The sequence below is a fragment of the Gordionus sp. m RMFG-2023 genome, chromosome 3 (assembly GCF_954871325.1).
Source record: "Gordionus sp. m RMFG-2023 chromosome 3, tfGorSpeb1-WG-v2, whole genome shotgun sequence".
NCBI classification, from domain to species: domain Eukaryota; kingdom Metazoa; phylum Nematomorpha; class Gordioida; order Chordodea; family Parachordodidae; genus Gordionus; species Gordionus sp. m RMFG-2023.
Genome location: NC_088777.1, coordinates 12,771,513 through 12,828,860, shown reverse-complemented (window position 1 = coordinate 12,828,860; position 57,348 = coordinate 12,771,513). Strand labels below are relative to the sequence as shown.

At 26.4% G+C, this 57,348-nt stretch overlaps 2 protein-coding genes across 3 annotated transcripts in view; one reads left to right on the top strand and one right to left on the bottom strand.

Annotated features, from left to right (window-relative positions):
- Positions 1-8,735: 8,735 nt before the first annotated feature.
- LOC135927576 (disintegrin and metalloproteinase domain-containing protein 12-like) lies at positions 8,736-49,690 on the bottom strand. Of its 2 annotated transcripts, none has more exons than XM_065463650.1 (26): positions 49,555-49,690; positions 37,763-37,926; positions 35,340-35,443; positions 31,883-31,991; positions 31,535-31,638; positions 30,763-30,911; positions 28,577-28,629; positions 26,737-26,823; positions 24,754-24,825; positions 24,186-24,355; positions 23,868-23,952; positions 23,426-23,556; positions 21,983-22,160; positions 21,775-21,870; positions 16,411-16,572; positions 16,232-16,313; positions 14,864-15,021; positions 14,506-14,618; positions 14,206-14,347; positions 13,865-13,972; positions 13,244-13,321; positions 11,977-12,088; positions 11,134-11,314; positions 10,161-10,342; positions 9,516-9,808; positions 8,736-8,909 (listed from the first exon to the last, which is right to left on the bottom strand). In XM_065463650.1, the coding sequence occupies exons 1-26, from the start codon at positions 49,607-49,609 to the stop codon at positions 8,826-8,828; spliced, it is 3,252 nt and encodes a 1,083-aa protein (XP_065319722.1). In that variant the 5' UTR covers positions 49,610-49,690; the 3' UTR covers positions 8,736-8,825. The 2 variants fall into 2 exon arrangements, with proteins under 2 accessions (XP_065319722.1, XP_065319723.1); XM_065463651.1 differs by having other exon boundaries at positions 37,796-37,926.
- Positions 49,691-56,984: 7,294 nt separating this feature from the next.
- LOC135926739 (protein FAM98B-like) overlaps positions 56,985-57,348 on the top strand; it is an 810-nt gene continuing 446 nt past the window's right edge. The window contains exons 1-2 of the mRNA XM_065462669.1: positions 56,985-57,032; positions 57,206-57,335. Coding sequence (XP_065318741.1) covers positions 56,985-57,032; positions 57,206-57,335 — 178 coding nt within the window. The remainder of the gene's footprint in view (positions 57,033-57,205; positions 57,336-57,348) is intronic.

Below are 57,348 nucleotides of genomic sequence, written 5' to 3'. Positions count from 1 at the left end.
TTTATTAGATTTTTTTCTAAAGTCAAACAAGAGGTACAATTAATATACAAATTTTAAAAAAGGATTTAATAAAATTTAGTCAATTTAATAAATTGCAATAAGTTGGTATCACATGATCTATCTGGCAGATTAAATGATATCTGATAGATGAGGCTAATCATAAGATTTTTTTATTAACGTTCTCCTACATTGATATGCATGGAAACTTATATAGTATTTCTATATTTACCCATTATGTTTTTTTGTACCATCTACCATAAACTTTTTTTTAAAAAGATATAACCAAAACATTTAAATAATATACTACAATATTTTTTTTAACTAGGATACTTATGCAACATTAAACTGGCCCAAGGTCTAGCCCGATCTAATGAAATTTTTTATCAAAACCCTCAACTGGGTCCGAAGAAATTATCTATCCGACCAATACGAGTTCGTCTAGATTGGGCAGGTTCATAAAGAGCTATACTTGCAAGCAATAAGCGGTGATTTTGATTATTTCTTTTTTACGTGATATGCTAAATGTATATATGGAAGTAGTAGCATATTGGTTATATTACACAGGGTTTTTATTTGTTTTGATCATAAATTTTATTTTATTTGATATGATGATAAAAAAATGATTAGTGTTTTCCATTTATGGTTAAAATTGGATATATGCAACAGCTACTATTTATTGATTTTTTATATTTATATTTTTGAGTTGAAATAATTTAAAATATGCTTTTTATAACTTCGAAAAAATGGAAAATCTTTATATTTCAGTGTGCATTGAGTTTTGTCATAGACGTTTAAAACATAACCGACTCCATAGCCCTGCAAGTCGGCCCAAAACAAAACGGGCTGGATTCTGGCTTGAAAAAATTAATATAAAACATGATGTTTTAGAATTTCTCGGTGATTAAGATAAAGCAATTAGTGTTAACTTCATAAAAAGCTTTCAAAAATATATAAAGATTGGGCGATGGGCTCGGACTTACATTAACGATTTCGAACCAGGCTAAAAAATATTGAATTTGTAGGGTTCTACTATACTACTTCCAGAGCATTTAAAAAAAAATACTTGTTTGTTTAATGACTGTTTACCCGGATAAATCAGTTTCCTCTCTGACCCCCTTTTTCCATTTTTACGGTCCTGGGCATCGTAAATAAAATTTAGTTTACTCATGTCACCCATTACACTTTCAACCACGTCGTTTTGTAGTCTTCCTTGAGGTTTTGATCCCCTTACTTCCATCAAAATATATCTTTATACCTAACCTTTCATCTTTCTTCAACATTTCCAAATCACCTTAGTCTATTTTCTCTTATCACTTGTATTACAATTCTTTCTTGCAATTCCTTGCTTGTTTTTTTTCTCAGGTATCCCCACATATCCATTTAACCATGTTCATCTCTGTTCTTTCCAATTTCGTTTAGTGGGCTACTATCATTGCATAAGCTTAACGACTGTAGACCTTACAGCTTATTTTTTTCTTATAGATACCTTATTCTGATTGGAAAGTACTAATTTTTTAAAGAAAAATTGGCATATTATTTTATTATAATTTTTTTTGTAATATTTATAAGTACTTCTACCATAGGTGGAAGGGGGTGATGCGAGATGTAATTGAAATAGGTAGGTAGCTATGTAGACAGACATTTGAATAAAATAGGGGATTTTATGGTTATTGCTTTTTTCGAGTATTAATTTATTTATTTTTTCCAAGTATTTTTTATGTTCATCTATTTTAACACTAATAAGAGATTGATATTTTTTTATGGGTTTTTTACACATAATATATTTTATTTTTAATTGATATATTATTTATGCAAAATGCATAGAGCTAGAAGCTTCATTAAAATATAGGCCAGAGTGGCATAATGTTAAATATTGTGTAAGAAAAACAGAAATGACCATAAAATCAAATTAGCATTTCTTTCTCTCTATTTTAATTATTTTCTAATTGGTCCGAGTACAAGTATGAAGGTTAAGGGATTTTAATATGAGTCATTGTAATTTTATTTAATATTTAAAAGTTGTTTAATATTTAAAGAAAGATTATTTAAGATTAGAAAAATTTTGGATGGAAAGGAGGGTGTTGGTTAATACATTTGATGAATTGAAGGTTTTCTCCTATTAAAAATAACTACAAAATCCAGGTCATGGAATCTAAATGAAATAGAAGATAATGAAACTAAGTGGGGCATAATCACATACGATTCAAAGTTTTTTTAGTTTATATCTAGGAGATTATAGGTATTCATTGTTTGAAGAGGAATTAGATATTGAAAACTGCATGTGAGAATGTATATATGGGAAGATCTAATTATATGGCTTGATAAAGTAAATTTCCTATATAAAACTAAATTAAGGAAAGACAAATATCACTTATAAATTGGAATATATTAAAACAGTATAAAAATTTATATAACTCAAGAATTCTAAAAAAATCTTCAGATAATATATCGTTGATATCTAGACTGAGTATATAGGATCAAGATACAAAAACATTAAAGGGTGAATGTAAATGCTATAAGTTGATGGGATAAATATATTGGTGGAATCAGAATTTTCTCCATTATTTGATGACATGTAAAAATTATTTTTTCATATTAATGGCATTAACTTACTATTATCATTAAAAATAATGGAAAATTAAGAAATTATATTGCATCATATATAGATACATTTCTTATTCATCAGATTTCTGATTCATCTATCAAAGAGAAATATCCGAATCTTCCATCATTCTTGGCTGATTTGCAGGAGAAGTATCCAATCAGATTTTTGACGGGCTAGCTGCTAGAGAAAATAACAGCCAATAGAAAAATAAAATAAGATACCAGTATAATTTGTTTTATAAACTCAGTTTTATATTTGATTTTTTTAATTTTTTTTGCATAAGTATATTAAACAATAACAAAATATATATGAATATCATAATAAAATATAAAGTAACGAAGAAAAGAACCTGTTACTTTTTCCGAATCAGTTTAATTTTTTTGGATAAAAGTAACACTGCAAGTTTTTTAAAACACATTACTTTTGTAACACGCTACTAAACAGCATCAAATTTTTGAATATTGGGATATTATGGATAAACGACTCTTATCCATGTTTTTCTGGGAATACCTTAGTGCTAAAACAGAATGTGTGATTTAGATGATGATAAAATTAATCTCCTTTTTTGAAAAAAATGCAAAACAAATAAATGGACTCAATAATACTATAATCTAAAAGTAAAACAAATCGATTTTAAATTTCATAAACTAATCTATACACCACTAATTAAAAATCAAATTTATTACCTATAAAAAATCAAAATGAAGATTATTTTATACTACTTTATTTAATAATATTATCACGAAGATTTACTATAAATTTAGCTTTACATTTTAATTTTATAATGACCCATTTTTAAAATATTTGAAGGTTTCAAATCTCTAAATATTTTAGAATAAAATAGAACAAGATAATTATATATATATCTATTAATAGAATTTGCCTTGAAAAAGTATCTTATTACAAGTTTTATATTAATTATAATAGGTAAAAGATAATTTGTGTTGTTTTTAATTTTATTAATTCATAGTTATATTGTATAAATTTAATATATACCGGACGTACAAAAATTATTTATAACAACTGAAGGATTTGAAATTCTAATCAACACACCTACAATTATTATTAAAATAGCAATGACATTTTCCGCTACAACAATGACCATCTCTCATGCATATAGAATTAATAGGTCTACAAGGAAATCTAATTTTAAAATTTAAAAAAAAAACTGTTAATAAAATGACTAATTATACTTTTTACATATTCAATTATCTAATAATCCTTTAGTATTTTGCACCATCATTTTAGAAATTGTTATATTATATATAAAAACATTTAAAAAAAACAAATAGAAATAAAAATAAAGTTTAATAATTCGTTACTAAAAATAACCTTTCAGTTCTAGGGAATTGACGAATTGGACTTGTTGGGTCTGTTAACGCAAATGCATCAATATTTTCTAAAATTGTAAATCAAGATTATAGTAATAGTTAGTCTTATGCCATGTACAATCTAATATAATTTATTTGAGCTTACTTGAAAGGAGAACTAAGTACATACTAAATATTATAAATAAAGAAGACATTTTTTTTTCATTAAAATTTTTATTCGATTTCTATTTTTCTATTCTTATTTCGATAATATCTTAATTATAATAAAAATAATATTTAGAAATTAGACAGTATAAGAATATTCTTATATAATAAAAAATATGTTAAATTAAAACAAACGTATTTTGTGAAAAGAGCATCAATGCTATTCCGTTAGCGATTATATAGAAAAATTATAAAAAATGCAAAAATGACCTGAAATCTAATTAAAAAAATTACGATTATTTTTTTTCTATCATATTTGATCTAGATATTAAAAATAGTCTAATTTTCTTTTTATGCCCAATAGATTATATTAAAAAATTAATTTTCATTGTATTATATTTTTTAAAAACTTACAAAATCAATTTTGTTTTTTTAGACCTAGGCCTGGCCCTGGGACCCGAAAATTTCTAATGAACAAACCTCTATTTCAAAATATTTATTTTATACTCAATTTTATGCATTAAATTTGATATCAATTTTATTTTAATTACAAAAGATGATATAAAAAATTAATCAAACATTTCCCACCAAATTTTTTAAAAAAAACTTTTATTATTTTATTTAAAACTCATTTTATAATTGTGATATTAAATCAGGCAAAAAAGGAAGAATATGAAAGGAAGTATAACATTAATATCTTTTTCCGGCAACGGACCAGGCCTTGATTTTATTGATATTACCATTCCCCTGCAGAACTCTAATATTTATATCCAATTTTATATATAAAATAAAATTCACGAAAATTCCTTGGTTAAAAAGTCTTCACTTTTCAGATTTTGTTGACATTCATTCAAGTTAGAACTTTCAATTAGTGTTGTAAAACGGCTAGTTTTTAGCCGATTTTTAAAAACGGCTAACTTAGTATTTCATCCAGGATAGTATTACGCAAGCCTGAAGATTTTGTTTGTAGAAGGAACAAAGGTTTGGACACCTATTAGCGAAATCTCGAGGCTTAGGCAATGTTTTTCTGGCTAAAATATTGAGTTAGCCGTTTTTAAAAATCGGCACAAAAAGAGCCGTTTAACAACATTACTTCCAATGCTCAACAGAGACCTCCAGAAGTGCAATTTGCATGGACCGGTATTTTTAAAAAAAATTTTGTTCAGGGTTTATAAATTTTTTTCTACTACCATGGTTTTTAAAAATTTTATATATTTATACCTATTCGGCATTTCACGGATCGTTCTTCAGCGAATATGAAATCCGTATATAACTTTTCAAATTATCTAATCTCCCGATTTGCCGTAAATGGAGTGAGTTTGAATTACAACACTTTCTATTAGATTGATCGATGGTAATTCCCTTATTTTCTGTTCCTCATGTAATTTAGTCATTTATTAAAGTATCAGTCATTTTGCGCTTTCTCCCTTGCAACATGCGTAATCGCCTGAAATTAGGAAAGGGAAAAAGAAAGATAAAATAATTTATATTCTGAAGTTGCGAGACTTCCGTCGGTGGAAGTTCATCAGTTCGGGGTCAAGTAGCTGGATAGTTGTCAGTCCTTTTGAGCTTGTGTGTTCCAGAATAAGATAACTTAAAAACAATTACTGAAAATATTCAATAAGTAAAAAGCAAATAATTTAGTCTCAAAAAAGACATTTTTTTAAAAAAACAATTCTAAAAATTTTTAAACTAAAAATATGTGATGATGGTAAACCCAAAATTAAATCTTTTGTAGGGAAAGTAAAAAGCACAAAAAACAACACTAGTCGATAAATTTTTACCAAAAATATGGAAATAGAAAATATGATAAGTGAATGAATGTGATATATTGTTTCATGATACACAATTTTTAAATATATTTTATTTATTTTTAATTTTTATAAATAATAATGGCCATTTAAAATATTCGGCCCGACCAGAATATATTTAAAAAAATAAAAATACGGTCAGGTCCATGTAACCAGGCCGGGCTTAGGGACGGGCCTGCATGTCTCTCTCGACTACAAAATCATTATGATTTCATTTGCAATATAAAGATAACAAATAAGAAACAATATATTCAGGTCTTAGTCGAGAATTTCGAGTTGGGGGTGGGGGGGGGGAGGAATTGTTTATTTGGGAGGGTCAATATTTTTTAAATAAAACAAATAAGTTATGCAATCAGATATTTTTTTTGAAAATTTGTAAGAATAAAATATACAAAATAATAACAGATTAATGGATAAAATTTGAGTTATTTTTTTTTCATATACCAGTAAAATAAATTTTGTTTTCGTGGATCTTTCATTTACTCTCTAAACAATTGAAAGTAGAGAGCTGCAAAGTTAGACCCGGCCCGAGTCCGGCCAGGCCCTAATATTTTTAAAAAAATTTCGGGCCGGACCTTAGAAATTTTATTAAATATATCTAAATTTATCAATTTTATATTGAATTTTTTTATGTAAAATAAAAATTTTTGATTTAATTTATTGAAACTAAACGCTATATAACATATGTCTTTTATTTTAAGTAATAGTAAAAATTAATTTCTATTTTAAATAAATTCGGGCCTGGCCGGGGCGGTAAATTTTTTAAAAATAAATTTAGGGCCGGGCCGGCAAAACTTTTTAAAAAAAATTCGGGTTCGTGCCGGCAAAACTTTTTCAAAAAAAATTTCGGGCCGGGCTTGAAAAATTAAACCCGATGCAGATCACTAATTGAAAGTGCAAAGTCAAAAATGAAAATATTGAATACGTTATGTTATACCCAAATATTATGGGAAAAAATAAGTAATTTGAGTGTAAAATGTCTGCCTGAACATCTCCTTGTTCCTGAGGTTAAATCAGTTATATTCCAAAAGGAAAATTGGTAATTTTAAAGTTATTCGCCCTCTTTAATTTATTTATATTATTTTAACATTTGATATCGTATTGATCTATAATTAACGTTTGAGTATGATCGTGTGATAGGCAGCAAGTAATTCATCATTTTTAATATCTTATACTTCACTAAGAAAGAGTTATTTAAAAAAGTATTCGCCCTCTTCATGTGAGAATATTCGTACTCTTTCAATTTTTTAAAAATATTGCGTAATTTTAATAGTTGACATGTTTTGGTCTAATTAACGTTTAAGTATCATCGAATGATAGGCAGTAAGTGGTTTGCATTATCTATAATTTATCTTAATTGTATTAAATAAATCCTGCTAACAATGACTGACTTATTAGTTTCAAGAATTGGTTTAGAATAATTACGGGAACTAAAAAAGGCGGACATTGTTATTATAATTAATAACTAATACTTTAATAACTATTTTCTTGTTTATCAATTTGGCCAAATAAATTTTTTCTAAGAATCTTGTTTTTTCATTGAGATTAAATTAATGGCTAAATTAAAATTCAAAAACCAATATTGTTTCTTAAATTTGGGGGCCAGAATTTTTTCTAGAGGTCAGGTTTGGGGGCTGACATTTTTGGGGGGTGCATGTATTTAAATCAAATTAATAGGGATTAATTTGTAGGAGAAATCGAGGTGAAACATTATTGGGCGAGATACATAAAACTTATAACAAATATAGAATGTACCATGATAACGTAAGAGTAAGAGCATGATGGAACAGGGCATGTTGGAATACCTACACCGCAATAGTTAATATTTTCTGTTATCGATTATTTTATATTTTCTCTCAAATTTATTAGAAGAATCCAGCCAAGATTGCTTATGACTGATAGTTAAAATATTAAACATTAATTTTTAATGTATTAAATAAGCATTATATAAATGTAATATCAGATTAGTTTCCTTTTAGAGAAATATTACATCAAGCAAAATAGGTAACTAAACTTATATTATATTTACTATCTGAATTTTTTAAATAAGCATTTAAATACAATCAAATTGTGTAATTGACTTTGATTTGGTGAATGTCTATTACCCGTCTGGATCTTTTATTTTTTATAATAAAGCGTCCTGAAGGACAGACCATTAGAATTTAAAAACAGGTCTTTGCCAATTTTATGATAGAACGCGTCCTAATGCAGATCTTAGACCGGACGGGTCGTAAAACACATTTATTTTCTTCAAATAATTAGATAATAGCAATAATGCACCATACAAATTATTGTCTAATTTATTATAAGAATATAAATTTTCACTTTACATGATTCACAGATATTTTGATAATTATCGTATTCAGGGGGATTATAAAAGAAATATTTGCTTCGAAATATATATAAAACCCAATTTTTAGATTTGGATATGCGATAAAAAAATATATAAATAAGTGTTATTGACGTAAAGCATATTAAAAATATTAATTATTCATTAAAATGTTTTTTTATAAATATAAGTAATTAGTTTTCCAAGTAAAAGAAGAAAAAAGTAAGTATTAATAAAGTTAAATATTGCGATAAGACAGGATAAAACAATATATAGATGTAAAATGTGATCCTTAATTTAATGTATTTGGTTGAGCAATTATAAACGTCATAATTATAAAAAATTAGAAGCAAAAATTCAGTTATAGGCATTATAATTTACATTTTCATACATACAAATAATTTATTATTGCATTTTAGTAATATTTGTTGATATTTACATATTAACATAGATTTACATTGTGTATAAGCTAATGAGTATCTGTGTTGGTTTAAAAAGAAGAAGCAAATTAGGTGAAAAAATATAAGATAAAAAAAAACGCTTCCCATATGAAGAAAATATTTGAACCATCCGCACGATGGTCTTAATAGTTATGTTGTAAATTTTTATCGAGGTTTTTGAAAGGCAATAGCGCCCTCTTCTTCAAATTTTCGAGCGATGCGACTCACAGAGGATTCATGGCGCTGAACCTTGATGATGTATAGAACATAGTTTAACATTAATTATATTAGGAAATGTTAATGAAGGAATAGAAGGAAGAATGTGATCAAAATAATTAAATGGGAATTTACCTTATAAAAATTGGCAAATAATTTAAATTAGGAAAAGTTTAAACTAGTGTATTTAACTAATTACTTGGAGAAAAAATAGTAATTTAAGATACAATAAATTAATTATATTTGAAAAAATGTGGCGTTAATTAGTAACTTTAACAACACTAGTAATATAGAGGTATCAAAAAACTAAATATGAAATCTGAATTAGTAAGATACTATATTATTCATTGGTTATCATATTGTTACAACTCATGCAATTTCACGATAAAAATATATAACATATAATAAAATATAGCTCGCTCATAATGTTTTCGCGTAAGCATTTGTATTTCTGGGATTTGAGAAATGTTATTAGATGGGCATTATTGTATCTATCTCAATCAAGCCAGAGAACAACCATAAATAAATATTAATATTTTGAAATTGCAGATGGAACAATTTTTTTTTAAAATCAACCAAGCCACCAGGATGAAAATGAAACAATATAATAATTAAGCGACGGTGCCGTGAATATTTTACCTTAATTTTGGGAGGTAGAATTACATTTTGATAGACGGAAGAGGTGGAAGGGGACGGAGGTGGGAGCGGAGGTTGAGGTCTCCGTTTCGACCTTGTACTGCCACTATCTTGCATCACTTTCTTCTTACTTTTATTGATAAACATTTCCGATTTAGGCATCTTCATAATTCGTGCATCCTTACTGCCCTTGTGTTGTGGGGAATCAGGAATTATGGCAGGTGGTGGAGGAGGAGCCGGTCTTAGCGGATAGGGACCAGCACTCGGACGGTCAGTTAGAGGCCAATCAGTTATATCTATAGTGAGAGTAACGCAAAGCGATAAATGAATTTTAATTCAGAATGCCCGATTCATATATTATAATGGGCTTAGAATTAATTATTTTTTTAAAAAATAATTAATATTATATTAATAAATATTATTTTAATTTTTAAAAAAATATCGCATGTATATTTCAATCCTCGCGTTACAGGGATAGGAGTGATAAAACGAGTATTTAAATAGCAAACGTGTAAAAATTTAATCCAAATACTCCCTTTTTCATTTTATCACCATTTATTTAGCTGAATTAATTATATCTGTAAAACTTTCAAGATTTTTAATTAAGAAAAATTAAATTTTTTTTAGTGTTTTATGTCAAAAAATAACCTTTCAACAATTTGTTGTCTTTTTGTTCCATGAAGACGTGGTGAATATGTTGGGAGGTTAAGGAGTTTTGTTTGTTAAAATTCGCCAATTTTTCGGGCTTTTTAAATTTATCAGCGGTATTTTTCGAATCGTATTCCTTGTTTTTCGACTTGTAGTTTTTGAATAAATATGTCAAAACATTCCTAAAGTTTTGCCAAAAAATAAAAATTCACAAATATTACGTCATCCATTTGTTATGATCAGAAAATATCCTACTTAATTTAAAATTTCAGGAATAACCTGTTGTATAAAAATTTAACTTTATACCATATTTTTTTGGTTTCTAGTGTTGGTAAATGTTAAATCTAGGAGTAAAAAAAAATCGAGAATTGCGAATTGCTCATTTTATTAGTTAATTCAAATAAAAATAAATGATATGCTCAGTAAATTAATTTTAAACGTATTTATATATTTTTTAACTAAGTTTTATATGATTTCAAGTAAAAAACTTTTAGAGATTTATGGGATAAAATAAAATAAATAAGATTTGTTTGCTTAGGAGTAAGATGAGGGAACATTTTTTAAAGCTTATTTTCATCATATTCTTTCTGCAAGTTGATCATTTTACGGTATTCGTGAATACGCGGCTTAGATTATGAAGAAAGAAAGATGCCATGCAATTTAAATTATAAATAGTTTGTAATAAATGACTAAATTAAATAGTTATAATCATAATTATTTATACCTTTTAAATTAAAATTTATTAAAACATAAAAAAAACTCATATAAAAATTGAGGGGGTGGGGCGGGAAGTTTTCTAAGAGTCAGGCCTAGTTACGGATATGCTGGTTAATCTTCACGAGTTTGGCCTAAAAGTTGTATTTATAAATTCAATTATATAACGCCTAAAGCTTATAATAAAGGGGATCTTTTTTTTAAAAGTATAATGGTTGTTTGAGATCATTTTTCCTCAAAATTTTCAAAATATGAATACCTGACAAATGTGGTCATAGTGTGTGGTCCATCGTAATCGCGGCCATTTTTATCGTAGGTGCGTCTTTTATGGCAATTGCCATAACGAGTTCGAATTTTGTAAACACAATATGTCATTAAACATATCGAAGGAACGAAACACAAAAAGAGCAAAAGTAGGGCTTTTATAAATGGTTTTATCCCTGTTAATTATTTTTTTTTTCAAATGGAATCTATAAAAACGAAGGATAAAAGAAAGTTGTTAAAATGGAAAATTTTGGTTAACCTAGATCAGTGCTTAATATTATAAAACATTTTGATATGAATTTGACAGAAAGGAACCGAAAAGAAGTCAAGATAAGGAGGTAGTCATATTTGAAGGTTTAATTATATATGTGAAACATGGGCAATAAAAGCGGCCCATAAAGCCAAATAGGAAAGAACTGAGGATGATTAGATGGAAGGGTATCTCTGAAAGAGAGAAAAACTAGCAAGGAATTGTGAGCAAGAATGAGTAGTGATTGGAGTGGTAATGCGAAAAAATAGACTAAGATGGTTTGGGCATGTGGAACGTAAGAGAAAAGATGAATGGGTAAAGAGATGCGCCTTGATGGAAGTAGAAGTGTCAAGACATAGAAGAAGACCCAAAATGACGTATCAAGGTGATAGCGGCGGATATGAGAAAAATAAATCCTATAAATATTGATGCTAAGGGCCGTTAAAAATGGAAAAGAAAAATCAGCGGAAAAATTGGCCAACCTTGGTAAACCTGAAAATTGCTATTAACGGGGAAGATTTATTATATATGTCAAAAATAATATATTAATAATTATATAGTGATGATATTTAAAAAAAATGCAATTACTGGTGATATTCGCTGGGGGTCCGCTGTTGATGCTTCCTCCTATGCCAGGTTTATCGCAATAAGGAGGGCCATACCCCTTGTAACAATGACAATTGTTTTCGCTATTACATATCTAAATCGTTACAAAATATTTTAACATTTTTTTAAATTATAATACGGGGGTTTAACTCACATCATGAGAACACAAAATTAAGTAAACAATATTTTTTTACATTTTACCCTGTTTAAATTTGAAAATCATAGATAAAAAAAAGAAATTAATATCTTTTAGAATAAAGTGCATTTTAAAAGACAAAAAAGAAGTTGCTTGTATAGCCCCACCTAAAAAATAATTTTTTAAAAAACAATATTTTGATTTTTTTATAGTAAAATACTCAATTATTTTTTATGGGTGGGTTTTGATATATATTTTTTTTGGAAAGTAATCCAGAGATTAATAAAAATTCTGAAGATCTTTAAAAAAATCATTTTTACCTTTTCTAAATAACGATCAAAATATTACTCGGAATCGTGAAAAATCTTGATGTCGCCTTACACTTTAGCTTTTAAATATACTTAATATTTCTAATTAAACTATCATAGTTTATCAAAAAAATTATTCTTAAGTATTCATGGAATATATTATAAATAATTACAAAATATATTCATAAAATATGTTCTAAAACTTATATTACCTATAAAAAAATTCCATAAAAATATATTTTTTAATATAAATGATATTTTTAAGCTACTGCCTTCAGAATTTGCTTTTAATTATTTGTAAAAAATATAAAAGTTGAGATATTTTTATTTATAAAAAAAATACAAAGTTTTAACAAGTAAAACACCTAATTTAATTATATTTAGGAATTAAATGTCTTTTATATTCTCTCTATAAAAAATAAAAATTAAATAGTATTAAAAAAATTTCTCGTTTCAAAATGGACTTTTTTGGAACATTTTATCAAAAGTATTTTTATATATAATATTTGAATTAAAAAGGGGATAAAATGTGAAAAAAAATGGCGTTTACATATTTTATATTTCCATTATGTGAAGTTCAACTTTTGTTCGAAAACAACGCAAAATTCTATATAATTCAGTCATGAGATAGCAAATTTTTTTTAAAATTATGATTTATGCTATAATGTCGAACCCTGAAATGTCGATCTTTTCAGACCTTCTTTATAAAAATTTTATTTACTTTTTATTTAACTGAATGTTTATTTTTTAACACAAATATTATATATTGTAATTTTGATTTAATAAATATATGTATATAAGGTACCCCGTGACCACTGCAATTCTTCCGGCATTTCCTGATGTTCACTTTGGATTCGTGGATGCAGGATCTATTCACGCATACCTAAATATTCATTTTTTAAAAAAAATAAATAGTATGGAAATTATTGAGGATTCTTCGCTAAACATAGGATAAATTGAAAAACGTTAAGGAATTTAAATTTTATTATTATTAAAATTAAATAGCATATCACACATATTAAATATGTAAAGAACTTTTGATAACAAGAAATTAAAAAAGAATATATTGAGACTTTATTTCAAGCATTATCATTTTTTAAATGATAAAATCTTTATACAAAATAAAATGAAATAAAGATAAGAAAAAAGAGGAGGAATAGGAAAACAATAAAATTCTTCTTTAAAATATATAATAAACTCTTATAAAAAAAACAATTTAAAATTGAGAGATAAAAAAAATCTCTAAAATTATTTCAGTCTGTTCTTATTTAATAAAGTAACTTCTTTGCCCTGTTAACCCTTGAATTAAAAGAGTACTTTCTGCAATAAGAACTCCATAATTTATAAATACTTCTTTTATTTAATCTATAATTTAAGAGTTTATCACACAATTATATATTTTTTAAAGAATGGAGAATGCATAAACTTTTTCGGGCCCGCAGGTCGCGCCATCAGGAGTCATGCCAGCATCTTTGACTTGCGATCCTAGATCAATGAAGACAGAATGGCAAGACCAGTAACGTGTCGATTGACGCTAATAAGTTTTTAGGAAAATTATCTTGAAAACCTTTAATTTAGTATAATTTGTTTCGAAAGTGTCCTCATAATTAGATGGCTGGTTGTTGGGAATTTAATTTAAGAAAAAATATTCAAATAAAAATAAATATATCTTCCAAATCTTATTCTTCTCTCATTTTTGTATCTTATTATAAAATCAATAAAAAATAAATACATTATTTTATCAAGTTTATATTTTGGAAAATAAACCTTTATTCTAGGACTAAGATTAAATGGTTTGGTGACACTGGCATATCTGACATAAGAGTGCCATTCTTTACGACCAGATGTGTCCCCATAAATCGGCCTTTCTGCCTCATCCACACAATGCACACGCCCGCACATGTAATCACTTATTGGGAAAACGCGATAATATAAATAGATAATTTTTAAAATGAACTAGAATAAATATGGCGATTATGAGATTAGAAAGGAGTTCATATTATTTGGAAACCATGCAAATCGATAAAATGTTAGGAAAAAATAAATACTCGAAATGTAAAAAATTACTCGTTGGGACATGAAGTGAAAGAAGTGGATACAATGTCGTATCCGCAATCACCATTTTTGTGCCGCGCGTCAATCGTTTCAATGCTGGGAGATTGACGAGAGGATAATGACACCTTTCATATTTTTTAACAGATATTTTTATGTTATACCATTCTAAATAGGGTTATTCACTATATTTAATATTTATGCGAAAGCACGTTTAAAATTCATTGCTAAATAACATCCTTTCTACGATTAAACGGTAACGCGGAGTTTTTAAAGGTTCCAGATTGAAATCAATCAATTTAGTTACAAAAGATAATAATAATAATAATATTGAAAGAGATTTCAATAAAATTCGAGAAATGTAAAGGCATACCTTTTGTCGGGCGGGATTATCGGAAAAGGCGTTTTGTTTGAAACAAGTAGGTACAGCCATTTTTGCGGAAGTTCCCCAAATAAGTTTGCACTGAGATGCGTAAGATTGACATTGCCCGTAAAAACAATGTCCTTTCGAATAAACTTCAGTGTACAGGTCTATTTAAAATAAATTTGATCTAAAGAAAAGGGCATATTTCCCTAACTCATAAAAAATATATTTAAAATATCGTATTTTATTGATAGATTATATTTCTCCATTATAAAATTATTTAAATAAATATATTTAAGAATTCTTTGATTTAAAAATGAAAATATAAAGTTGAAAGTAGCATGTTAAACGGCTCGATTTAGTCAATTATAATTTAAGATTTTACCCAAAATAATATTACACGAGCGTTGAGATTTCGTTAATAGATGTCTAAATCTTTCCGCCATCTATGAGTATAATCTTCAAGCTTGCGAAATATTTTTCGGCGAAAATATTGGGTTAGCCTTTTTGAAAATTGAACCAGTTAAAAACACTAGTTGATAGATACATAAATACTAATAACTAGTATTGTTAAGAGTTATTTTCGGAAAGTAACCAGTTATCGTTATATTCTTGAAAAATTGTGTTATATTGCAAGTTACTTTACCCTCGAATTTTATACTGGGACATAGCAGATGTTACTACAAAAAAACCTGTCAATATTTTGACCTGAATTTTCGATAGCCTTTTTATCCGCTAAACCATGTTCTACAAAGGTTTTTATATTTTTGTTGAATAAATTTTAAAATATGAACATTTTTGATATGAAAATTTAAATTAATATAATATTTATTTACATTGGGAAAGAAATTTAACAATATAATGCTTATTCATGCCCAAAAAATATATGAATAATAAAGTATTTTTTTTTTCATAAAAATTGAGTTCAAATAATTTAAATTTTTCAAATTTTCTATCAAAAGGGCATGCTGGGTTTTCTCTAAAAAACTACTCTAGACTAAACTAAACTTTTAAAAGATGGCTTGATATAAATGAGGCATTTTATTCAATATAAGCAATTCTAAATTTGGATAAGCATCAAAAATATAATAAATATTTAAAAAAAATAACTGATTACTTTTGTCATTACACAAAAAATGCAGTTACTAATAACATTTTTTTTGCAAAAAATATGCCTAGCTACCATATCACACCACCACTAATCTTATATTTAACACAAAAGGGTATAATTTCATCATCTCATTTATAAAACAATAGATAGACTAAGTGTATGAAACAATTTTTTCATTTAGATTAGATTACACTAATGGAGATTATGGCATAATATTTCCGAAAAATGTAATAGGCTAAATTAAAATAATATGATAAATTATATACCTGGATCTTCGTCAATGGCTCCTAGCAATTTATCGTTGTTCGAGCTATTAGTTTCTATATCTAAATCTATTTTATTCGCTATCTGAAAAAATAAAAATATGGATTATTAAATCATTTTCAATTATTCAAAAATCAATTTTAGAAGTATTAAAATGAAACAAAAAGGAAAAATTGCTCACTAGATCAAGGTGCCCAAGGTCTAGGAGGGAATTGGAGGAAGGGCAAGGCATTGCGTCTTGTACATGAATGTCACGCGGACAGAATTCCGATTTTCCATCGCAAAACTCAGGCAAGTCGCAAACCCCATTTACTCGCCTACACACGCTCGCCGCTGGTCTCAACTGTATTCATTCAAAAAAAATTCATAATTCATACGTTTGCTATGAAATATAATAGATAACTCAAATCACTCAAAATATGTTTTAAAATTGGGAACTAATAAAAACAATCATTTTAAGATTGATATATTTATTGATTATTTAACGACCAGATATTTTCCTTAATTCAAATATTAAACACTCAGTTAAGAAACGAACTTCGGAAATTATATCATTAATATTTGGGAAGCCAAAAGTAGTTGATAGGAGTGGTGTTAACGGATCACATGGGAAAAATGGGTATTTATTAAACTAGTAATACAGGATTGTAAAATTTATGTGGGGAGCAGAAGGCAAGAAAAGAAATAGGTATTCTGCAACACACAAAAGAATTTTGATTTAACGGACGACCCAAGCCAAGTCTCAAGACATTTTGTTTCAAAAGATGATCATCGTTTTTATGCAGCGCATAGAGTTATATTTTAAAAAATATATGGGATGACGAAATGTTATTAATTTTTTTGTTCCCGCATAAAATTAATATGATGCAACATGATATTTAGAAATTTTTTTATTGATTCATGTATAGTGTAATATAAAACTAACAAATTTTTTTAATTAAAAATGGCGGCTCTCTCTGGTGGTTTCAAATTCATATCATTGACACCTTATGGAAACTGAAACAGTTTCTATTTTCATTTAGATATAGTGGTACGTTGCATGGTTTGGAAGACCACCCTGTTCTTCTGAATTTACCTTTGTAACAGAGGGTACACCGTAGGGTGGTTCCTGCCTGAGGTTTATGAGCTGAGTTTTTTAGTCTAATTTCTGAAAGGATATAAGGCCTATTATTTTTTCTTTGCATTGATATATAACTATCATTCGGAATATTATCATCCCTATCAACATTTTTGCAGTGTTCCAATTCGCTAGCAATTATTTGTCTTCGGAATTCTTTCGATGAGAGTTTATTGTCTGTAAAAGATTGTAGCTTATGAATGAATTATAGCCGCATCTATCAGCCAAAAGAATAATGGCAGCCACCATTTTCGCCACCTTCGCGAAATTTCATGTAAAGGCTTTAAATGGTCGATATGGTCAACAGACCCCATAAATTTATTATATATCTTTATCATTGAACATTTTACATCAAATACTTCCCCTTTTTTTTTATTTTTTCTCTTCACAGTATCCACTGATCTCGGATCAATATAATTGGACATTATAAATACGTCCCGATTATCTCGCCTTTTAAAAAATAATAAGCCTTATATCCTTCCAGATTAGACTAAAAAACTCAGCTCATCAACCTCAGGCAGGAACCTCCCGAAGGTGTACCCTCTTTGGTAAAAAGTTAAATCCCAGAAGAACAAGATGGTGGTGCAAATCTGCAACGTACCACTATGTCTAAATAAAAACAGAAACTGTTTCGAAAGTTTCCATAAGGTGTGATCAAAAAAGGCACATTTTAGGCCGACCCCTTTTAAAATTGTTAAAATTTTCTAGAATTATTTAGATAGGTAAATAAATGAAAAAGCCGTTTATTTTAGCTTGCTAGCACACCTGGTTCCCGATATATGGGGGCTCAAAAGTGCAAAAAAAAGCCATTTCAGAATCTGTAAAATTTTTAAAATGCTTATATCCCAAAAACTATTTATAGTAAAAAAAATATATAATATATCAAATTGTAGGTAAAAAAAAATCTCTAAAGGGCTATCAAAAAATAATAAAAATTGGTGCCAATTTGAGTCTTTAACTTCCGGTTTACCTATATAGCTTTACCTGTATTTTTAGGCAAAAAAGGGAGTTTATTTTCGAAGTTTATTTATTGCTTTTTATTTAAACACCTTTGCTAAATATATATATACGATGTCAAAACCTTGGCGACGCTATCGATCGACTCTATACATTTTTACCAAAATTTGAAGAAAAAATAGATGGCGCTAATGGTTGAAAAATATTATTCCTAAGGAAAATGAAAATAATGATACGTTTATAAGAAATATGATAAAATTTTCCAGTTCTGCCCCCTCCCCACCATCCTTAAAAAGTTTTACATTTTTTAAATCTCTACTTTGCTACTATAGCAAATGACTTATTAGCTCGATAATATATAACGCCTGCAGTAAAAACGAATATTTTATTAGGCAAATTATCGATTATATTTTACTAGCATATTATTTTACAAAATAAACTTTTTAAAACGATCTCTCTTTCTGCGTAATTTTTAACTTGACCGTTCAGATTAATTTTAAATAATTCAACACGTCTGCATATTATTTTATCGTCTGTCTACCCAATAACATTCGGGATTTGAAGAGTGCAAAAACATATATTCTAGGTGCTGATCAATTACAATATATTCTATATCACGATGAAGGTACCAAATATTAAAATGTTACAAGCCATTTAATCTACAAGACATGCTTATTATCGCAAGAATCTAAGAAAAATTCTACCCTGGATGACCCAAAAAATTTACCATTCAATTTAGATATATTAATATACCATGCCGATAAAAATTAACAAGCATTCCTTATATTTCAAATGACAATGTAGATATTGATTCTCCCCCTCATATAATTAATCGAGAGGCTATTGAAACATTAATATATCTTTATAATCAATAGGGGAATCTCCCAATATAAGAAAACGCTTATGTGAAAAGAAATATTTGAAGAAAAAAATATATAGAGTAAAAAAAAAAATTTAACCACTAAAATTATACCATTATCTTCATCAAATGATGAAAACTTCGATGAAATTATAGATACCTTAAAAATCAATTTCTTACAACTGTCGGTAACAAATAAATATAGTTTACTAACATTATTACCATCAAATTGGACAGTAAAAAAAATTGTAAAAGAATTTAATATTTCATATCATATGGCGTTAAAATCAAAAGGTTTAATAAAAGAAAAAGGGTTTTTTTTCAACACCGAATCCTAAACCCGGCAAGGCAATAGATGCTGCCACCTTTGCTGTTGTCAAATTTTTTTATAGCAATGATGAATAAAGCAGATCGATGCCTGAGAAAAGGGATTTTGTTTCTATAATAAAAAATGGTGAAAAGATTCAAGTCCAAAAAAGATTAATTTTAATTAATTTACGAGAGCCATATCTTAAATTTAAAGATATTCATTCAAATATTAAAATTGGACTAACTAAATTTTGTTTTAAATATATATTTTAAATTATGGAATGAATATGATTTTATCTATATTTCTATGTATTAATAAAAATGAATATTAAGATAAATTATATGAAAGATATTTGTTATTGGAAATTTGTTACATTATTAAGTGTCTAATGGGCATTTCCCCACTCTGCCCCTCAGTTTATTTAGTATATTTAATAGAAATTTTTTAGTATAAAAAGTGAAAATATCCGGTTATTGATAAGTTAGGAGCAAAATTTTAACCATAATCCGTAATTTCATAAAGCGCTATCTATTTTTTTCACCGATTTTTGGAGTCGATAGCTTCGTCAAGGTTTTGACATCGTATATATATTTAGCAAAGGTGTTTAAATAAAAAGCAATAAATAAATTTCGAAAACAAACTCCGTTTTTTGCTTAAAAACACAGGTGAAGCAAAATAGATAAACCGAAAGTTAACGGCTCAAATTGTGACCAATTTTTATTGTATTTTGATAGCTCTTTAGAGATTTATTTTACCTATAATTTGCTATATTATATATCAATCTACTATAAATAGTTTTTGAAATATAAGACTTTTAAAAATTTTACAGATTCCAAAGTGGATCTTTTTGCACCTTTGAGCCCCTATATCTCGGGAACCAGGTGTGCTAGCGAGCTAAAATAAACGGCTTTCTCATTTTTTTACTTATCTAAATAATTCCAGAAATTTTTAACAATTTTAAAAGGGGTTGGCCGAATCGTGATCGATTTGACGTGGAATGACTCTGATATGAATTTGAAACCACCAGAGAGAGCAGTCATTATAAATTAGAAAATTTATTTTGTGTGTTTTATGTTATAATAAATGAATCAATAAAAAAATTACTAAATATCGTGTTGCATCATATCAATTTTATGAGGGAACTTAAAGGGCTCGTTATGTTGATTGAATTATTTTATTCCTTTTCTGTTAATATGATACATTAATTATTTAAAATAAATAAATGATAACCATGGACTCAGTTTTTAAATTTGTTACTTTTTTTAACTGAAGGAAAAAATATGTTATAGCTTTTATTTGGCTTATCAGTCAGTTCTGACCTAGCGATTGATTTTAGGCCAAAACATGAGGTTGGTGGACATGGGTGGGTGTCGGTGCTAAGTAACATAGTAGACCAGTTTTTATAATTTTGGTTTATTACGGGTTTATCAACCTTACTATAAATTTGTTAAATTTTATTATACGATTATAAATTTGAATAAATATAGTTAAAGTTAATATGCAAAATATTGGATTAAGTAATAATTGTTTTGTTTTTCCCTGAGAAAGGCACTGGATTATATATTTATAACTGAAATCAGATACCTACATGCTCCGGACTACCCGGACCGGGCCGTAGAAATGTTTTAAAAATCCGGGTCGGGCAATTAGAACATCTAGATTTAAATACAAGACTTCGTAGTGGGGAAAGTTTTTACCAATTGTGTAACATAAATTGAGTTGTATTTTCAATACACTTATAATGTACTAATAGCCAACACATCGAATCCACCCAAAATTTCTATTTTTTTGTAATTTGTGTAAATAGCGTGGACATTTTAAATTTTCAATGAATGTAAACCTTTAAAGGGAACATTTATCGGAAATAATGTGCCGAGTTTAAGTATATAAAATTAACTGGATTAAAAAATATTTGTTTTTTGAATATCGGGAAAAAAATCCATTCAAAAAAGAAAACCTCATATTTTTTGTTATATTTCATATATTTTAAAAGGTTATAATATCAAACGTTATTTAAATAATATATTTGTTATACAATAATATAGCGTATTTATATTAAATATTATATAAAAGGTCAGTTAAATTGAATAATTATAGAATAGTATATAATAAGAATTGAAAATAAAAAGTTACCATTGACCATATATTATGAGGTTTTCAAGTTATAAAAATTTTCATTTAAATTTTTTAAAAAAATAAAGAAGTTTTTCAGTTGTATTAAATAACTTCCCATAGCTTTGAGAATTTAATTAGCAGTAATTATTTTAGCGATTATTATTTTAACATATTTTAAAATGCGAACCTGACAAGTAAAGAAATTACAACACGATCCGGTGGCACAACTGGAATTGACGCTGAGTTTGCAAGTCACTGGATTACAACATTTGTTTTGGCAATACTACCGATCAATCGGACATATTTAAATAAAAATATTTTTGTAATTTATTAATGAAAATAAATAGATTTTTTTTAGAAAATAAATAAAATAATAGGTTTTAAAAAATACAAACTTCGGGCAATCCACAATCGCATTCCTCTCCGCCTTCCGATTCCAAAAAACCGTTTCCGCATTTAGGAGTATCTAATACTTTCGCAGGCACATTACCGAGACATGCATCCATCCCTCGGGCTATCGAGTAACTCAGATATTGTAAACTACAAGAAGACCATTTCGTTGCTAAGAAAGACCTATTTAGAGTTTCAAAAGTGAAACATATAAGTGTTTTAAAATAATAAGCACTAACAAATCGTCGCCTGAGAATTAAATCATTTCATCTCCACTTTTTGCGATTTCACAGGAGCGCAATTTTAAAAATTAAGTTTCTATTGTTTTCAATCGGATTTAACCTTAAACTCATTTTATAAATATTTCGGATTTTTTTATGTAAATAATAAGTATAATTATAAAAAATAGATTTATGTAAAAAGAGCAATTTTTGACAAAAATTGGAGATGTAATAACCGAATTATCAGGAAACGAAATATAATTTTATGTTAAAAATGATAATTCTGCTGGTAATTATAACTCGTGAAGTAAATTAAAATATAATACATTGATTGATAGCCCAATTTAGGCATTTTTAATGGATTTGGATGAAACTATCCGTGGGGATGTTGCGTTATTTACAATTCTCGCTAGCTATTTCAAAAACACATATAGTATTACTTAACATTCTCGAATCATTTTCATCCAAATCAAATAGACCCTAAACAAAACCAATTCATTAGTGAGTCATAGATAGAAGAATCTAAGTCATCACATTTCATTGCTAACATAAGCACATATATTAGTAGCATATAAAAATCACTATCGGAGAATCTAAAACATTACTTAGGGGTGACGAAATTTTATGGATAGACCATAAACCTTTACATATCTCGCATATTGATAATTGATAAATATATTTTACAAATGCGCGTAGAAGTAAATAGATATTAAAAAAAATCAGGAGAGCCGACAAAATGATATGAAAATAGGAACGACCTTATAAATGAAGGATGTACAGAAGATCTAGTGACAGATAACGTGTTGCAGTTTACTAGCAAAAGAAGAAGTCGAGTAAACAACAAGACCATATAAGATTTTTGAAAAAGGAAAAAAAATATATTTCTATTCCAGAATCAAGATGATGATTAGGTTTAATGACTAAAGCGTAAAATATAACAAATTTCAAAAAAAAAAATTATAAAATATATTAGTTTCGTTTATTTTCTTCTTTCTAAATATGCAAAATATATGAGATAAGGGGATAGAGGATTTTTATTAGAAGTTCGTATAAAACCTGAAATATTTAATAATATATAATTTTTTAAATTGGATTTAAAGCCCTTTTTTTAGTAAGGAAGATCAAAACTGCGACAAAATTTTTTTAAATGAGACACGACGATCGCACAAATTTTAAAAAATCACGAATTTTGGGCCAATTTTGACTAATTCTAATTTGAATATTAACCCGCTAGCCGGCGTCATAACGCAGACACGATCCGGACAATCGCAGATTTCGGTGTCATGGTCCATCCCCAGACTGTGGCCAAGCTCATGAGCCATCGTGCTGGCCACCGGTCCTACTAAATTGTTGTGGTCCTGTATTTAAAATTTAATGTTAAGAAATCGAATTTGCAAGCACTTATTTATTAGTATCTTATATTTCGTGTTATAATTTGATAACTACATTGTCAACCTTGAAACTAAAAAAAAATACATGCCAGGATCCCGGTCAGATTGTATTAAATACTCAATGTTTGGATTCGGGCATTGGATCTCCTCTACCTTGAATTTATTATGATATAATACTTAAATTTTATTTTAAAAAAACTTAATTATGTAGTGTTTAAAAAAAAGTTGCATATCTTTTAAGACCTCCGTAAAAATAAAATAAATATTAAAAACTATACCATGGCAACTCCAGTGGAGTCGCTGTAAGCACAAATTTGTCTTTTGATAGCCTTGCCAATCACGCCTCCATCGAAATAATGCGCTCTAAATTAAAGAAAAGTATAGTCAAGCGGAACTTTATTAAATAAAAAGGCTCGTAAAATTTCAATTTTTATTCTAATTCAACTATATCGTATTTCTCCTAATGTCATGTATTATTTCTAATTCATCTCATTATTTCCTCTTTCATTCATTCAATTATAACTTCCTTATTAAACTCAATTCATTCACTCTCTTTCCTAAAATTTAATAGCTTCTTTATTTTCCTATTTTTTTACGTTAGTAATTGAGCATTGTCGTGAGAGATGACGGGTAGTATGTGTTTTTGGCGGTAGGCGTTGAAATTTTTTAGTGTTTTATCTCCGTCACTCAAAATGGTTATTCTGTCGGAAGAGGTCCACACTTCCGTACCTACGAGTGCTACCAATATATTCAGCTGTTTAAAAATCTATACAATTCGTTCGTTATAAGTAAAAAAATATAACAAGAGATTATGATTACTTTCTAATTTCTATCTAAATTTTATTTAAAATTTCTGAAATTTTTTTTTGAACAGCATAGTTGGGTAATGGCTAAATGTCGACTAATTCGGCTCAATTTTCCGGTAATATTAAGGTGTTTTAATTAATATTAGTTTTACCCAAATTTGAGCTGCTCTCTTTGAAAAACCACGAGGCCATTGTGACAAGAAAGCTAAAAATATAGTAATTACCCAACTATATTGAGCAGGGATGATTGGTCTATGAATCTTTCTTTCGTTTTTTCCTTTCTTTAGGCCAATATAATATTTAACAGTGTGAAAAAATATATTCTATTGCTAATAGTATAATTAATAAATAAACGTACCGCATTTAATATGTGAGATATCTGAAGAGTTCTCAGGATTACTTTCCTCTCATCTTTTCCCCATTTGACGTACTAGCATAATAACAATATAATTTAATTAATATTTTTTTAAAAAAATTTGTCGATGTGCAAAAAGGAATTATCTTAAATATATTTAAAAATGGCACATAATAGCAGGGTTTCGAACCGAACCGCCAAACCGGAATGAATCGTTATGATTTTCTGAAGTAACTTTAACCGAACCGTTATAAAGAAAATATAAAAAGAGCGAACAAAACCGTTATAAATATTTTGAACCGGTTTTAAAAAATAATTAATTTTAAATTATTAACCTAAATTTTAAATTTTAATTTTCCTTGGGGGCATTATTTAAATTGTTGATTTTTTTTCAAATTAAATATTTTTATATTATCAACATTATATATTAATTAATACCAAGTTTATTGTTTTTTTCTTTAAATACTTAATTTATTAGAGATTAGGCAAATTATCTGTTAATTAGATAAGATATCTTAAAATCACACATAATTATTCTTGGTTAAATTAACAAGTTTATATATATAAGATATTAACAAGCTTTTATAATAATACTTGCTAATAATTTAAGAAAAAATTAAATAATTCTACTATTAATAACTAACATCTAATAGAAATCAATTACTTTTTACATTCATTTTTATATTATATGGTTTATTTTTTATCCCATTATAAAAACTTGGATCATAGAATTTAAATGACAATAAATAAAATGGTCAGCAATATTTTAAAATGATATAATAATTTTTTATTTATAATCATATTATGTTTTTTTAAATTCAGATTTCTAATATTCATTTAAGTCATTATAAATTTTTTATTATTAATTAAATATTTTTAACATTTGAAGAAAGATAGATCGCCAGAAAACATCTTTGTAAAATTTGGAACTTGATACTAAGTCTAAATAATCAGAATATTGAAATTCTAAATACCATGCCTACGTGTTCGCATTCGAAAGATTTAAATGATGATTTTGAAGATTTATTAAAGTCGCATGAAAGTCTTAATAAGAATAATTCTCAGGGCATAGAAAAATTATAAAATGTTAGAAATAGAATATATAATTCGGTCATTTGATAATGTAGAGAGATTAGAAAAAGATACTAATCTTTTGAATAATTAGTAAAATGTAAAGAATAGTATGCCAGAACTTTATAAGTTAACTATAACTGTGCTAGCAGTTCCAGCTACGCAGGTATCCGTAGAAAAAGCATTTTCTAGCCTTAAGTTTATAATCTCTGCGCAGAGAACTAAAATCCTGAAATATTAGAAAATATTTTAGTTATCCATTCTAATTCTCTTTTTAAACATAAATAATATACATTTTATTATATTTATGCGTTATTTTATTCATCATTGTATTTACGCATGTTTGTTTTTATCTTATTATTTATGAAATAAAAAAAATTAATTTGTCTAATTTATATTTACTAAATTTAATAAAAATATCTATTAGATTATCATGGTTAAATTAAATAAGAAATTATAAATTAAAAGGATTTTTCTCTAAAATTAATATTTACATGGTTAATGATTAATTTTTTTTTAAATCAAATTTATAAAAACCGGAACAAACCGAAAAGAACCTTTATAAATTATAAACCGAACCGAAATGTTTTTTTAAAAAACGAAATGGAACAAAACCTTTATAAATTTTAAACTAAAAACCGGAACGAACCGAACCGTTATGCTTAACTGTTATAAACCCTGCATAATAGTGAATTAAACTGATGACTCATTCAATGTGTATCAATACAAATTAGCTGGTGGCGCGCCATTTAAAAAAAATAGTTACACTTATTATATTAATAAAATAGAGGAAACCAAAAAATGGCGTGTCAACAGCTGATTTGTATTCAACGAATCTCTAAAACGCATTTAATGGAATAGTCTTATAATGTAAATGAAAAATATACACATAATTATATTAAAATAAGAATCTACTTGAGAATGATCATTAACGATATAAAGTTCGATGACCAAGGGAGAATGGCCTTGGTATTCAGGTACAATTAGATCTCTTTTCCTTCTCTTTTTTTATAAAAAAATAAAATATATAAATTAAAACTCAGGGTTGTGAACCCGCTAAAATGGGACCGCGCTTGGGTTCAAGTGTATACTATCAATTTAAAAAAAAATCAGACAATATAATATAATTAAAGCTCTTACATACAGTATTTAGGATCTTTTATTTTACCTTAAAAAGAACATGCCATAGTGGATTTCGATTAGGGCTGTATCAATATTAAATATCAGTATCGAATAGGAGCCACTATTTTTTAAAAATTTAACCGATACCGATTTATACATATTTTTATTTTGAACTAATTTCTCTCACATAATAAATCTTCATAATTTTCATAAAAATGTATCTTATAAATAAAAATATTCAATGTTTATTTTAAACATCAACGAAAATATATTTTATCTCAGATCGCTCCTCTTGATTATTGTAGGTAAAAAAATTTATATGCAGATATTTGGCATCTCTTGCAACAAAAGTTCCATTAGAATCAGACTTCAGCACAGCTGGTGATAAAGATAGCCCGCAAAGGAGAAGCTTATTATTACATAAACTTGAGGCTCTTATGTGTATAAAGACAAATATCCATATTAATTTTTTTTTATTCAAATAAAGATACAGTTTAATATAACAGAAAATTTAATATGATATATATATATATAGTTTGCTAGCATATAAATTTATACTTATGTATTAAGGCTTGAAAACTCTGATCACTGTAAAAAATAATAATATGGAACTAATACTTATTAAAGGCTACAATTTAATAAAATAAAACATTATTTACTATATATAATAAAAATATAAATCTTTATGCAAATTTAAAGATGAGACATATTTTTATTATTCCATTATTTTATATTATACAAAGTAATGATAAAAAATGAATGTAAATATCGGTATCGATCAATGCCGTTTGAAATAAATATCGGAACGGATCGGTGAAAAAATTATTGGCGCAGCCCATTTCGATCGATATTGACCGTAGAATTGGATAATAGTAAAATTAAAAGTATATTTATCTATTTTTTAAAAAAAAATTGCATGAAATATATTAAAAAATTAAAGAGATAACCGAAGTAAAGAATAGGATTAAAAGTTAGATATGCATATGGGTTAGGGTAAATTAAAGGTTTGAGAGATAGAGTTAATCAGCGATGTTACCAAAATGTTAACAAGATTTTTGCTAAATGATTTAGATTCTAGGTCTAGAGCGGGGCAAATTTTCAAAAAAAAATGCATTCGAATATAAATATCCCAGAATTTTATTTTGAAAAAATTATTTAAAATATAAATACTTTTTTGGGAATAGATTTTATAAACACTTTTTCCTAAACTTTCAAATGATATTTTTAACCATAGAAATCCTAAAATTTGCTTTAAAAGATTCTAAATTATAAGATTTTCAGTTCAACGTTTTAAATTCTAAGTTTACAATGAAACGTCATAAGCAGATTATAATATATTACACTAATTAATGCCCTTTGAAACTAATTATCCGCTTTTAAAAAAATCTTGAAAACTTATCATTGATATAAAGAGAATTTTAAGAAAAAAATAATATGGGATTTTGGGAGTAGAATTTGGTGAAAAAAATGTTATAACTTAAATGCCTCAAAGATTTAAAACTAATTTAAAAAAATCGCTATAATCATGTAATTTAATGTTCTCATCTGGTGTCAATTTTTTTAATATATTCGAAAATAAATTGCCACAACCACAATATAAAAAATATTAATTACTATTTATTTTAAAAAATACCGTTTTGTAATTTTGTGGTGGAGAATTGACTAGTTTTACGTTGTTCGCGATTTCTAAATATGCCGACGTCAAATAAAAAAAAAAGAATAATTAAAATTTTCGATTTAGCGCGTTTTAATAATTCCTTTAAGTAAAATATATGAAATATAAAATTATTCATCGTGCGATTATTGGAGTGCTCCAGATGTGTTTTTGTTTCCAGTTGAGATAATCGACTTTTAAAGTTTCAAATCAATATTCTTGCTATACCTATTGGCCAAATTGAAAAGAAAAAAAAATTGGGGATACTGCATTCAATTAATTATTTTTTAAAAATTTTTGGTTATATATTTTTCTACAAAATGCAATTGAAGCAAAGATAATCAATTAATAACCAAATAATTTATAAGTGCTCTTCAAAATTTTTATTACTTTATTTAATTTTAATTAATTATTACAGATTAATAATATATTTTTAACATTATAAAAATCATATTATTAATAACTTTATTAGTAATTTAATTAATTTAGAATAAAATTAATACTAAAATTAAGATTCATAGAATGTTTTTATTCGTTAATGATTGCTTCTAGGCATATCCACCTCTGGCATATAATAATGAATGAATAATTAAGTAAAGCACACTAATTATAGAATATATTTATATTTTTATAAAAATAGGTTAAAGCAATAATTGATATAACTATGTCAAAACCTAATATATTTTATCCAAATTTTGGGTTACATACAGATAAAGATAATATTAATTAATATTAATTTCCAGGGCACGTTTTTCACAAATTGTTTTATACTTCCAAACAACAAGCGATTTTTTATATTACAAAATATTTAATAAATAATTTGTGCAAAAATATACTATATATTCCCAGAAAATAAACCTTAATATTATTTACTTATTAAAATGTAAAGACCATATATATTTAGAGGACTACATTATTTTTAAATAGCATATACAAGGAATATTTAGAGATATAAGTTATATAAGAGAAAGATAAGACTTAATTCTTAAATAGATTAAAATATCATTCATCAGATAAGTTTAAAGAAATTATATTAGTAGCTAGAACAAATCATAATAACAAAATAACAATATCGAGCACAAATAATAAAATAATGGAAAATACAAATAAATAAAAGTGAATATAATATTATTTATTATAAAATTTACATTAATAAATGTAATGTCATAAAAAATGTAGGCAATGAATATCTTAAATATATAATACATGTTTTACAATATTGAATTAAAAGATGGATTTAAGAAAATATAAAGGATAAAGATAGTAAATCTATTGACGATATAACTTATAAAGAATTAAAATTATATTAAATGACATAAATAATTTGCAAGGTTTTTATTTGTAAATATGTAATTAACATTTCAATAACAACATATCTGTCATATTAGCTAAGGTTTGTAATTGTTCTAAGATATTCTAGGATAAATTTAATATCTGATCTGCTAAATACTCATTTCTATAATAATGATCATGGATAGTTATTTAATAATTTTATTATCATAATTTCCTTAAATTCATTGAATGCCTTATTTTAATTTATAAACAGAAATATAAATTAATAATTAAAAAAAATCCTTTGATTAAAAATTATAGATAAAAAGGCGTTTAGTAAACTCAACAAGATATAATACAATAACAAGCTATTTAACCTTTTAGCATATAAAATCTACATTCATCTAATGCTTTATTTGAGTAATTATGTTTCACCTTGCTTAAAATTATTACATAATATAATATTTAAAAACAAATTGTTCACTACATTCGATCATTAAAAAATATCAAACTAGATTGATATTAAAAAATAGCAAAATCGCAGGCAATAAGTTGTTTGGAAGGAAACATCTATTAAATTCCATTTGTTTTTTCACGCTTTGAAAAAACATTGTGCTAGGAAATGGTCTAAGATTGTTTTGCCTTTAAGTTGAATTCTATACCCTCAAAATACTTAATAAGATTCAAAAAATATCAAATCTGAAAACCGAGTTAGAGGTAAGTGAAATCAATTCTTGTAATTGTACAAAATTTAAATTTATATTTTAATAAAATAATTTTTTTTTCAAAAAAATATAAACCTAATATGACATTTAATAATTAAATAAATTATGAGCCGGCCTTGTATTTATATATGTTTAAAAAAATAGGATGGGGGGGGGGGAATTACTAACCGCAATTCTTGGTATAATTTCCATGTGCAGTATCGTTTTCGACAATCTTTTGGTACTTTGAAAGCAAATGAGGAACTCTAAGAATATTCGAAGATTCGCTTTGCATTGGTTGCATGTAATAGAAATCCTCGCCATCGTTTATTATTCCACTTTACATATACAATTATTTAATTTTTTTAAAAAAAAAGAAATTTAATCATAATGTTATATTTTTGTAAAGATTTTAAAAATTATGAAACAGTGAATTTATATTAATATAGTGATCGTAAAAAATAACTTTTGAGCAAATTTTGAATATAGCGAAGAGTTCGCTAAGAACTTTATTTTAAATCAAAATTTACCCGCTTATTGGGAGGCTTCTATAATTATCAACAAATGTAAACTTATTAAGTTGATATGTTATAAATGAGAAGAAAAAAAATTGTTTAAAATACTACACTACAATTTTCGCCATATCTTTTTAGTGTTGTTAGAAGGCTCGATTTTTAAAAAACGTTAACCCCAATATTTTAGCCAAAAAATATTAAGGTAGCCTGAAAATCTTGCTCATAGATGGCAAGAAAGCTTTGTCTATTAATGAAATCTCGAGGTTAGCATAAAATTGGCTAAAATCGAATTAATTTTTTAGTAAAAATTACCTTAGAAATTATTTATCTTCAATTTTTCAAAAAAAAAAGAATGGTAAAAGTTTAAATTTAGAATAAAAATGGCCATACCGAAGTCCTAGTAAATAATGCTGCGTAAATTTAATAATCGAATAGAGCATTATTACTTAAAGTGAAAGGTCCTATCACAATTATCCAAGACGAGCCAAGAACCGGGGATGGACCTGATCGTTCCTTCGTAAAAGCATTTCGTAAACTGACTTCTTCCACCCTTTTCATTAGTAAACATAATTTTTTTAAAAAACAACAACATATTTGGTTTAAGGGTTTTGGCAAAAAAATAAGAATTATATCTCAATTAAAAAATGGACCCGTATATAATATATTTTAAGGGCAACTCTATCAAAAAACGGGGTGATTTTTAAATTATCAGTAAAACTCCGAAAATAAATTTAATTTTGAAAAGATTAAAAACATTGAATTTCAAAGATATCCATTAAATTCAAAAATCTTACATCATGCGTCGAATTAGCTGCAGAACGGAAGTAATGCGAATGATTGTAATTGGTCGTAGCATTTTTGGCAGAATAGATAGTTTCCTTGTAATTCGTTGGGAACCATTCTCTAAAAATGTGAATATAATATTAAATTATGAGGAAGGATGATAGGAAAGTATTGGAATGCATGGCAATTTAATATCAAGCGATATTTTTGAATTAGGTGACGCTGATGGATCATATCAGATGTATCAAAATGAGAGATTAAAAATTATTAATTTAGGATGATACGAGGCTAATATTGGGTCCATAACTACATAGATTTATTTTCAACTACAGTAAAACTTATCTAATTTTGGCTATTTACAATTTGTGACAACCCTAATCTGACCAAAATTTTAAGTCCCAATCAGGTATTATCAGGGATCCAAACCGAACCTGAACCACTAAACCGCTAAAAACCGGTATTTTTTATCGAACAAACCGAACCTAAACCTCTAAAAAAATTTCTAGCCGAACCTGAACCGAACCGCTAAAATATTACTAGGATATTGCAAAGATTTTAATTATATTCGAATTGTTTTAAAGATTATTATCAATCACATTTAATTGATAAGTGTAGGTCATAATTTTTATAAACTTTTGTATATTGCCATTTTACAACATTTTTTAAATATTTTAAACTTATAAATTATAATGCCTAGAGAAAAATTAAATCCAATATATAAATTATTTACATATAGTATTACTGGCAGTGCCGTCTACCCAAGTTAGTATGGAAAGATGTTTTTTAACAAATTAAATATATATTATCTCCTTATAGATGTAATATGAGTGAGACGAATTTTGAAAATATAGTAAATTTCTATTTTGATTTATATTAAAATTAATAGATAATATTTATTTGTTATATTAATTAAACATTATTTTATAATGTGCAATTAATTAATAAAAATGAAGGTTTTATGTATGTGTTTTTTTATTTTAATTATGAAATAAAAAATTCTCCCCTATACACAATTAATGTAGGTTTGAATATAAAAGTGTTCAAACCGGTTTTTAGAGGTTCGAACTGAACCAATATTTTTAGTTTTTACGAAACCTGAACCGTTATTTTTATCCCAACCTAAACCTGAACCGACCAGATATTCGTTTCGGTTTGGATCCCTGGGTATTATTATTTAATTAGAAAAGGCCTTGATAAATCCATTTTTTTATAAATTTGGTTATTTTATCATTGTGTAAGATTATAATTATATAATATTTTTATTTATTTTAGGCATAATTTTTTTAATTTCCTAACAATAATTAAAAATAAAAATTATATAATTTTTTTTAAACATTTTACCATAATTTTTTAATTGTTAAAGAAACCAAAATAAAATTTATTTATTGTTTAATTAAAAATCGAATTGTTCATTTTAAAAGAAAGAGTAGATAAAAAAATGTGACAATTATTATTGAGAATTGCAACAAAAAAAGGATTTTAAAATATTTAAACGAGTCAAATTCAGCTATAAAAATTGCCCTTAAAATGAGATAGATGATTGACTTTTGGGGAAATAAAAAGAAACAAAATACGTTTAATTATTAGGCACTAAATATAGCCTTAGCTATGGGAAAGGGAAAATTTCATGTGGTTCTAGTTTTGTGCATTACAGGTAGTAGTAGTTATTTTTTTCCCTCGCAAAAAATATTGGTTTTTATAAGACATTAGTTGAAAGATGGATGGTAAATAAAAATAAACCTAAATAGCGGATCGGATAGTGAAAGATTTGTGGATCGGAACAGCCCTTAATGCAACTGACTTTTAGATATAAATACTCCGGACTCAAAGATACTAAACAAAAATATCGCTGAACCAGGACAAATATACCCTTTCTTTATTTTTAAAATTATAGTGCTTATAAATTGGGACTTATATGTTTTATTTTAAATAATATATTTCATATTGTTTATAACTTTTCTTTGCTTAATAATTTAATTCCTGCAAAAAAACGTTTTGTGACAGTAAGATGCCTTCGTGGCTTAAAGGTAAGACCTATCGAACTATCGTCAGCTCGGTTTTGTAGTATGGGTGTGAAAATGGGCATTGCGAGCAACTGAGAAAAAGATGTGGGATATAACCGAAATGAGCTGATCAGATGGATCCTTGGTTATACCAAGCTGAATCGTGGGACCAATGACAGCTTAAGAAATAAGATGGGCGTAGCTCATTTGTCGGAAAAGATAAGGAGAGTAGACTGTGGTATGGACTTATGATCTGCATCGGACCTAATATTTCAAACCAGGCCCAAAATTTTTCCTGCCCGACCCGATCCTGAAAGAATTTTTTTTTATTTATCCAGAAAAACCCGACCCGAAATAAAAATTATTTGCCCACCCGGCCCGAAATTTTTCTTTGATTGTAAAAAAAAATATTAGCGTGCAAGAATTTTAAAATATATTAATTTATCTGACAAAATGTAATATTATATTTAAAAATTTAAACCCGACCTGGACAGATATTTTTTTAAATAGACGGGCCGGGTCGTTATTTGCAGATCTCTAGTATCGACATTTGTTAAAAACTGGCTCAACTAACGTGAATCGGCAAGTTCTCGATCTTGAAGTTAGTGGACAACGAACTAGAGGCAGGCCACAACTAACTTGGGTTTTTCAAATCCGCATAGACATTTTGGATAAGAAAATTGTCGTTGATATGGCCCAAAGCCAAGCCATATTGAAGCATGGGACGTGTTTTAAATACCCAAATAGTTTTGGGAATCGTGTGATGAAGAAAAAAACAAAACATAAATGTTCCAATAAGACACTCATGTAAGGACCGACCTGAGTAGGATCTAGATCTTAAAATACGAAACGGGCTGGACCTAGGAAAAATTTGAAATTATTTTGTTTATAAATATTATTTTTAAAAAAATAAACACTTAATTTTTTTATTTTCCTCAATTTTTTCTTAAATGATCAGTCCCAAAAATTGGTCCAGTGCAGAAATCTAATACTAACCATATGCTATATTAGGCTTCAACATGTGACTAGGCTGAGTAAAAATATATATAACCCAAGTCATCCCCTAAAACTAACCCTAGTCCTAATCAGGAGTTTATATTCATTCTTTTCTTACCCAACACATATTGCTCTATTTTCTTAAATTACTCTATCCCATTTTTAAAAACTTTCTCAAGATTTTAAACAAATTGGGGTATTTTGTCAGGTATCTTTTTCTTTATGAGTATATTCATCCGGAGTCTTTTTGTCCACTACATTTCTGTTCAATTAGTATTGAAAAATAAGTTATAAATAGGAGATAGTGACATCGGACCTACGACTAAAAATCGGCATCAGTGGTCAGTCAGAATACATCTTTAGAAAACTAATGCATTGGAAAAAAATAGGTAGTAATAAATTCTTATAAGACTGTGTTAGAAGTATTAATAATGTCGACATTATGTTTAAAAAAGTGAATAATATATACGTTTGTGAATCAGTTAAGTCTAGAATGATATCCGTTGAAGAATAAACGTCATTTTGCGGAAGATGCGATATCGAAATTTCGAAAGATTTATGTTTCGCGGGATTCTAAAGTCAATGTCAAATAAAATATTATATGATAACAAAATATGGATTATACAAAAATTTTTTTATTCTTTGTGCCCTTTTAAAACATCTTAATTTTAATCTATTCAACAATTTGAAATGAAGGATCTAGTCAACCATTACTATATTTAGTGCATATTGGTTGGGTAAGATAAGACTTAGATATGAAGAAAAAAGAAAAGAATTAATCCTATTTTAAAAGTATAAATAAAATAATATTATCAATCATATTTCGTATAGCTTTTATACTTTTATAATTTAGTAGCGCTAGTCTAAAAAAATAGCCAAATAGACTTTTGACATCTTTGGAAAATGTGATACCAAAATTAGATGGGTAGGTTACAGTGATAATGATTACATTTCTTTCTTTGTTTAAAATAGGAAGAAAACCTGGGACCGCATCAATTTAAAAATCGAAGCCAGAACTACCTTTCTTTCTTAAAGTTCAAATTTCAAACTTTTGATAAAATTTTCAAATTGTTTTGTTCAATCTTTCCTCTAAGCGAGAGCTTTAAAAATGACATGTGCCTTCATTTCAAAACTATAATTATATGGTGGATTTGTTTTTTTTAAAAAAAAATCTATTTGATATAGGTTAAATTAATATAATATAAACATATTTTAATTCAGCTTTTATAACTCACCTAATAATATATGAAAACATTTTTTTTAAAAAATGTATGTGGAACATTATTTTAGAAAATAAACATATAAAGATTACTATTTGGGGTTTTTTTGAACAGACAGATGGAAATCATAAGAATTCGAAATCCTTAATAAATCAATATTATCCCAAATGCGGAATTAAACTATAATATAATAAATCTATTGCCAAATTGTGGAGCTACAATATTAAAAATGAACTAGTTATAAATGTGTCTATCTCAGAATTGGCAAAAAGATAATTTTTAACACATAACCTTGGTATGTTTAATAAAACTTTAAAAGAAGTTATCAAACAAAAAATATTAATAAGAAGTTAGTATAGGAAAATAAAATCAGCCTATTTTTTTGCCGATACGATCCTAAACAAAATTTTGATGAGCCGATTTAAACGTCTCATTAAATACTTTTGTTTTACAACAAGTTCTAATGATATTTAGATATTCAAAGATGTTTAACCATAAAAAATTAACGGCTAATTCTGAGATATACACATTTATAGCCAGGTCATTTTAATTTCGACAAAGCAACTAAACTGGCTAAAAAACGTTTAAGGTAAGGCACGCGGTGTAAAAAATCCCCCAGTTTAAACAATTTTGTAGCTTTTTTTAAAGTCGACTCAAACCCGGGTTTAAATGGAGTGATTTTACAACAATACATGAGTCATTCCAAGATTATAGAAAAAATCATCTATGTCATAAAATTAAAATCATTCAAAAACTAAAAAAAAATAAAAGTGGCTATAAGTATGAAGGACATATTATTTAAGTATGAAGGAATTAAATTATAATTTGTCATTCATGTATGTATACATTTTTTTATTCGTAAAAAGATAATTAAAAGAAGGGGGAAAAATCATTTCCGAATATATATTTTTTAAATGATACCTGGAAGTCATTAATAACGGATCAAATATAATTACCGCTCTGCGGCAGTTTAAAAAAAAGAAGAAAATAAGAGATTTAAAAAATTTATTTGATATTTATAATATAAATCAATTCAAGTTTTATCTCTTGTGACGTTTTGTTTGCATTAGCAAAACATTTTCATTTGATATTTTATATATTTTACATGGATAATGTAGTCATAATTTTGAGAACGCACCTTGAAAAATAATAATAGTGAAATGATGATACAGATTGAAAAAAAAATGATATTATAATTTTTATTTGAAGGAAGGTTATGAACTTTTAGTAATAAATAGTTCCATTTACAAATAACTTTTTAGAATTCTTTAAATTTTAATATTATATTGATTGAACTCGTGGTTATAAAATCCGAATTATTGATATGTTCTTTAATATTTAGTATAAAAAATATTGAATTATTTCCCATGTGTTTTAGGAATAAATGGTGAAGCTCATTAGCTTAAGTATATATATATATGTATATATTTAATTATAAAAATATAGCAGATTATTAAGATAATAATAACGAGAATCAAAAATTATATCTAAAATTTGATATTTTTATTAGAACGAAACGAACCTGATTTCTTAAATTTCGAATATTTTCAAAGAAATAAAATTATTTATGATAGAGATAAGATATCACAAATAAATTACTCAATACTGTTAAATATTTTAAAAATATAAGAATGAATCTAGAATAGAAGAGTTAATATTAAGGTTTGTTTACTGGCAATTTATTAGCATTTATATAAACAATCACATGGTCTTTTTGTTTCATAAATAATTCTTGAATCGTTTGCTTTTGCGGTATTGTATCAATATTATCTGTTGCATCGTTTAAAATACTGAAGGCATGAATGTCTTTCGTAGGATATGTTAAGGTAATTGCACCTGAATATATTTAATATGTGTTATAAAAATAAATATAATTATGTAAAATCTCGTAATTTTATTGGTTATCAGATAAAAACATAATAATTTTAAGAACAGGGGATCCAATAGAAAGAGGGTGAATTTCTTGATTTTGAAATTACTTGTTGGGAATAATACATGATATTTTTATATCAAAGACAAAGATTTTTGAAATTTTTTTGGTATATTTTGGAAATTTAAAAAATGGGATAGAATAGTGGTAGTTGAGTTGAATTTCGACTTTTTAAAAAGATAGCGATATTCTACTAGTCAATAACACTATATACAAATGATATAATTCAATAAAATAATTTTATGTTCATTCATTTTATGAGGAATATCTATAAATAAAAGAATAAAAATGGACAAAAAATGAATAATGAAATAAAAAATTCATTAAGGTATACACTTCGAGTTTTTATATAAAAGTCATATTAAGTTACATTTTTTAAAAAAAAATAGATATTTTTTCCTTTTTTTAGTATTATTTTGATCTCTTTACCAAGCTTAATTTTGTTGTAATTTATTGTGTTGTGTATCCTTGTAACATTTTATATTAGAAATTCATCATTCTTATCATATCCTTTAAAATTATCATTTGTTATCATTTTATTTAAAATTTATTTAAAAAATAAAATATTATTTTGTTCGTGATACAATTGTAAAAATCGATTATTAAAATTTTTTAAAATGTTTATGTAATTTAAAACCTCTTGTCTAGTCACTTAATCACTCATTTCAATGTAAACTTAATTGAAGTTAACTTGTATACATTACAAATTTCATGAAGATGCATATTAAAATTTATAATCTCAATAAAATATAAATTTATGATGATGATTTTCTTTAAAACTCTTTATTACAGTCAGAGTTGTTATTGAGCGGCGCTATAGGAGCTCCGCTACATTTTTTTAAAAACACCTGGATCGCCCCTCCTTTTTAAAATTTAAGGAATGGGAGCGGGAGCTAGCTCCTTTTAGGGTTGGAGTGGAGGAGCGCCGCGCCACCGCTCCTTTAAATTTAATGTATAAATTAAATTATTTTATAAATATTTGTTAATTATTCAATAAAAATGAAATTTTATTTAATTTAAATTTATCCATTATTAAATGTTTAGCCAAGTTTTATATTGGTTTTTCATCTATAATCATTTTAAATATTAAACGTAAAGTTTTTATTTTTATATTAATAATATTTTGGAAAATCTTGTAAGTCATATTAATATTTATTTTAGATATATAACAAAAAATAGTTTTAGATATTATGGATTTAGAGATCATAGATGAAGAAATCGAATTTCCATCATACAAAAAATATTTTAAACTTCTAAAAGATGTTAATCCAAACGATCAAACAAATTTAAGGGCAAAATGCCTTTTGTGTTTAAATAAAACCTTTTAATTTTCAAAAGTGAGCAGCTTCAATCTAAAAAAGCATAAAAGATTTAGAAATTTTTTTTGGGTTCCTTGAAATTGATCATCAGGAAGATAATATATTGGAGAAATATTTTTTAAATAATGATACCAAAATTACTATTTTTGAGAAATTCCCTTAATTAAAAAATATATTTATAAAATACAATACCTAGCTTCCCTCTAGTGCTCCTGAGGAGCGCCTATTTAGTATTGCAAAAGAGGTCTTAGGAGAGAGGTGTGGATGTTTTTTAGATTCTAATTTAGAAAATTTATTACTTTTAAATACTAAAAAGGTTATAAATATTTTGATAGATCATTTAATATAAATAAAGCTTTTTGATAAAAAAATATGATTTTGTTTCGTTATACCTTCAAAAAATGAAAATCAAAGGAGCGGTTATGGAGTAGCACTTCATTACGGGAGCTAGCTCCTTTTAAAAATGTAGTAGCGGGAGCTAGATACTTTTAAAAAGGAGCGTTAACAACTCTGATTACAGTTATAGTATGTGCTTATAATGTTTCTCAAAATATATTTAAGTTATCAAAAAGGATATGAGAAAAATTGAATTATATAATTTGTGTGATCCGAAATCAAAACGGTAAAAATATGGTCATCTATAAAATTTCAGAGGACTCATTTATTCAACATACCATATAATTAGTAGCTCTATCCCTTTTATAATAAAATTATTTTATAATTTAGTCATTATGGGAAGGGGCCTTTGTGTCAATGACTTAAGAGTCGAGCAGGAAATGACTAAAGACACGAAAACGTTACATAAAATGGACTTTGTTCTAGTTGGATAATGGTTAAAAATTGACTAATTTATATGTTTCTTCAAACGTTTATGGGGGGGGGGGGGATAATAGGAGCCACTGGTCTTATCTTTTTTCTTCGCCAAATTAACTCAAATCCCTTTATTTTTTTAAAAGAATAGTCATATTAGATTAAACAAAATAAAAATTATCTAAAAAATATCGAGCTATTAACACTTTCTTATAGGGCAAAAGAAAAATTTTATCTAAAAAAATATTGAGTTATTATTTTGATGTAATGGCAAACACGAGCATCAAATTCTGTAAAACTTGTAACTTGTACTTTTTTTTCTTCAATAAATAAATTATGACTTTTATCATTTTTTAATGATTCCCATATGGATTCTCTATCAAATGGAAAAAAGATAAGCACATAATAAAATAATATTATTTATATATGTAATCTAATAAATTATAAAAAGATGAAATTTTTTTTTTATTTTTTGAAATCATCCCCTTTTCCTTTGTATCAAATATTAATGTAATATAATATATATTTTTTTAAATATAATTCCTTATTTTCCAATTATATATTTTTTTTTAAAAATGGCTCATTTGTCTACTTTGTGTGGTTTAAAAAAAAATAATTGTCTTACTGTGTGTGGTTTAAAAAAAATGTTGGTAATAAATACAGCCAGGCTGCTACTGCATTGCATGCATTTAAAAAACATATTTATAAATCATAATATAGGATAAAAATAGGAATTACATTATATATGGTATATATTACACATAGCTAAATTAAAATCTTTGTAATTTTTTTATTTTCATTAATAGGTGTGTTATATTATTTTAATATTAAAATTTAATTTCAGAAAAAATCAATGTTAAGGTCTATAAAATTTTACGATCCTTAATTGTTATGTATGTAAAAATTTGGATATATTATTTACATAAAATTAGATTTTGATGTTTTGAAACATCAATTAACTAATTCTTTAAAATTACTTCAAAATTTTAACTTTACGATTTGAATTATAATATCGAATTAGAAGATATTTCTTCATCATAAATCGAGTAGAAAATAGGAAATATAAGTAATATAGTGACTAACAAAAATAAAATAGACACCCGCACAATGGCGGAGTTGATACAACAGCTTTTTGCAAATTAGGCTCAAATTAAGAGAAGGGACTCCCGGGGAAGGGGGAAGAGACTTTTGAGATAATACACCTTAGGGGAAGTATTTAGGCCTATTCTAAAATATATTTGTAATTTAGGAATATGAATAACCAAACATATGATCCATCGAATTATTTGTTTATTCGACTTAATTAATAAGAATAAGGATAAACATAAAAAAAAATATGGAAATATTAATCCTAAAGAGTAGGTTAAAAAAAAAAGGAATCAGTATAAAATTATTTCTTCTCACGATTTTATTATTACTATTATTTATAACAAAAAAAAGTCGATCAAATATGAAAAATTTCGTTAGATCGTGTTGTGTTTATATATGTAAAGATGAGTAACATTTTTCTTTGTCATAATAAATATCACATACTTAAACTAACTATTGTTTTTTATTGTTATATAATTATATATTGTTGGCTGATTATTATAATGTTCTATATCCATTATTTTTAAAATATAATTGGTTAAGGAGAACTTTTTTTTAAAAAAAAAGGATTGAAATCTCAATGTTATTATGTAAAATAAATGATTAAATTTTTATTGTGGATATATAAGAATACAGTACTGAAAAATTCATTTATCATAAAAAAAAAGCATTTTGCAAAGTGGATATAGAATATTATAATTCTCGGCCGACGACATATTAATATTAAATACAATAAATGTCATTAAAATACAAGAAACCTTTTAAATTAATTATAGCGCATATTTTTTTTAATTTTAAAACGTTAATTTGCCGTTGAATTCTTAGACAATTTGTCAAGAAAATTTTCGGTTACCTTTAGGGGATATAGCGTTTTTCTATCTATCGTTAGAGATTTGACAGAGCTATGATAGGTAGGCCTCTTCTCCATCTAGCAGGAATAAATTAAGTTGGGTTAAAAATGTGGAGCTCTACTTGTTTATGTCTTTTAAAAGTCGAGATAGGGCGGAGTCAAAATTTCTAAAATATTTCGGGTCAAAATTTCTAAAATATTTCGGGTCAAACCTGATTTGGGATAAAAGTCGGAATATAAAAAAAAATAGTTTTGCATGAAATGACATTATATTCTTTATTTATATTTAAATTATTCATGTGTTTTTCCCCGAGTGCAATTATATTTTCATATTTTTTAAAAAAAAATTCATTCATAATTATATCTTTTTTTAAAAATGTATACATATATAAATAAAAAATTTATTTATGTATCATCCATCCCCATCCTGATTCTAAGTGATTTGTCAGAAGGAGACGTAATAAAAATTAATTAAACAAATAATTAAAAACTGCCCATCATGTAATTATTTTTTACAGTAATTTTATTAATTATCTAGTATAAAATAAGGTAAATTAAAGAGAAAAGAAAAATTAGACATTCGAAAAGTGTTAAACATATACTTAATTTGACATGTATACACTTTTTTTTAGATATAATAAAATATAATACATTTAAAAAAATATATATCAATGAAAATATTAGGGTCATATCATATAATATAATTAATACAAGGAATAAAATTTTTTTTTCCAAATGTAAGATAATCGTAAATGGAGATATCGCCATGCATAACCATTGCTATCTATGTAAGTACTAGTATAATTAAACTTTTGAAAAGTGGGAGTTTTGCTATTTAGGTAATAAACTTAGTACAAGATGGAGGACTTGAGCTTGACTTGGCAGTGTTGGCAAGGATATTAAAAGGGAAACTGGCCTACCCTGGTCAAACTGGGAAAGGGCCAACTACTTAGAAGTTGTATTTCGTTATTGTAAATTTGAGCAAGGGGAGTGCAGATTTCATTTACTCATTATAGAAAAATAATATTTTGATCATTACAAAAGTTAACTATATCCTTATTATGCTAGGATCTCGTCTAAAATGTGCAGTGCGAATGATTTTTGTAAAAATAATAACGTTCTAATGGCATCGTTGGGGACAGAGTAAAGATCAGCACGGCCTGGCCAGTAAAATTTTAAAAATGATTTCCGCCACGGCCCGAAATTATTTTAGCCTAACTGACTCAGCCCGTAATAAATTTTTTAAATTGCCGCCAAAATATTTTTAAGATCTCTGACGCAGAGGGCTCATAAAGCTCCTTAAAACTTTGGAGAGCCTTCGGAAAATTTCTTAAACTTTCTAATAGCAATGTAAATAAGCCTGTCTCACCTTTGTTAATAACTAATTTAATTGTTTTTATTATACAAACTTTGTTAATTTTTTAATTTCCTTTTTTTGTTGCCAATAATTAATTTTTTTGAATTTATTTTAGAGTACGCATTGATTTACAAATATTATATTCTTATCATAAGGGAATATGATTTTTAACCGGACACTTAGAAATTTGGTTTACTATAGCGAATTTTCCTTTTTCAACTTCGTTTAATTAATTTATGCCATAAAAAAATCTAACAATTATAATAAATTTAATATGAATTATTTTAATGTTAACTATGTGTAATTTTTAAAAAGCTATAAAATTTAATCAAAATTTTTTTGTAAATAAAAGAGTAAAATATTAATAAAATTAACGATATAAAATTCTTAAACCCCCAAAACTTTATCAATCAACACAAATATAGTAAAATCTGGTCTTACTAAATTCCCTCAGAATAAGATTTTTAAAAAGCCCGATTTAAGTAGATTATTAAAAATGTCCCAATTAATTGTCAAATATCGAGGCTTGCATAAAATTATTTTAGCCAAAATCTTAATCAGGTTTTAAAAATCGACCCATATCGGGCCTTTTAACAGCTCTACCTTGGAGATTAATTTTAAGGCGTATTTAGGAGGTCCGTTTAGGGATTTAACGCGTCCCAAAAAATTTTTAAAGAATAATTTTTTTTTTGCTAACCATTTCCTATTTTTAGAATGCAAAAACAAATTTTAAATATGACACCTGGGACCTATACTAAACATAAATTCGAGTGTTGTTAAAAATTATTTTTAAATGGCAACTAGTTATGAATATCTAATTCAAAAGTAAGCAATTATATTGCAAAATATTTTAAATTATATATTATTTTTTAGCATTTTTTTTCAAAGAATCAAATTCCCAAACTTTCGAAACTTTAATGAAAATAAAATAAATAAACAGGCTATTTCAAATTAAAAAATAAAAACATGTCCTAAACATATTTTCTAGAATATCTTATAAATTTCAAAAATTTTAACAAATGATTTCAATAAAATGTTAAAATTTGTGAAAAGTTTTAAAACTTTTTGAATTATTTTAAAAAAAGATTTTGTACACAGCCTAAACAAAATAATTTTGCGATTTACGCATTTTTAATCAAAGAAAAAATCGGGTAATAAATAGCATTGAAAAAAATAATAATATAAAAATATGTCGTAATGGGATATGGAATCCATGGCGATTTGGAATCTCACAATTTTATATAATTCACTGAGGGCCATTTTTAGACGAAATGTGACTTAACCGAAAATGTTTAGCAGCATGTGTAAAATACCGGGCCACAAAAATGTCAGACAATTTTCGCCCATAAACTTTTGTGCATTATTTTTTTTTCTTGATTTATGAAAAATTATATATAAATTGATAGAATTTCAAAAGTTATAGAAAAAAAATGGTCGAAATTCACAGCTGAACATTTTCCCGTTAAATCAGATTTTTCAATTAAAAATCTTTATCCCATTCTTTACGAAATAGATGAACCGCATGCAATTAAAATATTTTCGAGACTCTCTTCTATCAAATTATATCTATAAAGAAAGATAATAAATTCTATGGTTGTAAACACTTTTATATAACATGAGTAGCTGATATCGTCAAATAGCAATATACAAAAATATCGCAAATGGTTACTGAAACAATCTAAATAAACTATTAAATCAGCTTTAAAAGGGTTAATATATCAAAGGGTTCAAACCGGTTCAGATACTTTTTAAAAGGTTATAGGGTGACAAAATTTCAATGTTTAAGATTCGGTTCTTTAAATAATAAAGTTTAATATAGATTTAAAGGTTGGGTTAGCCTGAGGCGTGTTATTTACAAGCTTACCTAGACTCAAAAACATGTTCTAAAAAGGGAGCATGATGTAAGTGAGTCATTATATTTAATAAATAGTTTAAATTTTGGGAAAATTATCATCCAAACATAATTATTTAACATTTCAAAAAATAATCATTTATTTTGGGTGGTTATATTCCAAGTGGAATTAGTTACCGTTACTAGATTATTATTTGAGTCACTTTTCCAAAAAAGTAAATAATAGTCTCTTACTTTAACAACACTTGAAAATTTATTTTAAAAAAATGGAGAAAATAAATCAAGAGATGGGATAAATTTACTATTTATTTTCTTTATAATATTTCGTATTTATAAAAATAGATAAACATTTATTAAATTATCAAAGTTATTGCTGAATAGTTAAATTTAATGCATAACATTAAAACAAAGAATAAAAATAAATTATAGTTTGAGATTTCTTCCTTGAAAGTTGTTTGAAGCGAGTAGCAGATGGGGCCTGGATCTAAAATAAAATTGCATGGACTGTCTCCAAAAAATTTTGATTTAGCAGGTTTCTAATATAGATCTTATATTTCCAAAGATTATTATACAAGTACAAGAAACACACAACCAATCAAAATCTTTATAAGATGTAATAATGAGACATCACGAGTCTCATAAATAGTAATTTTTATTTTTTTAGAAATTTTACCGATTGCTATCCTATTAAAAAAATTTGAATTTTAAACTAAGAACTACACCTTTCAAATTTACGGAAAAAAAGTTATATAGGTTAAAATAGATTTTCTAGTAGAAATTTAACCTTGGCTTTTCAATTATGCTCAATAAGCAAGCAGAAACAATTGCTTTATATTTTTCATATTCCAATCATTTTTTTGCACCAGGTGCCATATTTATTGGCAAAAAAATTATTCAAAAATACTGCAAAAAATAGCACCTAGATAAAGTGAGTCATTATAAATTCGCGAAAAATACTATTTTATTATCATATTAATTCTAAAAATTGAAGAATATTTTTTAAGCACTCCCTTGCATTGCCCTTCCCTCTCAGAAATGAATAAAAAATTATTCTATTTTTTTTTCGTATTTATAATAAGATTTAAAAGTTATAAATTAAATTTATTTTGCTAACATTTCCGTTTTTTTTTCAAATATCTCATATCAAACCAGATTTTGTTTTATCTATTGAACTAAAAAAAACTAACATAATAAAAAAATAACTAAAATTATGAAAGGTATCTTAGTAATTTTAATTTCTATTTTGTCGGTTAACGTATTTTATGATTATTGGAACACCATGTCGATAAATAGCCGGATACTAGAATGCTTAAAATAAAAGGAATCTTCATAAAAAGTTTAATGCCTGATGTAGAATAGTGGGATTGGTATATATTAAATGTAGGCGAAGGTCTGATTCTGGCTAGAGTTTTGCTTTAAATGTATAAGGTTAAATTTCATAATTTTTCAAATTTGCTTTAAGATATATACTTAATCAGCTGCGATTTTTAATTTATTAGGTAGGGTTCGCTTTAAAATAAAAATAATAATATAAAAATGGGGTTTAAAATGCCTTTTTATTCTTACCATGTGACTATTTAACGACATTTTGTATTCCATAACAAAGCCTAATTTTATCGTAAACAGGGTTTCAAACCAAACTATGGAACTGTAATACCTTTTCCGAACCATAAAAAGGCCGTCATTAATAGAAACTCCGAAGGAGAGAACCAAATTTGTAAAAAAATACTTTCCAAACCAATCTGGGTTTTTTAGAATATTTATTTTTAAAATGATTAACATCATTTAAAATTTTAAAAATAAATAGCACAATCATTTGTTATATCTTTATTGATGGTTTATTTTATTTGGTTTTAATATTTTACAAAGCTTTTTATTATATATTTTATAAGGTTAATTATATGGCTCATAAATTTGGGTAACGATGTAGAGCGTTGAATGTTATTGATTCTTTTTATTAAAATATTAGATAGCGTCGTAATTTTATCGCTATATACAAAGAAATGTCATTTTCGAGTAGAGTCTGTGCCTAATTTAGTTGGGTAATGGCAAAATACCGGCTAATTTGGCTTAATCGTCAGAGTCCGTTAACATTAAGGCGTTTTAATTTATATTAGTTTCTTCCAAATTTGATTTACTAACTTTGAAAGAATATCCCTTAGGTTAAAGTGACAGTTTTCGGCTAAAAGATTTCTTAAGCAGCTAAAAATATAGTAACTACTCAACTATTGTGGCAAGTAGTGTTGTTAAACGGCTCGTTTTGAGCCTATTTTTCAAAACGGCTAACTTAATATTTTAGCCAGAAAAATATTGCTTAAGCCACGAGATTTTGATAAAATATGTCTAAACCTTTCTATGAGCAAATTCTTCAGACTTGCGTAATATTTTTCTGGATGAAATATTGAGTAAGCCGTTTTTAAAAGTCGGATCAAAACGAGTCGTTTAACAACACTAGTGTCAAGTCAATGAGCACTGTATCACAAATCAGATAGTTCTGGGTTTTAATTCAGCAAGAGTCAGATTTTTTTATTCTGAAGCCAACTAGATGGTTCTGCTAACTGTCCGTTAATATACATTACAATAAAAAAAGATCTTAGAGCTGTGCCGCTATTTATTATCAGATCGAATCGGCATCGATAGTTAGCGCTTTTAAAAAAATAGCGGATCGGACCGATCTTTTTTAAAGCAGCGATCCAATATTTTTTTTATTGTTTTGGTTATATTATATTTGTATATATAATCATATAATTTTTTTTTATTTTATAAATAATTTCATAATGAAAGGTACAAATACTAAGTTTATAATTTTACACTATTTTTGTTATATTATCTGCAAAAAGAAAATGATTTTAAAATATCTGACGAATCACCATTCAGTTAGTGTTGCTAAACGGCTAGATTTAGCCAATTTTAAAAACGATTAACTCAAAATTTTGGCCAAGAGTAAATTACCCATGCTTATCTTATTGATTGTTTCCACAGATATCAGAAAGGCTTGGACTTCTATTGGCGAAATTTCGAGGGATAGGTAATAATATTTTGTTAAAATTTTGATTTGGTAATAAATCGGCTAAATGGAGCTGTTTAACAACACTACATTCATCCATAAACATTACAAATTTTGGTCATTGTTTAGCAAATAGCTATATGATGACGATATATATTATTACCCCAAAATTATATTATGATCTAAAAAACGGCATGAACAGATAGTTTAAAATGGGATAAACCAATATAAATTTTTTCAAAACCAGAACAGCTAGACCAGAAATGTACTGAAAACTATATATAATGGTTTGACACACCTAATAGTAAGTATAATATTAAGAATGAACAGGTGCTCTTGGATAGCTCTATGTATCTTCATGTATAATATCCTTAAGTAAATCCCATTAAAATCTCAGGTAATGTTTAGGCAGGATTTTTAAAATATGATTTTCTAATAAATCTCAACTTGAGAAATTGGTACCATTTAATATATTATATTTTGTAATATCTTCCTAATTAAAAAAAATGTGAAAATAATTTTATAAAAGAGGAACTATAAATAAATATGAGCTTTTCCAAACTCAATTTCAATGGGATAAAACTGAGATCTTCTAGTAATCCTTCCTTGATTGTTCCTAGGGGCAGCATAAAAAGTGGCAAAAAAGGAAAGCAAATTATAATTATGATTTTTTAAAAAATTGATTAAATCATTACAGGAAATACTAGAATTGTATGACATGAAGCAAACCATAAAGTGAATCCTTTATGCTTTTTAACACATCAAATTTTGCTTAAGGGTGGAAATTATTTTTAAGATTAAAATTCTTCTTATATTTTTATCTTATTTATTTAGATTATTTATGAAAAGAATGTAAAACCATTTAAACCTTATACAAGATAATCATGTGGAAAAATTTTAATGCAAAAATATGAGCCCCATAAATTTTTATTAACCTTTTAACTTATAAAAAAAAATTCTTAACCATATGTGTTTAAATTTTCAATTATATTATGAATAAATATTTATGATTTATTTAGTTGAGCTAAATATATGAACTTAGATCAATAATAATTTCTTAGTTTCTTTATTCCTTCCAATTTATAAACTATTTCCTAGACTTTTAGAATCCACTATTAATATATTTCTTTTTCTTGCCTTTTCTTATATATATATAAATAACAAATTAGGGTCATGAAATAAAATTTTATATACATCATGCAACTATTTATTCTCATGGAAAATAACTAAATTTAAGATGTCAATTTTACCTGATGTTATACAATTATAAAACCATAGGATGAGATGTGGAAGTAAATAATTCATATATTAGTCACGAAAATTTATAGAAGAAATAGAAAATTAATGTATCATAAATAATAGCATTTATTTTTTTTGCATTTACAAAATTTGAAAAAATATAAATATTATTGATAAATAAAATATAAAAAAATCGTTAGCCTAAACCAAAGCGAATGAAAGAAAACGTCAATTCTGACAGACATCAAATCTAACATAGAAATTATTGACATGTTAAATACTATTTTTATAATTAAAATTTCAATTTCAATTTATAATTGTAATTTAAATTTTATAATTCGAATTAATAAACCTAAATTATTTATGATATCGAATATGCCAAATATTGTACCAGTGGTCTGCAAATGGCAAAATTCTCAAGCACAACTCGGTCCGGCGAGAATAGTTTTTGCCCGGTCCTCTGGTATTGATTTTTCCATAAGGTGGACCGGCCGGGTCCGGTTTTTTAATTTTTTAAATACTATGCCTAAACCAAAATAGATGTAGCTGAGCAGCAAAATAAACACCTATTTATAATCTTGGAGAGTTGTTAAATTAAAAACACTATAATTTATGGATTATCTCCAGAGGTAGGGAAATTATTTTGCCAGGTCCGGCATATTAAAATAAATTTAGACGTTGCCGCCGAGCAACAGGCTGGGCCGGATTGTAGAATATTAAATCAAACTGGTTATTAAATACCTCATTTGCGCCAATATTTAGGACTTATAACTTTTATCAGTATCACCAATAACACAAGAACAGATAAAAAATTTTTATAAAGCTGCATCTTAAGCTACCGTATTGATTGTAAAATTTAAGTTAATCTTTAGTTCTTTTAATGCTTTCTAGTACTCTAATATCCCTTTGTTAGATGTAAAAAGGAAAAAAAATATTAGCCAAAAAAGAAATGCCATCATGCCAGACTTGTAATTATTAATGTTACCTTCGAAATATTATTATAAGTTTGTTTAATTAATTTTTTAAATAATATTATATAAATAAGTCATAACGTAATACTTATAAATAAGTCATAACATAATACTCTCCCAATCGTTGGTCACAAAATCAAAAATTAAACTTGCTAAACAAGCCATGATTAATTTAATAAAATATATATATATATGAATAGATATACACCTTCATACTTCTTTCTTTCGTTTATCTCTTTTTTTATTTTCAAATATTTTATTTTTATTTCATCTAATTTGTAAAAGGAAAAGACAGTATTTTTTTTACCTTCCAGGTGGCATCTATAGATAATCAGTTATACACTTCAATTACTATTATTTTATCACATCAATGATACTCTATATATTTAGGTAGTGTTGCTAAAAACCCTATTCGGATCGATTTAAAAATAGCACAATTAAGAGTATAACCAAAATAATATTGTGCAAGCCTGATGATTTTGCTGATAGACGGTAGAAAGATTTGGATTTCTACTTGCCAAATCTTGAGTCTTACACAATAATATTTTGGCTAAGATCTTAATCGGCCATTATTAAAAATCGACCCAAATTGGGCTTTTTAAGAACAATATAAGGTAATGCCTAGTATTACATTTGAGCTAAAAGATCTTTGTGAATAAGAGTTAATGTTGTTCACGACACTTAGAATGCAAAACCTAATGTAAGTATTAAAGTGATTGTATAATTATCTACATAGTGTGATTTTAGTATGTGTCAAAAAAATTTCCTTAACCCCATATAAGCCCAGTGCAATCTCATATACTGTGCCTCTTAATAGCGATCCCATATTTAGTTATATAAGAGCTTTGAATTGTGCTTTCTTTTTTTTCATGGGGAAGTAAAAATTTGAGTTATAGTTTAGCAAAATAACGCTCTATATATAAATGTTTTTGGACCTACATTTAAAACGCGGTACTAACATTATTTGACAATAAAAAAGTAACGCGATATTGCTATTGCCATTTTTCTAAATAGTAGCTCACTATTAGTTACTTTATTTTAGAAAGTAACTTTCTCTCCTTTTAACACTACTTCATGTAAAAAATATAATATATAGTCGCATGAGAATTGGGTTATTTTATCACTTTTTGTAAAAATGACTTTTATACAAAAATCAATTTTTTACCATTATTTACATTAAAAAATTAAAAATATAAAATAACTCAAATTAAAATCCAATAGGTTAACCATCCTATAGAAACAATAGAAACTTAATTCTTTAAATCCTATAAAATTATAAAACTAGAAATAGAATATTCTAATTCTCAGGCGATGATATTTTTTTTATATCTAATCTATGTCCATAAATTAACGTTGCAATATCAAAAATATATGCATTCAATATTTTATCGTATAAAATTATTGATATATTATTATCTACAGGTCTAGCGCCTGGTCAGAGAATATTTTGTCTTGCTAAATTATTGTCGCAATTCAAGGTCAATGTAGTATTTAATTTTTCAAACTTTTTATATTAGGAAAATTATCTAAAATGTTTTATTTGAGTATTTTTAAATTTAAAAATGTGCCAAGACGATTTATTACCGAATGTATCTCGTTGGGTATTAGATTAATCAACACCCTTCAAATCTAAAAGTAGCGAATGAATGTAATTAGTTCGAAATGATTATCGATCAAGGAAATTAGATGAACTGTATGAATTATAAAATGATTATGACTTTTTCAGCCAATTTTTTAACACCTGGTTCAGATGTTGAAGAATATATTAGATTGGATTAAATTTGATTTACTGGATATAGTCTCTTTTAGTACACCAATACTTAGAGATATCTTTCAATCACTGAAATTTTAGGTGTAGACTTGACTTTCTAATTTTAATACAGTAGATAATAATTTATTAAAATTAAGAGAAATGTCTTTGCATATTTTTTATGTTAAATCTGCTTGATTTCTATTATAATGAGATTTACGGATTGTTATGGTTGTATAAATAAATATTGTACGAATTATTTCAAATATTATATTGGCGCAGTCATGGATGTAAATGTAAGTATCAATTTAATCTGATTTTAAACCACTCATCTATTGATTATAAAGAATCTGTTAATAAATAAATCTGTTTACTGCAGTGAATATTATGTTAGTTATCTCTTCATGGCTAGAGAAAGCGATAAGATCATCATCATCTTAAAGTTTTTGCAACAAAGTATAGTTTACTTTTATGTAATCTTAATTACATCCGTAATGTTGTCTTTGTTTCTTTTTTACATTGTATTTTATTGATTAACGTCAGAGACCAGCAAAGGTACTATTTGCATGGCCCGGCCCTTTTAAAATATATTACCTTTATTTTTAATTTTTATAACTAATAGCTATTTAAAAAAATTTTTATTTTAAAATATAGTACCCGGCCATTTATAAAAAAAAGATTTTAGGCCGGGATCATATATAAAAATTAAACACATGCCTGGCTGGGCCTGCAGGTCTCTGATTAATGTTTACGGCTATCTATATTTTACAAAATGGATAGACGAAAAAATGAACCTGACGTCTTGTAGTTTGAAAATAATATTTAATGTTATATCATTTATAAAATCTTAGTTTACATTCTACGATTATTTTAATGTATATGTTAGCGTCATTGTGTTTTTTCGGGCAATGTGTTATTTTTTCAACTTTAAATAATTTTTTGAGCACGTTTTTAAAAGTTAAAAATCTTATTTTACCAGAAATACCTTCTATCATGTTTGGAATGCCTATCTTAAGAATTATAGAGAATTTTGCTGTTAACCTTTAAGTCATTTATAATTTATATAAAAAATAGAATATTTAATATAAATTTTATTAAATTCTAAATTTCATGGCAAAATTCTCTGAAATTTATAGGGTAGGTATTCCAAACATGATGGAATACATTTCGGGTAAAATCAGATTTTTAAATTACGCGCTTTAAATATGATTTAAAGTTGAAAAAATAACAAATTGCCGGAAAAAAACACATTGACGCTAACAATAATGATCAAGCCAAACTACAAGTCAACTTCATCATGGCATAATAATCTTTAGGCAGAAAATATTTTTTAAGGGGCCCAAGGCATATGCATTAGTTTTATTCGGATGCCATGGCTATACTTTTTATTTCTTACTTTCATAAGCAAACCGAAATAAGATAAAATTAAAAGGGACTTATTTCCCCATAAACGCCATACAATAGGCCTGTTTAGTTCGTAGTGTTTTTAGGAAATAATTATCTGCTTTAATCAGGATTTGACACAGGATCCCGTTCTCGGTAAAGTGATTGCCTATATAAGCCTGACAGCATTTTAAAAGAAAGGTTATACTACGTTGCTCCATGTGTTTTATACCTTAAGAATGAGTAACCGATGACACAAAGTTTTCCATTCAAAAAAAGAAAATGATCGATCAAAAGGAGTTGGGTCGATCAAGTAAGGAAGAGTGTCAATCAAAATGGAATCGAAAAAGTTAAAGACCGATCAAAGAAATGAAAAGTTCGGGTCAAAATAGGAAAAGGTCTAAAAAAGATAAATTATATATTTTAAACGGAATTCATTTTCTTTAAAATTTATGTTAATCGGTCAGCTGTTTCCTACAAATATTTCCTAGCATGGTTTCATCTCCGACTAGTGCCAACTTCTATTCTAATTTGGAATGGCTATTTTATAATTAATTTTATAAATGTTTACAGCTGGTATATTAAACTCGAATAGCCTTGGATTTGTATAGGCTTTCACAAAACGAATACTAAATAAACTTCTATCGTATTTAAAGAAATATGTGGAAAAATTTGGAATTGAAAAAACTGTGGACCAAAATGTATTCTGGAATCTTTTTTTCGAGAATAAATTAGTGGGACTTAATTTGGAAGAGAATTATTTATCAAAAAAATTGAATGAAATTTCCTGAAATAAAATCCTTACCTACTTATCAAATTTAAAATTCCAATCCCACTTCTGCTCCTGCCAAAAGCATTTTTAGCATAGCAAATTCAGTTTTAACTACGAAATCTATCTTTCTTATTTTTCGAAAATTTTGTAAAAACTATTATTAAACATTGATATAAATTTTTATTAAAAAATATTATAATTTCTTACTGTTGTTTTATATTTTTACAATTATATGCAAAATAAAAATATGGAATCCAGGCTTGTTAATCGTTCCTTTTAAATGGATCGAATCACTATCTTATAAAAAAAATATGGATAAAAATTTTTTTTTTAAAACATATTTTTTTTCAATAAGGCAATTTTATAAAATACTGAAATGCAAAAAAATAACCCAATAAAAAAAAATAAATTATGTTTATTTATCGTAAATAATACTTTATAACTATTTAACAACTTCACAGTGTCGTCGCAAGATTTATCCAGGGGGAAGGGGGCTTTGACCAAGTCCCGCTCCCGCTTATCAAAATTATGATTAAATATTTTAATATTAAAATTAACATATCAAATATAAAATAAAATAATACAATATTATATAAAAACGGAGGTGGGACTACAAGTTCCCAAAAACATGATTTTTTTATTTATTTTCCGGATTATCGGATTGGCAAGCGACGCTCTAATCGACTAGGCTATGACGCTTTTCCCCAAAATTACGATTTTTTAAACATATATTTTAATTAAATGTGATAGTCTCGATCCAAATAAAATAATTAACAAAATACCGATTGGTTCAACACTGTCTTTGTTTGTATTTAACATTAACCTAGTACCTAGTTTATCAGGAAATATAATTTTTTTTTGATGACAGTGAGGTTGTGAAGACTGTACGCGATAGTTGGGTAAGATGACCAGACCTCGCTAAATTCTCTGAGATATTTTAATTCAACTAAAGTATATCAGGCAATTATTTATTTTTAATATTGAGAAAATTTTTATTTGATAGTAATTTTAAAACTCAAATAAACTCAAGGATAAATAAATTTGAAAAATACTCCCTTTTTTAAGTATACAAAAAATCGCATATATATCATATTAAAAAAAATTGTAATTGGCTGTGGAAATATTAGGACTTTTTTTTAATCTTAATTAAGTTGAGGCATTCGGAGCAGCAAGGAATTACGGCTATTTTATAAGTTATTTGAGGAGTTGTATATTATAATTCAAAATGAGGCTGGCCCTGGGATTTTTTAAAAGCGGCCATATTGATTGTAACAAAAATATTATTATATAAGCCTGGATATTTCTCTCATAAATGGCAGAAAGGTTTGGACATCTATTTGCCAAATCTCGAGGCATACATAATTGTATTTTGGTTAAAATCATGATCGGACAATCAAAATCTTTAACAACACTAGGCTGGAATGTATACTGTATAATTAGATCAAATTTTAAAATAAAGGTGAAAAGGGAATTATTAATTTTAAATTTCAAACCTGAACGAAATTGTGCAGGATGATATGATTGTTATAGATCTTTGTTTTTTCCAGCCTCGTAGCCACTGGGGGCGGGGTCCATGAGGGTAAAATCTACAATTTTTTCAATCCCCTATGGAAATCGCAAAGGGATTATTAGAGGCTGCAGAAAGAAATGTTCAAGATTTTTAAAATATTATTAATATTATATTATGCAAAAAATATCATATTGCCATTAATTAGAATTATATAAATGCTATTCAGCAGTGCTTATCATTGGGGTATCAATAGCATTTTGTGTGACCTCATTTTCTACATTCGATAAGGCTTTATCTTGCACCAGAGAATCAATGAAAGATGAACGAAAACAAAATTTAGTGCTAATGGCTTATGAAACCAACCAAAAAACAGATTTTATTTGATATATTGTTATAATTTAAAAATAAAAATAATTATTTTGAAAGTTCTTAATTGTTTGCTACAAATTAATAAGATATTATGTTTTATTTTAAAATAATATTGGTCAACCCAAATAAACTTTTGCCCCCCCCCCCCTCAAGGAAAATTACTGGTTAAGAGCCATTTTCTTTTCTCATCCATTTATCCCCCTTTTCCATTCTTTAATCACGATTATTTAGTTCTAATCTTTTTCCGATTAGAATTAACTTTTTTTAAATGTATATTTTAATAAAATAAAGATTATATTCAAATTATTATTTACAATTAACAGATTTAAATACTTTGCTACTGGTTTTTAAAAAAATTTAAAAACTTAGATAGATAACCTTTTTGCGTGAAAAGTAAATTGACAATTTAAAGTGTCTATAACAAGCTTAGTGAAAACTTTGAAATTTATATATTTTTAAAAATGCATTTAAATCTATTTATTATTCTCCTTAAGGACATTAAATTTAAATTTAACTCAATTTATAGAATTAGGTATAAATAGTGGAGAATTTGTGTACATCAAATATATTCTCCTTTTTTAAAATCTTTTTTAAAAATAATATTGTGTGATTAATAAATAAGTAATATAATAATATTTAATAGTTTTTATAAATTTATTTAAAAAAATATCGTATATAGCTGAAAGATGTTCAAGTGCATAATTCTCATTAACATAATTCTTGCCTGCTTCGAAGTTATAATTTATTAACATACTTTTCTTTCGATTAATTTGATTAATCCGAAATAAAATATGTAAATGCTTAAAATATGTAAATGCTTAAAATATGTAAATGCTTAAAATATGTAAATGCTTAAAATATGTAAATGCTTAAAATATATTAAATTTTATAATTTTATTTTACATAGTTAGCTGCGACGACCAGTCATGATATAGAGACAGAACGAAAAGCATTTCTTAAGCCTGCAAATAAGATTGCTCTTCCATTAAAGCGGGAACATTCCGAAAAAATTTCGCAGGGAATTCCACAAGACACACGTATTTAAAAAAA

Bases quoted from the DNA above. Each gene is read 5' to 3' on its own strand.
- LOC135927576 (XM_065463650.1), bottom strand. From the start codon at position 49,609: ATGAATTATTTACTTCCACATCTCATCCTATGGTTTTATAATTGTATA. The intron at 26,824-28,576 runs GTATTTTTTAAA...TTATAAAAAAAG, and splicing joins CACCACAAAATTACAAAACG to AGAAGGAAAAGAGATCTAAT. The intron at 16,573-21,774 runs GTTCGCATTTTA...GAATGAATACAG, and splicing joins GTAATTTCTTTACTTGTCAG to TTGAGACCAGCGGCGAGCGT.